This window comes from Vigna umbellata, chromosome 1 (assembly GCF_029865625.1).
Source record: "Vigna umbellata cultivar VRB3 chromosome 1, Vumbellata_1.0, whole genome shotgun sequence".
Taxonomy (NCBI): Eukaryota; Viridiplantae; Streptophyta; class Magnoliopsida; order Fabales; family Fabaceae; genus Vigna; species Vigna umbellata.
In genome coordinates this window covers 94,781,052-94,851,879 of record NC_142165.1, presented here as the reverse complement: position 1 = coordinate 94,851,879, position 70,828 = coordinate 94,781,052, and the positions used below count along the sequence as shown (strand labels likewise).

Sequence of the window (70,828 nt, the reverse complement as noted above, 5' to 3'; positions counted from 1 at the left end):
CCTCTTCCTCTTCCTTGACCCCTTGAGTTAGTGCCACGACCTTGACCTCTCCAGTTGGTCTTGTCAGATGTGCTGGCTAAAATTTTGAAAGAATCGTTTTGTCCTCCCCTGTCCTGATGTTGTCTTTCTTGCTGTATAAGGAGAGAAAAGACCTTGTTGATGTTGGGAAGTGGCTCCATTAGAAGGATTTGAGTCCGAACAGTTTGATAGGTGTCATTGAGTCCTTTTAGGAAGCAAATAACGTGTTCAACCTCTCTGTATTTTAGAGAGATTTTAGATAGGTCACAAGTGCATGGGTTCTGGCAGGTACAACAGGGTATAGGCCTGAGAGATTCTAATTCTTCCCAAAGAATTTTTAAGTCAGTGAAATATTGACTGATATTTCTTTCTCCTTGCTTAATAGAATGGATATCTTGTAATAAATCTGAAATCTTGAAATAGTCTCCCTTAGAAAACCGGTCTTTGAGTTCTTCCCAAAGATCTTGGGCAGTGTCAACATAAAGGACGCTTTCTGCAATCTGGGTTGAAAGGGTCTTGATGATCCAAGATAGAACCATTGTATCACATCTTTCCCATGCTTCAAATAATTTGTCAGTTCTGGCAGGCTTTTGGATACTGCCATCAATGAATTTAATTTTGTTTTTGGAGAGTATAGCTCGTTTCAGATTTCTGCTCCATGATGAGTAATTGGATTCAGTAAGGACCTGGGAAATAAGAGTAATGCCTGGATTTTCACCAGGATGAAGATAATAGGGGCTGGAAGGATTAGTGGTGGGATCTGGGTTGTTTTCCATCGTGTAAAGAACAGGTCAAGATGCCAAGAACAACTCAAGAAACAGGTTGCACTTCTGATACCATATTGTAAATGAGGCCCAAATCTTTAGTCACGAAGAAAGGCCCAAAAAGCCTTTTCAAACCAAAACCCAAATGCTGAAGAAGCCACGGAGATAAAATATCTCTCCAGTAGCATCCAGCCTTGGTGAATCTTGATGGTGAATAGAGAAAGGAGCATAACAGTCGTAGCAGAGAAGAAGCTATGGAAGGCACACAAGAAGACCTCTGTTGCAGATACAGTAAGAGAAAAAGTAGATCGGAATAGAGAAAAAGGTAAGAAAAGCTTCAACTTTAATATCTATGGAAAATGGTAAAATTACAGTACTCTGTTCTGTGTGTTCTATATATATCTATGAGGGGAAAACCTAACCTTTTAAAGGTTAGGAAAGGGGAACGGAAAAGACATTAAAAGTCTAACAACCCTAACAGAAAACTAACTTCAATAAACAACTCATACATTCTCAATAAAACAAAAATACATATAATAGAACATGACAGTGTTGGACAGTAGTATAGCAGCGCCAAACACCACCAACAAAGTTACCAGATTGTATTTTTCTACTTCAAGATACTCCAATTGATTTATATAAATATTTCCCCACTTTTATACCAAAAATACTTCGTTTCTAACTCATTTTTACCATTTAAACAAACCCTTTGGATTTTTCAACATAGGAAAATCACAACAACGCACATAATTTATAATTTACATAATCAATTCACAAAATTCATAGTCCCAATTTCAACAATTTATAGACCTTAAAAGCTAATAAACAATATTTATAGAATTTACAAACTTTAGAGCACAAAATAAAATTATGTAGATTGAAGAGATTATTATACCCTCCACAATTCATTCGTATAGGTGACTCAAACTATATGAAAAAACTTCATATCAATGATCTGAACTACACCATACTCAAACAGATGCAGAGAATTCAGATTGAAGAGAATTAAATAAAATACAACTCGTAAAAACCATAAATAAAACAATTTGTACTCTAAAAAGATAGAGAATGAACTTACTCGAATGCTAATTCTCGGTTAGATTAACAGGATTCTCTACATGGGCTAAGAGGTAATGTCTTATTGAAAAACAAATAAAAAGGAAGTAAATAGACTTAAAAAAAATTATAGAAAATGAATAATTTTTTTTTTAAATGAACTCTTATGATTAAAATCTATGTATACATTATACCTATATCATTTTATTAAACCTTCTACAATTTTATAATTACTCATTTTCTAAATTTTTACATATTTTACATATAATGGTACAAAATAAAATTGTACATATTTTAATCATAGAAATTTTGATTCTACAAAATTTATTCCTACAATTTTATGTTTTCAACACATTTTCTTGGTCTGGTCTTCATAATCATAGAGTAAATGTTATCAAAAATATTTTTGAAATTACAAAAATAATTAATGGACAATGCAGGAAAAATATTAAAATTGAATAATGTATGTGTGTGTGTGTGTATATATATGAATAGAAAATAGAAAAGAAATTTGAGAATCGCAATGGCTATATCTACTACACTTTGCAACTTAACAAAAAAATCAGTAGATATCAAGTCTAAGAAGGCCGTTATTTAACTTAAATTGTGATGGAAACCTTTTATTTAAGGGTTGAGTGACTTTAGGATTAATCCTTCACTTTCATCATTTTTTAGGTAGTATATGAAGGTAACATAATAAAAAAATCTTAGAATAATAGTTAATTTTAAATAAACATACCAAAGACATTAAGTTTGTGAAAAAAAATACTATGATTGATAATATTTTGAAGGACCCAAATTATATTAAAATATAAATATAAGTTAAATTTTATTTAATTATATAAAATTATTGATATTATAAACATTTATATAATTTGATATTTAAAAGAACTTTAAAATCGGTTTGCAAGTGAATATTCAGCAAAGTTTCACATATAGTAATATGAAGAAAAAAAAAAAGCAACCATTGGTAGAAAGTTGTAACCATAATTCATCTGGTATAAAGGACTTGTATATGGTCTATGACAAAAGAGTTTGTAATTTTGTCACAAAAATGTTTACCATTGCTAGAAAATTATGTTTGTGATGTACTTTTATTTAAATTTCTGTATTTATGTTTTAAGAGATTTTTTTTAATTACATAGAAAAATGCCAAGAAAATAAATGGAAAAGAAGAAGTCTAAAACAATATTTAACGACACTTAATACATTTTTTACTTTAAAAAAAAGAGACAAATTACATCTAATTTTCAGATACGCTTGAAATATGGTTGAAATCGTGTTAATATATGCTAAAGTAGTGTATTGATTTTAATATGAAAATTAGAAATAGAGTTCTCATTGGAATTAAAAATCATACGAATCACAACTTTTAATCGGAATATATGAATTTAATTGCTCTTAAAAATGGTGAAATCGGAAATAAATTTAGCTACTTTTAAATATAAAATTTAATTGCTGAAAAATAAAAACTCTGGATAAATATAAAAAAGTACAAAATTAAGATGAAAAACATAATTATACTGCAAAACATTTTTAATACTCTAAATACTTTAATATTGGATATAATATTTTTGAATTTTTTTTATTTCTAAAAGAGAAAAAAAACTAAATTTATTTATTTAGAAGATATTAAAATATTTTTCTCTTTCAAAATAAAATAAAATAAAAATTTAATATTGAAAGTATTAGTTATTTTTTTTGTAATATATAAATTTTAATAATATTTTTTAAATAATTTTATACCGTTTTTCTTTAAAGAAAAAGATTGTTTTCTTGGTTAGAAAAGTTAAGAATAACATTAATATATTATGGTTTTCAATTTTTAAAATGAATTCGTAAATTACCCTTCTAAAAAATCAATAGAATAGGTCGTTATTTTATAGCACAATATTAAAATTATGAATATTAAAATCAAACTGATTGATAATGCATAACTTTTAATTTTAAATTTTTACTTAAAAATGGTTACACTGCACAACATTTCAACCCAGTACGTGACAACTTCCAATTTTCATTGAAAAGAACCTAGTATATCTAACAAGAACTAGTAGAAAGACACGTCCTAAAATAGAACACTAACCCTAAAAAAAACCTAAAACCTTTGCACCTTCTCACCCTTTACAGTAGGATTTTCCTTAGAAATCGCTTCACGCCCTGCAGCCTTGAAGTCATAGGTACACTCGTGCTTCTCCGGGTAACGGTGCACCCCGCAGAAGATGGTCCCACACTTGCACAGGAACCCGGTTAAACCCACTTTTCTGTTACAATGCCCGCACCGATTCTTGGGTTTGGAAGGCCCAGCCGCGCACGGCGGCGACTGCTCGACCGAAGAGGATGGCTTTACCTCGTCAAGAAACGCTGGCGGCGCGGAGGGACAGAAGAGAGAGTTTATCGCAGAAGGATACTCCTGGAGACAAAGTTCCTTGTAGCATTTGGAACAGAAGTTTCCTTTGTCGGGAGTGCCGAAGAAACCGCAGTTGTTGGCGCAGAGATTGGGCTCCGAAGTGGGGTAGCTGATGCCGTTGTTAGATTGAGAATCCATGTTCTTGGATCGCTGAATTCTGTGATTTTACTCTGAGGGGATTATGTATTGTGAAAACGTGGAGAATGGTCACACATATATATATAACGACCGCGAGTATGATATTGGTTTGAAAAGATTTGCTATCTTATTAAAAGATCACGTCAATATCCTCATATTTTATTTTGATTAATCAATCAATAAACACCTCGTATTTATTTATATGAAAAATCTATGATACCATATATTTAACTTAATTATAAAGATATAGGTTTACTTTTAAATATATTTCTTTTAGTTGTATTTCTTTTCGGGAGGGAATCAGTTATATATCCCACACGTAATTCTGAAAAAAAAATCTAATTATTATTTTATCATTGTTTCCTTAATTTGATATTTTTATAAGTATTATCTTAGGATATTTTTCAAATATTTTTATATTTTTATTTCGTTATGAAACTTATTAACAAAATGTTATAAAAGTGAAATATATCTAGTGATTAAGCTAAAATAAGATAACTATTATATTATTTTATAATTGATTGTTTGGTGTCGAATATGATTTTTTTATCTATCTTTTATTCTTGTATTTGAAGAGTATTTCAGATACAGAAGGGAGTAGATTTGAAAAATAATATAGTAAGCAAGATCAATTTTCTCCTTTTTTTCATACTATATCTTATCTCTATTATAACTATTATTTTGCTTTCATCATTATCACTGTTACTGTTAAAACTACTACAATTTTTTTTATTATTATTATCATCATCATCATTATTATTATCATTATTAATGAGAAGATCTTCTCATTAGCATCACGCATATATTGTTATTCAATTTTATAATGAACACTAAATTGTATCTATGTTCAATATTTATCTAATTTTTATCTTATATTATTTTAATATGGTTTATCCTAGATCATTAAACGAGTCTTAAATTTATATATTCAAATATTAATAATATAAATTATATTTACAATTATCTCTTAAATTCTGTTGTGATATCATTAAATATAATTAAATCTTAAATAATTAAACTAATAAATGTTTAAGATATAAATAATTATTGATATTATTAATTAAAATTAAACAATTTAACTAACTTTATTTAGAGAGAGAACTGTAGTATTAGCAAGATTAGAGATAAACCTTCTTTAATTCATATTCGTGTTCAAAAGGTTGTGTGTGAGAGAGAGAGGGACGAGTTACTAGTAGCGATGACAAAAAAATCTGCGTTTGCGGATATCCGTAGATAAAATTCACGACGGATTGTTGGTATCCATAGATATTTACTATCTGTGGGTTGCGGGTAGCGAGTTTTTTAATACCCGTTTATAAACCGGTCGGGTACGGGTATTATACTATCCGTACTCACTGATATTCGCTACCCGCAAAAAATAAAAATAAAAATTTAATTTATATTTTATTAAGTTAAATTTAATTAAAATTAACATTAATTTATATTTTATAAGGTTAAATATAATTAAAATTAAAATTTAATTTATATTTAATTTAATATATTATATTTTATATATTTTTTGTAATTTTATTTATGTTTTATTATAATATTTTATATAAATATATTTTTTTAAATATTTGTAGGTATCCGCGGGTGTCCATGGATATTTGCGGGTATCCGCGGGTATCCACGGATATTGGCAGATTATAAAATATCCGCAGGTATTTTTTAAGCGGGTATCTGTGTGGGTAGTAGGTTGGGTAGCGGGTTTATTTCTTTTGGTCGAGTCGGATTACGGGTAGGCACTATCCGTGCCCGACCCGACCCGTTGTCATCCTAGTTACTAGGTCCAATTAAGGTTAGTTTGAAAATTACTAATAATTTTCTAAAAGTAAATGCACCAAAATAAAGTTAAAAGAAGAAACAACTTAGAATCTTTAAAAAATTCCATTTATCCAGTGTTGGCATTCTTTTCTTTGCATATCTCACAAGGTATTTTAATTTTTATTATTATTATATTTTTGTTCTAATTTTTTTTACATTATTAATTAATAAAAAAAATACCTTTAAAGTATTTTTTTTTTCAAAAATGCATTAAAATCAATAACATTATTATGTGTGTGAATGACATAAAAATTTCTATTCTTTTTTTATTCACAAAAGAAATTGTATTCTCACTTATGCATTCTAATTTGTGAGGTAGTTAAAATAATAGAGTAATTAACCATTAAACAAAATTTCATCTAGAAAAAAACGAATTAATATACTTCGCCGAGATATTTAGAAATGTATTTTCAACCGAATAAATTTAACAAATTGTTTATCCATGCATTTTATTCACCTTTCTCATTCCTCTCAACTCTTTCTCTTTCATCCCTCTCACTCCAACATTTTCTTTGTTAGCCCCAACTGGAAAAAATCAGAAACACTGACGATTAAACAATCTTACAAAAAATAAAAATGATTTTATAATGAGTTTTCATTTTATAATTTTTGTCTTATCTAATTTTATCCAATTTCATCAAGCATAAAAGAATTGGTAATTAACTTGGAAAAAATCAGAAATACTCGTGGTTAAACAATTTCTTACAAAAAATATTTTATAATTTTCATTTTATAATTTTTGTCTTATCTAATTTTATCTAATTTTCACAATCATAATGACATCAAATGAATTGTTAATTGGCCTGAAAAAAATCAGAAACACTCGTTGTTAAACAATTTCTTACAAAAAATGATTTTATAATGAGTTTTAATTTATAATTTTTGTTGTATATAATTTTATTTAACTTTCACAAGCATAATGACATCCGAAAGAATTGGTAATTGACCTGGATGGTTTTTTTTTTGCACAAGCAGATGATGAAATTAGAGAGGTTAGTAAAAATGGTGAAATTGAAGAGATGTTGAATTAACCTTTGCCTGAAGGTGAATATTTCAATGACTCAACTCTTTACAAAGGCAAGGTTGAAAGAAACGAGAGAGGTGATAAGGCTTTGGGAGGTTTCTTTTTCTTTTTTTTGTTTTGAGAATCAAAATTATTAAAATACCCTTAACCTTAAAACATTTGTGTCTACTAAAACAACCCAGTACACATTGCTAAAATGTACTAACTGAAAAACAGACTTATATATATATATATATATATATATACACTATTCATTATAACTGATAATAATTAATACATCTTATACTTATTTTAATTATCTTTTGGTCTTTAGTCAAGGTTAAAAGAAACTTATAAATAGATACTCATGAAATAAATACTTTTTAGTGTTTATTCAAAGATTAAAAAAACTTATAAACATATACTCGTGGAATATTTATCAAATTCTTTTATTTCTATCATATTTATGTTTTATAGTTTCTTAAAAATTTTACGGATTTGAGTGGCGATGATTCTTCAACATATAAATTTTAAATAATCAATAATAAATTATTGGAGTTATCTAGAGCTGTCAAAACGGGTCACCTAGCCATGCCCACCACAGGTTGGTCACTTAGTGAGCCAACTCAACCCAGTTCATTTATTTGTGAATCAGAAAAGTTTGAACCCGGCCCGACCCACCATGGGTTGGTGGATAAACGGATTGGTTCACTGACTCACTTAATTATAATTTTTTTTAAATAAAAAAATTATAAACTTTCTATAATTCAAATCTAAACAAATTTCACTCCTAACATGAGTGTTTAATTAATTTTGAAAATAAGGAACTTAAATAATTTTTTCAAGCAAAAAATAATAATAAATATTTTTTTATAAAATTAAAATTAAATTTTAATAAAATAAAATTAGGTAGGTGGGTTGGTGGGCCAACCTGGCCCACCACGGGTTCAACCCGCATGAGCTGGACTTAAATGAGCCGAGTTGAGATAGCTGCTCCTTACACCACCACGGACTACTTCCTCCACCTCTCCCATTCCTCATTTGCCCTTCAGTAATATTTAATTACTGGGATTAATTTTCACCAACATTCCAATACACCCCACACACCCCACATCCGTCAACAAATGTCTAGATCCGTTCAACTTTCCCCACCATTAATATTCATCCTATTTACTCATTCCACTACAACGTAAACCAAGGTTTTCTCTTTATCTAACATCCATGGCCCCCACACAAGGAACACACACCTAGTAATTCACAAATTCAATTACTACAAACACATTGTGTATGTACAATACAATTGACCTCGTTAGTGTTTAAATCCTCAACAATTCAATTAATGCATTCTTATATATGCTTTCATCCCTTACGCACATTTCAACCCCTTCAACGAGAATGAGAGAAAGAGAGAGTGGAGGTGGGCCTACAGAGAAATAACGAAAGGGAGAGAAAGAAAAAAAGGGAGAGAGTGGGGGTGCAGTGAAAGAGAGAAAGTGAGAGAAAGAAAGAAAGAGAAAGTGTGTGGGGTGGGATGGGGTGGGAGGGGGCAGAGAAAGAGAGGAAGAGAGAAAAAGAGAAAGAGAGAAAGAAAGGGAGGGGGGATGTGAGAGTATTGGTGCTGAGTAAAGTGAAAATGAGAAGTAAGAAAGAGATTAGGGTTTTAACATCAAGTTAAAAAGGTAAATAGTAAATATAAAAAAGAGTAATTTTGGAATAAAAGAAAAATTGGGGAGGTGGAAGGAGCATTAGGGGTGGTGGAGGGAGCAACTTTCCCGAGTTGAAATTTGACCCGACCTGAACCCGTGGTGGACCGGGTTATTCGCAGTTGTGACCCATTTTGACAGAGTTATCAACTCATTTCTTAATCAAATTTTATAAAAATAATATTATTAATTGCTATTATGTAGAAATAATATTTTATTATTTGTAATAATACCTGTTTAAAAAAGACTATTTATTAACAAAAACAAACAGCACAACATTCCTACACTACAAAAAATTAGATTTTTACCGGGGGTTATTTTTTCCGTTTCCGGCGGTTTTAACCCCCGGAAAATATGTTACCCGCGGTTAGAAAAACCGTTGGAAAAACCTGCGTCGCTAAGTAATTACCGGCGGTTTTTCTAAAAATCGCCGCAATTAGCAGGGGTTTTGAAAAACCGTCGGTAGTAGTGGGGGTTTTGAAAAACCGCTGGTAGTAGTGGGGGTTTTACTAAAACCGCCGGAAATAACCGAGGTTAAGCAAAACCGCCGGTACTTTTGAGGGTTTTCCAAAACCGTCGGAAATGTAAATAATTTAAATTTTTTTATTATTCAAATGAGTTGATTATCATTAATAAACCAAAATTAAATAATATAAAACTAAAATTAAATAATATAAAACCAAAATTAAATGTAAACATTAAATATAAACCAAAATATTATTATATAAATTGTAAACATTAGAAATACAATTAATGGCTTACTTTTAAAGCTAAGCTCCTGCACAAATACTTGAACTCAGTACATGTTACAAGATGAATGAAGCAACAGATGATATTGATGTTGGACTTGGTAGTTAACATGCACTTTGCCACTCGTAGGCTTAAAGCCATCATCGGGGTCCTCACTAGTCACTCGCACAGCCACACAATGACCTTTTGGCTTTGTGGATTGTGCTTTATCAAAATCAAAAGGGGTAGCTAAAGCTGAAGTTTTTCTCCAAGCATCATATCCCCCACCGTGCTCCACCCCATAGAAACGCCTTATCTCTATTAAAGGAGACACATGAAATACATGTAAGAGTTCATGGAATTTGTTAGCTTCAATGCACGCTTCTGAGAAACTGATGCTAATTTCAAATCCACCTATAAACAACAACATAATACAAATTCTATAAATGCAAATTTTTTTATACTAAGGTAAGACTTGAATGTCTTTAACTGGACTCACTTGAGCACCTTCCAAAAGATGAACTCTGCATGCAACATAATACAAACATTCTTGCAATAAGGTGATTGCAGCTACATATTGCCTTTTCATACTTCTCCATGTTTTCAATAGCTTCATTTACCAACACATATCACACACCAACGATGAGAGAATTAAATCTCTAAAACAACAACAATGGCATAATGCCAATTCAATCATAACTAAATGAGATACACATACACTATAAACTCACTTGAGATTGCAGTATACCATCCAGTTTCATCTCAAGCTTCTCTCTCTCAATTTCTATCGTCGTTAGTACCATTGAATATTGCAGTTTGGCTTGAGTATTCAAAGCACATATGAAATTTCCCTAAACACAAAACAATTCAAAAAACAATTGTTAATCTCATTAGAAATGAAATATAAAACCACTAACAACGATCTTACATGTCATATGATTTCATATCAGTAGCGGATTTTGGTTAGGCCCAAATCTGAAGGAATAATAGCTTATCCTTTTTCGAAAGTATAATCATTACCCAAACTTGAAGGAAAATGGTGTGATTCACAGCACAAGCTCTTGCATTTGTAAACCGCCATTGGATGAAACGATTATCAAACAAACGTAGTTGATGAATAACAACAATATCTTGCTCAACCCTAACCAAGATCCAACGCACACAGTTTTATCACCTCGCGTGCGGAATCTAGCACAACCGATCTCAAGAAGCAACAATCTATTTCTTCCAAGGCTGCTTCACCGATGTGAAAGTGTGAATCGTCTCTATTATTATGCGCGAGCGAGTGCTCCTACAAAAAGAGGAAGAAGAAACGTGAAACCAAACCCTAGCTCGTTCTCCCTACATGTTCAGATTCACTCTTTGCTTTGCTTGCAGCTTTCATTGCTTCCCCACTCTGTAGCAAGACCGTCACTGTTATTTTTAAAAATATTACTAAACTAAACAAGAATAAGAATTTTTGGAGAATGAAGACAAGACCGATCGTGGATGGAGATGAAGAAAGGCCCTGACTTTTCACGAGCGAAGAAGGAGAGAGGAGTAGAGTTGGCCGCACCAGTTCCGTCGCCGGACACCATGCTCACCGGCAGTGATTCCAGGAGGAGATGTGTGATGGCTGGCTTCTCTGTTGGTTAGAGGGTCATAAAAGAAAGAAGATGAAGGGTTAGAGGTTTACAGTGCTGTGTAAAGAGGGAAAATGAAAAAATATTAGCACGGTGTAAAGAGGAAAAATGAAAATATGTTTTCACTTAAAAAGTTTTTGAATAAAAAAATAGTTTATTTGTGGTTTTAACGAAACCGCGAAAATTTCCAAAAGTTTTAAAATAAAACCGCCGAGTGTTTCAGAGGTTTCAAAATCCCCTAGTAATAAACTCCTCCTATAAATTATTATTTTTGTAGTGCTACAAGTACCCCTTGAGTTAAAAATTCTCATAGAATCCGCTGTTTAATTGGTTATAAAATTATTCCACACCCTTTATTTTGCGTCTTGTTGAAAGATGAGTGTGTTTTCAAGTTTTAATAGATTAAATAGTTTTTGAAAATTTATAAATGAAAGAAAAATAATTTAATCTTTTGAAAACATCAAAGGTTGGTCTTTGCAACTATAAGCTATTGTACCTTTTGTTTTTTTTTCTATTAAAACCTCAAATTCCAAATATTTAACATCTTATTTCCTCCCACTCTAGGTTGCCAGGGATATTGGAATATGAATGGAGAAAAATAAGGGTTATGAGTGAGACTGGAAATCACTACCGTATAATGTCTAGAATCATCTTATTTAAACTCACGAATGTTTAGTTTTCACCTCCTCAGATAGAAAAACGAGGCACAAGAAACAAAAGAAAGCAAGAATGCAGCATGAAAGAAAGGAAAAAAAGAAAGAAAGAGGAAAGACTAATTGTACGATTATAAATTAACATATTAAAACTATTAATTTAGTTATTATGTAAATAATAAATATTAGTATAAAATAGTAAAATTATATAGTTATAGTTCTCTAAAATTTGTAAACATTTTTTTAAAACTAAAAAAAACATTAGGAAGAACGGGTGAATACTATATATAATATATAAATGTATATTTGTGTCTTTTTTATTAACAAATTTTGACATCGCGTTACTCAATAATACATGTGTAATCATACATATATATACATACATATATGATCACCATAACCACAAAATATACAAAATAAGTTACTAAATATCGTATACAATTCCAACATTGATATCCTCTCTCTGTGTATATATATATATATATATATATATATATATATATATATATATATATATATATATATATATATATATAATACAATCCTTGCAACTCAATACTCATAACTCATGCATAATATAAATATCTAGATTTTTTTTTTTGTTTTTTAGAAAGTCAATGTATTACATGTCATATCTATCTCCTACCTTTCGAGTTATTTCTATAGGTTTGAGAATTAAAACTCACATTCATAATCAGACTATATGATAAAATAAATTTCTAAATCCGCAATATAAAAACCTCCATCGATTATCACTACGGAAAGTCATACTCTACATGTGTCTAAAACTAACCGAGCAAGGATAGCCCTTACATTAAATCTCATCTCAATACACTATCTATCATTACTTCCCATCAAAGTATTACTTTCACCTTATAAGTTACAACAATTCATAATATCACATAAGAATTTGCATAGTTTACTCTACTACAATTTTTATAACAAAAGTTCATCATTTAAGTTCCGACAACATTTTTCTTAAACCTACGAAACAAATATCTCAAGCCAAAGATCTCTAACTAACAGTTTTAATGCTTAAAAAAGAGCTATGTGTTACAAAGTGTGTATAAAAATTTCAACTCAATCCAACTATTAACAAAGTAGAAAACATAGTTTTACAAAGATAATACAAAACAACAAAAACAAAGTTATATTCAGATTTCTCTAAAAAATACAAAAATCATTTCTCAGAGTACATACCTCTAATTATCAATACCAACAAAATATAGAAAACCTTGTACTAAAATTTCATTCGTCATAGTAACAAGAAAAAAAAACAAAGAAGATAAAAGAAAGAACAAAAAAAAGTGAGTCAAGGAACCAGAGTTACACAACAAAACTTTTCTTGAAAAGCTCTCGTACCATAGCATGATTATTAACTTTCATGATATAGATATAAAGGTAACATGTGAACAAGATATCTAAAACAAAGAAAAGAATCCAACGAAGAAGAAAGATGGGAAAAAACACTCAAAAGGTAAAAAGAAAAAAAAATGATATTATTATGTATGTGAAAAAACACTCTAACTTTTACAATAAAAAAAGGTTTAATAGCTAATTTAGTCCTCAGTTTCGTTGACAAATCTCAATTTAGTCCCTCAGTTTTAAAATTTTGAGTCAAATTAGTCCATTCCGTTAAATATAACCAAACAGTAATGAGGTGATGATTTGGCATATGTTAGTGGTTGTGTCAAAATATACTTCTGTGCGTGCTTTGCATGTTTGTTAATTAGATAAGATAGGATTTTATTAAGAAATTGAGTATTTTTAATTGGGGAAAAATTGATTTAGGGCTGATTTATGCGAGATTAGGGCTGATTTACACGATTTATGCGAGATCATCACCCCAATTTTAAAAGTGAGGACTTATTTCAAACACTTTCATAACGAGAAATTAAATTGAGATTTGTCGATTAAATGGAGGACTAAATTGGCTATTAAAAAAAACTATATAAAGAGGGAGAAAGAAAAACACGAAAACAGAAATTATAAGCATTATGACAAACATCTAATGTTTGCTAAGCGATATAACATAGTTAAGAGAAGAACAAATGAATAAACTTTTTATCAACATCAACTTTGAACAAAACCAATCCTAAACATTTTAAATATCTTGTTATTTGATTTTGATGTAACCTTAAACAATAACACATTCCAAAAAGAGAGGGATGCAGGGTGTGTTGCTCAAGTTAGAAACCATTAAATTTCAAACATTAAATCCCCATGTAATCCACACAGGCATAAAAAAATTGTATAAAAAAATTCAGATATCATAGAATAGCATTATAGTATAATAAAATTATTTGTGAATAAAAGAATTTCAATCTTAGAACTTGAAACAGATTAATTAAAAGCAATGAAATTGGAGATTAAAAAAATGAAGTTTACTCGAAACTGTAAAGTGTTCATAAGTAAAGTTGTGGAGGGTGCAAGATCTGAGAGAGTTCTTATACGTTTGCACGCCTGTGTACTCTGATATTAAATATGTGTAATAATTAAGAAATTGATAAAACAGCCCTTGTTAATGAAGATAATCAGAAAAACGATTATAAAGACATCATTTATTAAAGAATAATTGTGTCACACTTGGAAATGGTTGAGAAACATGGATGAGAAATGAGATGTTATAGAAGTTATTTTATTTTTCAAAAATATTAAGTAGTTGTTACAATATAATTATGATAGAACGTAGTAGGCACATTAGAGAGTAAAAATACATTTGTAACACAGATTACTTCTATTACACACTTCAAAATAAATCACAATAAATAGAATGAATTATTTTACTATGTACCCTTTTAACTTTCTTTCCTTAATTTTGATTACTTTAAAGTTCGATCTTTTCCTTTAGGTTTATATGTATATTTAAGATTGAAGTTACAATATAAATTTATGAAATGTGAAAATAAATTGTATTTTTGTCTATTTATTAGGAAATCAATTAAAATAATCATTATTTACATAAAAAAACACTTCTAAATCAATTAAAAAAAATCATTATTTACAAATTGAATCAATTAAAAAATCAATTAAAAATCATTATTTACATAAAAATTGAATATTGTGTTTCTAAATCTTTTATCATAATTAATCAGGAATTGAAAATTAAATTTGGTACTAAACCACTATAAAGAAAAAACACTTCCTTTTTAACATTGAATTTAAGCGCGGTTAAAGTCGAATTACATGTTTAAATTCCTATATTTAAAAAAAAGTTAAATTACACTATACCTGTCATTAATTATCACTTAATAATAAAAAGAAGTTAAATTATAAATTTTCACTTAATAATGAATATTCTATTTAACCCAACCCACTCCAAAAGTCAAACAACTCTCAACACCTACACAATTTCTTTTAGGAAGTCGTCCGATATGTGTTCCTCGTATTCGTCTTCACTCTACCGTCCGGAGGTGTACCTGTCAAAGGTTCTCTGATGCTTAAGTCAGTTGGTTGTTTGTACGGAAACTCAATGTAACATTAATAAATGTGCAGTAAATGCGAACACTTATCTCTTACCTTTGACCTATATTTCTAGTTTTCGACATGGACTTAAGATTAGCAAAATCTTAATCATGACTCAATCTCAGCTCAATATCTCTAATCGCTAATTACCTTAATCTTTGTGTGGGAACCTGCAAAATCTTAATCATGACTCAATCTCAACTCAATATCTATAATCACTAATTACCTTAATCTTTGTGTGGGAACCTGATTATTGACTGAGACCGGCCGTTCCGCCTACGACTGGTCAGTCTTATCTTCTGATTTTGTTACACTCAGTTGCTCTAGCGCATTCCTGTTCTAAAGGGTCGTTCGAACCATATTGATATCGTGACGTTTGTGTGGCCGTTCGAACACACGGTATGTATGTAAACAATATTTTAAAACAATCATTGTATAATGATGGTTTATGTATCTCAAAAATTTCCCAAAATTATCTTCTTCGTGGGCATGCCGCATTACATCAATTTCTTATATCATTTTTATTTTTCTTATTAAGATTTTAATATTTTCCTAATTTTAAGTACAAAGCTCAAGACCCGTTTGCAATCTAAATTGTTAGAAACAAAATATTTGTAAATGTTTGATTATTATTATTATCCTAAAAAATAATTCAGTGAAGAACATGACAAAAATATGTGACCTATAATAGGATTCCAACAGCAAATTTTAAAAAAAATGACATACATTTTGATATTGATATATTGGATTATTGGTCTTATTCCGGCTAAGTCCCTCTAAACAAGCATAGGTCTACATTAAGAAAATTTAACTGCAGAGCATTTAATCTTTCTAGTTTCAACATCATGTAATAATGATTTTGTGAAAAATTTATTAATTTTGTATCAAAAACTAAGAAGTAAGAAGCAATGAGTAATTAATAAAGTTGCGTCGTTGTGTATAAAATTGATATAGGCCTTTGCGTTAAGGAAACGGTAATGTTAAGACGTAAGATGGAGTATTTGTATTTGTCCATTGTTATTGGTGAACAAAACAAGCTTCATACCAAAGAGGGAATTTCATTCCTTCAAGCCTTCAACCAAGTGATACTGCTCAGATCCAACAGGGTTCCAACCCTAATCTTAGACCATACTTTGCTTAATCATTAATTTGTTTCACAAAGGTTGTTCCAACTTTAATACATTATCTGTACTTTATTAAAAATCATATAATATACAATATCATCATATAGTTTATGTTCATTGATTGAAGGTATTGATGATACAATCTGTCACAAAAGTGTTTGGTCACTGTTGTGTTGTGCCGTCAATTATTAACACTTACCTAACTCAAACTATTCTCTCTTGTCTAAGACACCTTTTGTATGGCGATAAAGATTTAATTAATTTTAATTATATTACGACGATACTACTTTTCTTAATCAATGGTGATACAAATTTGAATATAGAATATACAACTTTATGTTGACCTTCGTTTTAATTTATTTTCTTCTACAGAATATAATAATGTTTATATTCTTTTCAACTTATTAATAAGTGTTTTGTTTTAAAGTTAAATCACTGTTTAAATGGTAAAGTTTCAATGATTGCAATTGTCACAATTAACAATAATTATTTTAAAATTAAAGTTTACTTTGTTTTATTTTCAATAAATTATTGATTTTTTTTACTCGAATAATTTTAAAAAAATCATCTGGAACAATTATTTATTTTTCTTTTTTATCTGTAAAACGTATCTAAATTGCTTTATAGATTAAAAAAAATTCCAATAATTTATTAGGTATAAAAAAGTTAAATTACTTTATAAAGAACTCATATATCTAATTATTTATTAGGAAAAAAAGCATTTACTGATTCAACTAGTTGTTACTTTTTAACATTAACATGATAAAATTTACATTGTGCTAACCAGTAACAATTTTGTTGCTTTTATTTTAAGTGGTTCTTTGTTGCCAAGTACCAATCATTCTCATACCCTTTGAGTGTAAAATAAAAAAATATTGGTTATTCATTTGGTAAGAAGGTATAGTTTTTTATCATAAAGTATTCATTAGTAGCTTCTTAATATGGATTACAGTGGTCTAACAACACTCAATTTAAGTTTGAGAAGGTAAATGAAGCATTTAAGATAACCCATTTACAAATTGGTTAACTTGTATCCCGATTCTAGTAAAGAGCTTCAACTTTTGTCTAAAAGAAAAAGCAAATCCAAATTTAGTTTTAAATTGCTTATTATATATCATTTACTATTAAAACAGACCCTCTGTTTGGAAATAAATTTAGGAATTATCAAATAAATTAATTCAACCATAGCAATTGAATAATTTATGAATCGTAATTATATTTTTTTTTAATACTTAAAATGTATCACGCCACTAGTACAATGTTTATATACAAATTTTTATTTCCCTTTGATAGCTTTTAATATGTGCCAACAGTTTTTTAACCATTGAAAATAGAGTAATGCTATTAAGGAACTTTTTGCAGTTGTCACCTTCATCTTAAAGAAACTCTCACTGTTAATTGGTTAGATAAATTGAAAGATTGTTTTTTGTTTGGTTAGTAAGACAGATATTTGATATATTTTACTAATATCATTAAATTACAATTAGAAGAAACTTTTTTTCACTAAAATTAGAGAAACATATTATAACTGTTAATATTACACTTAGAAAATGTTTGACCCAATTTTGAAGTTATTTTCTTTTTAAAAATTCAAGAAAAGACGAAGCCAAATCACGTTTTTTTATCAAAAACTCTTAAAAATATAAGGTACTGATTTTTAATAGAACAAAATTTCAAAGTATATGTTTTATTCGTAATAGGTGGGTAGACCATGGACTGATTTTGGAATTTCTGTTATTGTTGATGTAAGTTGCGAAGAAAAGAAACGAATATACACAAATTGAATAATTTGATTTGCTAACAATGAGGACTTGTCATGGAAAAATCAAGAATTTAATAGTTTCTTTGACATACGAATGTTAGATTCGTGTATGTAGTAAAATTCATATCGTTCTCTATTCCAAAATCTCTTGAATGTGATTGATCAGTTGAGAACTCAAATAATTCTTTTGGTTATATATAAAATGATTGAAGAATGAATAGTTGAGAGGAAAAGCTTATAAACTGTGTTTGATTCCTACCGCCCAAGAAGCTGCGAGGTAGTTGCTGGTGCCACCCACGCCTCCAGTCGGTGCCACTCTCACCACGTGTCAGATTCTCATTGGTTAACATCCAAACAATATCCAGATGTCGGTTCTTAGTGTCACTGTATCTTTCTCTTTCCTCACTCAAACAAAAAATCGCACTATGCTGACGAAGCCACGCTTTCAGAAAAAAAAAAGAAAGCAAAAAAAGTAACAAACAACATAACTTGGAGGAGCTAGCACGGAGATACTTAAGCGTGACTTATTAGCAGCTTTATTTTAATTTACTAATAGAAAAAAGTAAAATTAATCGTAAATTAATTGTAATCATAAAATGCCAATGGATGAGGTCCACGTAGCAGTAACGGCGAAGACAGGACCAACCAAACCAAACGCCACGCCTCCACTTTTGAAAGCAATCCATGCCGTTGCGAGTTGCAAGTTGCAACACCCGTCACTCGAAATCCTCGTGGCCTTCAAGAGTGAAACGGCGCCGTTTCGAGCAAGTGATTTTGTTACTGTGTGTCATCAGCTTTTAGATCACCTGGGAAGAAAACCAAAACCGAGAAAGGCTGTTGCTGCCAATTTCACGTTTTAATTCTCTAAATTAAAGCCCCATTTCCTGAATCGACGAGTTTCTCGTGACCCTCCTCTCGTCATCATCGTCTTCCTCGTGCCCTAATCGATTCTCTCGTCGTGGGTGCTGATCCTATTGGGCTGTGAAATACTGTCATCGACTGTGATCAATCATTCATAAACCAAAAACAAGAAATCCTTTTTTGAGTGCCAGATAAATTAGTTTTTCTTTTTCATTTTCCGATGACGTATTACGATAATGATGGTGGTCGGAGAGAGGAGGTGGTGTTGGATGTTACCTACACAATCCGACCCGATGATGGTAATGGGGACTATGTGAAATTGAGGGCCGATCCCGACGACGTTTCTCCACTGGGTGCGGCAGTGGAGCCTTCTGTGCCGACGATAAGAGCCACCGTGTTGTATTGGGTTAAATTGGTATTGTTGTTTTTATGCCTGGGGTTTTTGGCTGTCGTTGCTCTGGTCTGGATTGGACCCTATTGCATGGACAAGGTTTGTTCTTTTTTCCCCCACTCGCTGCTATTGGATTTGAGGATTGGTGTTCCCTTGTAAAGTTTTGATTTTGATAATGGAATAGCTGAATTCCACCCTTTTTGCTGCATAGTGTAGAATAATTGTGTTTTGCATTTTTTATGTTGTCTCTAACATGAAACATAGATTAAAATTATGTGATTCTAATGGATGATTTAATTTGTTCTTGGCAGGGGGTTATTCCGATATTAAATTGGGAGACAGAGACTTTCAGTACTCCAATATTAACTGTTTTGGTGTTTGCCTCCGTGGCAATATTCCCAACCCTACTCTTGCCGTCTACACCTTCCATGTGGGTGGCTGGAATGACTTTTGGTTATGGCTTTGGGTTCTTGCTAATTATATCTGCAGCAGCTATTGGTGTATCACTCCCTTTTATCATTGGCAAAACCTTCCACCATAAAATTGAGGTACTTGCTTTGTCTTGAATAAGAGTTGGTTTGTTTGCAGGTTTTTCCTCACCTTTACTAATGTGGATTCAATGTTTTGTATATCTATGCAGGGATGGTTGGAGAAGTATCCAAAGAAGGCTTCTATTCTAAGGTCTGCTGGTGGAGGGAACTGGTGTCATCAGTTCCGGGCTGTTGCCTTAATCAGAATTTCCCCATTCCCATACTTAATCTTCAACTATTGTGCTGTGGCAACAAATGTTAAGTATGGGCCTTATATAGTTGGATCCTTGGTAGGAATGGTGCCGGAAATATTTGTTGCAATCTACACGTAGGGTTTCTTTCTGTTTCCCTCATCACATTTTTAAGCTATACTAAGAAATTGTATGTGTTTTGCTTCGTTATATGCGTGCTTTGGTTGATTACTTCCTGAATATCTAATGTTTGCATTTGAAATTTGCCATGTGTACCTAAAGTACTGAAGCGTAAGGTGAACACTTTTTTCTCACTTTTGAATAACTCTGGCTCTTGCTTGATTATGTTTAGAACAATATGGTTGTTTCTGCAAAACACATAGTCCATCTGGTATAAATTGCTTGGCTCTGATGTATAGTTTGAATTTTCAATAACTGACACGATCAAGAGTCCTGCAAACCTTTCATCTTGCATTACCTTGTTTTCTGTTTCCCCTTGTTGCGATATGTTTCTTTCATGAGTATTCATTCATTATGGAATAGTTCTAAGACTGATTTGGTGAACGGATGAATCTTCAATATTGATGAGACTGAGATATGCCTTTAGAGTTTCCCTTTTTTGTGAGGGGTAATCGCTCTTGCCTGTGTTTTTTAAATTTCTGGTTGTATTTTGTAGTTTAACTTCTCTACGTATGCTTCCAACCAAACTTGGGGATTCTTTTATGGCCATCAGATTTTGTACCAGTCATTTTTTTAATAAAAAAGCAAACTCATATTGTGTCCTCACGTTTTGACATTCCTTGAATTTGGCCATGTGATTAGACAATTATTAATTTATCTATGATGTAGATTTTTATTTTTATGGGAGAAGTGTAGTATTTAATTAATTCGTTTCCCTTGTTAGATCTTAATTAGGAATGCAATTAATCACACAAGTTTTATATCACAAACCGTTCTATGACTTATATAGAAGTAAGATATTGATCTGTTTACATGCATGACCTATGTATGTGGCTTCTTAAATGCATCAATATACTGGCCTATTGTCTGCTAAATTATCATGGTTGCGTATTTATTGAACTAATTTCCACATAAATGCCTGATTGCATCGTGCATAGCTAGGGGATCTCCGAAAACCAACCTGTTCCACAAACCAAAACTTAAAGTTATGAATTATACTTGGCTGTTCATTGCTGTTTTGTCACCTATACTATCATAGTTTGTGTCGCTCTTGATCGAAAACGGGCAACCTTAACTTCAATGCCATCAATTCAGCATGCAGAGTTGTTATTGAATGTCAATGGGATTTTTTTTGTTTTGTCATCAAGTTGATTTGGTATGGTAAGGAAAACAAATGTTAGTGCAACAAAGATTGTTTGATGGTCACTGGCCAAAATACCTAAGCTCTGTCAGGACAGGATTAGACAAAGTTGAGAAAAGGTCTAGGAATTAGGGTTTGATATTTACCTATGGTTTTTCATCTACAAGTTATATGTAACTGTAAGCCTCTGGTTGAGGCTTTTAGATTGCTCTGACCTTGTACTAGGGCCTTCTCCCTTCCTAACTGTTACTTACGCTAAATAAACTTGTGTTCTTATGGATAAAAGGCTTTCACCATTATGTTGTTTTCTGCTTTGAGAATGTATCTTTACTTGGTCAGTAGAAACACTGTTGGTTCAAATTTACCCATTTCAAAATAAGTTGGTTGGTTATGAAAATTGAAACTTCATTTCAAGGTATCTTGGATGCTCTGAAACTCATTGTTTACTTGGCTATTATTCTGCAGTGGAATTTTGATTCGTACATTGGCTGATGCTTCACATGAAAAACATTCTCTGTCTGCCCCACAAATTATTCTCAATGTTGCCGGCTTCTGCATAACTGTAGCGACAACCATCTTTATCACAGCTTTTGCCAGGAGACGGCTTGATGAGTTACAGAAGGAGGAGGAGACATTGTTACAATAGTTGTCCACAACTTTTGGTCTGGTTTGTATGTTTCCTTATATGAAACAGTTCCTACCATAAATCTGGGAAGGGAGAGGCTTTATAAGGAGACATTATCCATTGGAAGAGTTGACCGTCAAATGTATTATATAACTAGTGGGGAAGGGTTGACCAACAGGCTGACATGACCAACACCTCTTTTAGCGCACCATTTCCGTGTTCCTTATACGGATTACAGAAATTTTCTTTGTTAGTTCTTCTACCTCATTTATCATTTTGTATACCACTCCAATTCCCGATTTATAAATCATTTATTTCAATTCCCCAATATTCGGTTGTGTAAATCCAATGCCTCAATGTTCGTGGACTTCCCATGTTTTTTGCATTCATTTATCTTTCCCAGTTTCACGTTTCATTTAATAGGGTGGATGAAAATATTTATTAATCTATTTTGATCCTTTTAATTTTTAATTAAAAGTCTGATCAAATCTAATTTATTTGATAGGAATTCAAACCTTTTATTAGATATTATTATACGAATAGACATCACTTCACCAAATAAGGAAAATTAAATTTGTATTTTTTTTAAAAAGTTTTCAAAACTGCATTTTGTAGAATAAATTTAAAAATATAAGTTTTGAAAACATTTTAAAATGGTAAATTTAAGAAAGATTGAATTGTGAAAACAATATTGGATTAGTTTTAATTTGTTTGGTATTGATAATAGGGTCTGATTCAATTTTATAATTTTGTAACTGATGAATTGAATGAATTTACACAACTATAATTCTTAAACATAGTCGGAAATGCAAAATTTCCACAACTATAATAAATAATTAAAAAAATTGAAGGATTGATCATGCTTTGAGGTAAAGTGATGAAATTATCAAGAAAACTTAACTAAATTTCGTACGATTGTAGGGCATGGCCTAAAATGTGGGTAAATTTCGTACTTTATGATTAAAAAGTGTTTGTGAAAGATTGAAGAGAAAAGTAAGTGGTGGTGGTGTTTTTCAAACATTAACAGGGATTAAAGAACTGCAAAGTCACCTGAATTATCCAGTAAAGCATCCTCTTCAAAATTGGATAGTTGTTGTGAGGTCAAGAACCCATTTCCCTCAAAACTTACATTACCAAATTTCAGCAAACTCTTGTTTGTTTCAATGATCCAAAATCGTGAATTTAGTGCGTAAGAAAATGTAAAGAAAAAACGTGAAAAACAAAAAGAACAACTAAAAAAATATTAATTACATTTTAAGAAATGAAACGAAAAGTAATATATAATATTTTTCTTCTTAGTACTTTCATATCACTTAAGAGTTAAAGTTAAACACAATTTAAATATTCTTTTTATCTTTTCAAAATATTTTATAAAAATAAAATCTTAATGAAGGTTTACACCAAACATAATCGATAGTGTATATAAATATAATATAATGTTTAAAAATATAACTATTATCCTTTTAAATATTATTATAAAACGATAAGACTAATATTATTAATAATTTAAATTTTAATATTATATAAAATAATTTATTTTTATTTAAAATATAACTTTTTTATATTTTATAAAATTATAACAATTTTAATTTTCAAAAATATGTTTTTATATTAAATTAATTTTAAATATATTAACATATAGTTAAAGTTATTCTATTAAATTATATTAAGTATAAACTTTCCCCTTATTCTCTTTTAATTTAAAATATTTAATTTTTACTTTTTTTTTGTCATCTCTTAATACAAACCAAGTTTTAGAAAGAAAACAAATACATAAAATTAAATTTTAGAAACATGTAAAATGAAAAAAAAATCATAATCAAAATAAATAAATAAATAAATAAATATATATATATATATATATATATATATATATATATATATATTATACAAGGACTAAACATATAATTTAATAATATTAGATAAAACTTTAACTCATGATTGTGAAAACCAGAATCTTTCAAATACATTACCTTTTAGTTTTGTATTTAAAATTCATAGTAAAACAACAATAATGTAGCTCATTTATAATCACTTTAATTCAATGTTTTGTTTAGAGAACTTTATTGATGATATTACTTGTTTAAGTAACTTGATGTCTCGTCTGGATAGCTTTATTGATGAAGTTACTTGTTTAAGTAACTTGAGTCTTAACCCGTAAAGCTTTTTTTTTATGATGTTTGTTTGTTGAAGCAACCTGATGTCTCTAGTGGAAGACCTTTTGATAATGTTACTTGTTGAAGTAACTCAATGCCTCACCTAGAAAGCTTTATTGATGATGTTACTTGTTTAAGTAACTCGATGTATCACCTAAATGACTTTATAAATGATGTTGCATTTTTAACTTAGTGTCTTGCCTTGAGGGTTTTATTGATGATGTTACTAGTTTAAGTAACTCAATGCCTTGCTCAAAGGGCTTTACTAATGATGTTACTTTTTTAAGTAACTTGATGCCTTACCCAGAGGGTATATTTGATGATGTTTGCTTGTTGAAGCAACTCAGTGCCTTGCTTGGATGAATTTTTGATAATGTTACTTGTTAAAATAACTTGATGTCTCGCTTGGAAGGCTTTATTGATAATGTTAGTTGTTAAAGCAACTCAATGCCTTGCTTGAAGGCTTTATGATAATGTTACTTGTTGAAGCAACTCGGTGTCTCGCCTAGAGTGCTTTATTGATAAGATTTCTTGTTAAAGCAACTCAGTGCCTTGCTTAAAGGGCTATATTGATGATGGTATTTGTTTAAGTAACTCAGTGTCTTGCTTGGAGGATTTTATTTATAAGGTTGCTTGTTGAAGCAACTCGATGCCTCGCCTAGAGAACTTTATTGATATGATTGCTTGTTCAAACAATTTGATGCCTCGCTTGGAGGGCTTTACTGATAAGGTTGCTTATTAAATAAACACGGTGCCTCTCCTCAAGCTTTATTAATACGATTGCTTGTTTAAGCAACTTAGGTCCTCGCCTGAAAAGCTATATTTATAAGGTTAAAAGATAAGAATATAAGAAAATTAGGATTTTTATTAGGAAATAAGGTGTGTCTCATTAAAACCTTGTCCGATAAAACCCAACTTAAGGATAAAATCTTGACAAAGGAAAATGAGTACACACATCCTCAAAATTCATCTTTAAGAAGAAAAAAAGGTGGACACATCTTTGAAATGTTTAACCTGTACAAGGTATGAGATTAAGATCGACCTGAAAATGTTGGCCAACATGATTACATTGCTCCCCTAAGTCTGGCTCTACCTATAGCGAGGCAAGTTACTTTATTAGTGTCTGCTTAGGTGGGGTGTTGGTGTTGGTGCTAGCTGGATTAGCTAAGGGTGCATACGGTGCCATCCTTAGGTTAAGGGTGTAACAAGTCCTTGCCTTTCTTAGGTCTATCTTGATGGTGATGATTGTTGAATAGTCCTCGATTGGGAATTTCATTACCATGTGCAAGGCGAACACAACGACACCGAGCTTGTCCAAAGTTTTTCACTTGAACAAGATGTTATAGGAGGTGCATGCATCCATAATGAGATATATCCTTTGGTATGAACCCATTCTCCTACCAAACCGATAAGAGGGTTGGATAGGGTTAAATTAGGTTGGTGGGGACGTCCAACTTCTTGAAGGCGTGTCAGAACAGGATGTTGGTTGAACTCCCTTAATCTATGAGGATCTTATGGACTCGCCATTTGGCAATGGTTGTCATGATGACTACTGGGTTGTCATGATCTGCGTCATCTAATCATAAGTCCTCATTGGAAAGGTTATAGGAGGTAAGTGTTGTGACGAGAACTAGCTTACCGAGTTTATGCTCCCCTGGTATCTTTTTTGTGCTGCTTGGGAGCTTTCTCCTTTGGTGAAACCTCTAGTGGTCATATGAATGCTACCCCTTGCTTGGGTGGGGTTTGGTTGGATGGTTTGACTCTAAATGACTAGTTGCACAAAAGCGAGTTGTTGATTTTAGACGGGCTTGGGCCCTAAGATTTTGAGGACCATGTTGGGTTGGTTTGGTTATCCTTGACCACGTCCTACAAAACAACCTCATCCTTTACCTCGACCTCGACCTCGAAAGTCTTTGCGTCCTCTACCTCGACCATCATTTTCCTACTGAATGAAATGAGCCAAGGGATCAGATTGAATCATCTCTTTGATGAGATCCTTTAGCTGGTGGCATTCCTTTGTGGTGTATTCTATGCTCTGGTGGTAGGAACACTTTTTGGTAGGATTGACCTTGGGGGGAGACAGTCGGGGCTCGAGGAGCTGAAGGAGCTCCAAGTTGCATGCTTATCTAAGTATGATGTTCTTGTTAGCGTTCAAAGGAGTGTATTGGTGGTATAAGACTATAGTTCAATCATTATTCTTTATGTTCTCCCCTCCTGTTGGGATGTTGAGCTTCTTTGTCCTTTTTAACTTGTTTGCTTCAATAGTCATGTACTTGGCCACCTATTCTGTAATATCATCTATGTTGTTTAGTCTCTTCGTAAAGAGAGAGTTTGAGAAGGGTATGTGTTGTAGACCATATATCAATGAATGCCAAATCGTTGTCATTGTCGCGATGAATCTCTTTATGAAGTGTCTAAGGGTTTCGTTTGCTCCTTGCTTTATGTATTTTAGGGTTGTTAATGTGGTAGGCACTACTTTACAATCAGTAAATTGGGCTATGAACATGGTGCTTAATGCTTCAAAGGAATCCACGTAATATGGGGTAACATGTACTACCAGTCTAGGGTCGGACCATCCAGGGTGGTTGGAAACAACTTGCAAAAAACTCTTTCATCTTGAGTATGAACAGTGACTTGGATCAGATAAGCCTTTAGATGTGTGGCCAGGTCGGTTGTCCCGTCATATTTTTTAACATTGATGAGGATTCCTTTGGGAATGTGGGCACAAGTCACCTTTGTCGTGAAAGGATGAAAGTTCTTGATGTGGTCGGTCTTGTCCCAAAAATTTTGGGCATGTACCCATGGAATCTTGGGGCTCTGTTGATTCCCTATCTTGGCGTGAGTTGTGATGTCTATGCCTATCTGATCCTGTTCTGAGTGGTGCAAACATATGTGAGTTTATCCTGTTTTACATCGGATTAACTTGTTCTCGTCTCTTTGAGTTTTGCGTCGACGGGATTGGTCAGGACTTTCATGTAAACCTCACTATGTTGGTGGTATGCACTATGTTCAAGAATTACGTGCACCTTCTTCTTGGAAGTTAGGTCGAGGTTGGGGAGGTGATTTCTCATTCTTCAGGTTAATTAGTTTTTGCTGGAGTTTTTGAAGATCCCTTTAATGGTGAGCACATAAGGTTGCAAGCTCGACATCAAAGTGTCTGCATTATTCTTCGATTTGTTGAGTTAGTGTTTGCATTTGATATGTAAGGGTTGTCAATGGGTTATATTCCATATCGTTGGAAAGTTGGGCTTGACTTCTGGTGGTGACCATGAGAAGGTGAGGCTAGGGGAAAGTTTTACCGAGACCCTACGATGGGTGTCAAATGTTCTTACTGGGGTCCTAGGCATGGTCCCATGAATATGTGGCGTGATTTAAGTGGGTTTGAAGTCTCTGACGTGTACTCTTAAATAAGGGTTGAAACATGAGAGAAGATTCAACTACAAAAGATTCTTCAACACTCAAGTCAGTAAGAGAGTTTTATGATTTATGATAATAAAATAGTGAGTATAAGGCTGTGTTCGCATGAACAGATTTTACTGTTCATGCGGATTACAGAGCGAAGAATTAAAGGAACCCTCGTGTTCGTATGAGAGGATTGGCGAGGAAGAGCGCGGACGGATTTGCGGGATTCATCCAATTTTCATCACCCGCGAAAGTGAGAAGATTTGCACCGATTTAGATTGAAATGTCGAGTGTGCCCTGCACCTTTATATTAAATTCCTCATACGTAAATGGATTCCATTGAACATGCACCAAATAACCGATTACATGAAAGGGTAACCGATTACTGTAAGATGGGTATATATTAAACAAATCGAAAACACTCCACCACAGTTTGCTTTACACTGTGCATACACGAGAATGCTTAGGTTGGCGTGGAGGCGTGGGCACTGAAATATTCCTGAGCTACGGAGAGCTGTTGCTACGGTGCTTCATACACGCATTGAACAGGAAAGATTCATGCAGCCACACAGTGAAAGTGCATAGTGCCATTGACCTGGGAATTGATATGTGGTTGGTTGTGGGTGGTTCATGTTATTTATTGAGGGGTAAGAAGCTTACTACATTACTTGATACTGTTGTTTAGTTGTGTGCGAAGAGATAGTGGTACGCTGTGTTAGCTCAGACGAGGAAGAGAAGAAGGATTTGCTCAGACGAAGAAGAGAAAGTGGTTAGGTTAGTAACATACCAAAATGGATTATGACATGCGTATATTGTTGGTTTTGATTTGCAGGGTTGTAAGGAGGAGGAAGAAGGACGTTGTGCGTGTTGGTGGAATGCACCAGGTGGTTGTTGAATCAGTGGTGAAAGTGGATGGGCGTGTCTGAGAAGATGATGAACAATAGTCGTAACCGGTTACGGGTTTGGCTTTGCGGTTACGGTGCTCTGAAGGAATGTGTACATTTCTGTAATCGGTTACGTGAAGTGGTAACCGATTACAGACCTTGCTGCATATGCGTTTTTTGGAAGCTGGTGTATGTTGAAAGTTGAAGACCTGTCTAGAGAGGCGTCGTTGTGGATGGGTTATTAGTCCGAAAGCTATGGGGATGTTGTGAGGTGGATGTTGTGAGGTGGTCTTAGATCCGGGGTTGAGGGCCATTTCATAGAGGGTTAGGCAGTTTCCAGACAGCAAATACGTAGATAATGAGGACCTCATCCCTTTGTGGATGCACTCAAAGATGATAAGTAGTGTATGTTGGTCATTAATGGGCACCGGACCTGCTGCAATGCATGGAAGAGTGTTGAATGAACGTATTTGGTTGTTGCGCGAAGAAGAAGACAGACGTAAGTGCATGGTGGGTGGAAGACTATGAAATCTAACGGTGTGTTTTTGATGCAGGTGTTGACTGTGGTTGGACGTTGTGATCGTGGTGGAGGCGTAAAGTTTGTGGATATTGGGTAAGCTTAATATATGAAATGTTAGTTGACTTCAGTTATGTGCGATCATTCTTTAATGGGGCCGTTAACTAAACCCTTAACTAATATAGGAATTATATTTGTAGGTTTGAATGGAAGTTAGTGAAATTGGTTGTCTGATTTGACGAAAACAGCTTGTGGCACTCCTTTCTCTGGAAATCTCTAGCTCAAACCATATTGAAGTGTGCACCTTTCTCTGGAAATCTGTACCTCAAACCATATTGAAGTGTGCATTGACGTGTTGATAGTCTTCAAGAGGTTAGTGTTTTACATGATTTTGGTTGTAATATATATATGTGAATGATTGAATCAGTGGTGCTTATGTGTCAATTTACTTGTATGAATGAAATATATTATGCACATTTATATTTGAATGTTATTTAGTATATGAATGTGTTAATTTTTGAAACATGGATATCATTTGTTATATGTATATGTATTTATTAAAAAAATTGTATGACAAGTTGATGTTGTGTGATGGTATTTTTTGTTGTTTATTTATAATGATTACTTGAATGTATTAATGTATATATCAAATATGTTTATCGAATATTGTAATGCATGATTTTGATTGTAGTATGTGTAATTGTGTAAGTAAATATAGATGGAAGAATATATAGATTTATCATATTTGGACCGCGAAGATGTAGATGATGATGTGGTTGGTGTAGACTTCAAGATTATTGGAATGATACGTCAACACTTACAAATAACCACATCAGTAGCGGCAATCACAATGTTATGCATTGTTGGACACGCATTGAGTATATTGAATATGTACTCCAGTGATTCCAGTAGTGTACTACATTGAGTATATTGAATATGTACGCATTGAGTGTACTACACAATCCCTAAACATTTTAAAATATATTTATTTTACTACATTATAACTTTTATAATTTTTAAACAATATTTTTAACAATTATTAATAATTTTTTTTCTCTTTATAAACTTTTTTACAATTAAATATAACATTACAAAATAACATTTTATAATACTTTTATAAGAAGGGCAATTTGGTAATCTATATTTTCTACCAATTAAACTAATTTTTAAAATCAATCAAATCCTACACTAATTCTCACAAACTTTCCTTCTAAATCCACTCTCAATTAACCTCAAATCCACTCAAAAAAACAACAAAAAAATTACCCTCAAATCCACTCAAATCATCTCCCCCAAATCATCTCCCTTAAATCCCTTAAAAAGAACACAGCCTAAGTGTGATTATTAGAGTGATTACATATTTCCTAGAGAATACTAGTTGTATTTATAAGATTAACATGAGTTGTAGATCTATGTTGTGATATTAAATAATATCATTGAAATAATACTTACCTCGAATAAATAACAATAACAAAATAATACCTTAGATAAATAATAACAATAATATCAAACTTATGAGATTAACTATGATTGCGTAAATATGTTAATATTCTTTCAATAACTAATCTCATTGAATCTTGTTCTTTAATATATATATATATATATATATATATATATGACCTACATACACTTCTTAACAACCATAATCATTATTATGACCAAACCAATAAACACCAAAATTAAACATACATTTAATTATAAAGAATACTAGTAAAATTAAGAGTATACATTTTTAACAAAAATGAAAAAAATATAAACCGTATCATTTTCTATTTAGTTAAAGAAATTAAACATATATAATTGGTAAAAACAAAAATAATATTTTTTTCATAAATGGATCTTAAACCAATCATGTATTCATTCTTTGTTTTGTGAATATTAGTTTCATTGTATATATAAAGATTTTACTATGAGTAGAAATTGAATATATATTAAGAAATTTACAAAAATTTAAACACTTTCCTTAACTAATTGAACTAGACATGCTTGATTATTGAGGTATGTAAATATAGACATGCTTAGTTATTAAAGTATGTAAACAAAGAAATAAGAATAACTTAATAGTTAGAAGAGAAGGAAAGAGAGATTATGGTTCAACTTTTTTTTTTTTAAGATATAAGGTTAGTTTCATAGATTTGAAAAAAAAAATATGTTGTGAATTCAACTTTTTTATTAACAAATATTAAAAAAAATATATTCCATAAAATATTATATTTTAAAATTACTTTTTTATACTACTTTTTAATTTTTTAAAGAACATATTAATGCATTTTAATATTTAAATAATACATTACTATATTATAATTATTTAAAATAATATACCTTATATCTATAAAATTATTAATATTTAAAAATACGATGTCGCAATAAGTTTACTCAAAACATAACTGTTCATTGGATTCTCATATGGTCCTTAGTTGGATATGGGAGTCAATATTAGTACAAGGTGTGGGACCCAACTCTTCACTATTGCGACAAGACAATAGAAACATCCACCTGCAACAATGCAATAGTTTAACTTTATTTTATTAAATATAAAAAGTTCAATAAACAACGCAGAGTTATTTGTTTAAGATAATTAAAAACTACAATTAATGTAAATTTAATTTTTTATTTTAAATATATTCAAATAAACTAAAAATGCTCAACATTTATTCAAATAGTATGCTCTTTAAATAATTTGTTCAGTTAAATTTATTCTAGAGATTAAAATTATTAAATATTTACACTTAGTTAAAAACAATTCTAAAGCATTTTCAAATATATTAAAATATTTATATTCAAGCATCCATTTAGTTTATTAGATCTTATATACAAACATAGTTATTGGTTTAGTATCTTTAATTTATACCTTAATAAAAATAATGTTTATCAAATTCAATTTATAATTTATCTTTAATTATCTTATATTTATCTTTTTTGTTTAAATTTGAACGATTACGATATTTAAACTAAATAAAAAAGTATAAATGTCAACTTATTAAAATAATTAAAGAAAGATACCTCTGTATTTTAAAAGTAAATGAAATTTAAGTATTTAACATGTAAGTAGATACACGTATAATCAGTAAAGAAATATTCTAATTATATAGAAAAGCACAATGTTAATAGAAATTGACATAAAAAAAACAGAAACGGGCGGGCGCCGAAATTACAGAATCTGTCGTGAACAGGATCATCTCATCCCAAATCTTGAAAATTAAACTAATCCTACTTATCAAAACATAATGTCACCCTAGAAGTTACACACCATCGACAAAAAAATAAAATTCCTCATCTTCTATAGTTTTATTCGTCTCATATGGATAAAATATTACGATAACTCCACCAACTTCTTACTCTTCAAATTTCTGGCACAAGTCATAAATCTGTAATTTAAGAACCATCCTCAATACATTCAAATTTTGTATGCTATTCACACCTACCACACTTTCGACAAATTTCGGTACCCGTATAAGAGAATATATGTAACTACAATTTCTCATAAATAAAAATATTATTTTATAAACATAAATTAATTAAAACAAAAATTTATAAACAGTTTTTTTTTCAATTTTAAAGATTTTATATAAGTAGAATTGATATTAAATTCTTGTAAATGAGTATTTTATAACGAAAATTGAAAAATTAATTAAATAAATGGAAAAGCTGCACGGGGTTCTGTGCTTTGTCTCCCGCTGCCACCTTCCAAGTAAAGAATGGTAGTAGTACATTCCTCTTCACCTAGCACTAAAATATTTCCTTTTAAAAACATAATTAATTAAAATTAAAATTAAAAATGGTATGGTAGGACTACTTTCCTCTCCTTCACCATGCACTAAATATATTTCCCTTTAAAAACATAAATAATTAAAAATAAAATAAATTATAATTTTTTAATTACAGTTTAAGCCAAAACCCCTCATAAACAGAAGCCAGCCAGTTCTCTCTCACTGTTACTGAGCTATCTCTCTGTGAGCTCAAAAGAAACGGATTCTTCGTTGTTGGGATTAGATTCGGAGCTCCGAACCCGCATTGCACTCAGTTCACCTACTAAACGACACCGTAGAGAAACAGATAGTGTCAGTGTGTGTGAAAGAGGTAATGTCGATGACGATGGTGATGGAGGAAGACGAAGACGCAGAAATAGAGCACGTTTTCGTTGCTCATGAAATCGATCTCGATTACGAGTTCGACGCTGCTCGGTTCTTCGATTTCACTCGACCGGAGACTCCAGCGGAAGCTCTCCAAGCTGAGCTTTGGTTTCAAACTGCTGCTAGTTACCCTCCTTTGCGTTAGTATCCTTCTCTTTCTAACACGCATGTCAAATATTTACATGAAGCGTTTCGTTTCCACATTTTTCGTTTGCCACATTCTGCCAAATTGTTTTCTATATTCGTTTTTTCTTTTTATTTTCGTTCTTTTCGGTCTACACCCTCTTTTCTGCTGTTCTTGCTGAAATTACGCAATCTGTGTTGTTGTTTCTTGGCTTCAGCGTTTGTTAGAAGGCTGGTTGTGAGAGAGGATTTGTTCTTGGACGACGTTAGCGATTCGCCAAAATCCGAAGGCCTGGACTGCACGAGTAATGTTGATGATGAAAAATCCAGTGTTCCGTTACAGACGGGAATTTTGGACACGGCTTTTGAAGATAATGGTATGCCTCAACCATTTTACTTTCTTTAATGCCGTTTACCTTGTTCTACTGACTTTTCTCTATCTTTATGCAACTCTCATTCTCACTGAAAGTTGTCCAAAACGACGTCGCAATCAACTTGCTTTTGTATATTTGTATATTCTACTTGTCTTCCCAGTGTTTCCTTTTGCCTGATGAATTTTTCAATTTCTATTATTATTTACACCTTAGGTGATCCGATTAAGAAGTCATTAGTTGTTACACTGATATTTTGTTTACTACAGCTTCAACATTGGGGAATAATCATTTATCTTCATGAAACTCTCTTGTCAAACTAGCAAAAATAATTTATGATTTCTCTTAAATAAATTGGACCGAACACACTATGTAGTTTATGTATTGTTTTTGTTAATGTGAATAAAAAAGAATGGAAATTGGGAAGCTTAGTTTTCTGGCCCTGGGATGTTCTGTATTTAGATCCGCCTTTGTTGGGTAGGGTGTCTCTGTTGGTAATCATGTGGACCTATGTGCATTAAAATGTTCCGTGTTCTATCTGCTAGTTGAAGTGGAACCATTGAAAGTCATTGTTGTTGAATGTGAACACATTTTCCACCGCCTGCTACTCAGCAGAAAGTAAAATTTTACCAGGCTTGTTTTGTACAAGCCTTAGCGTAATTTTTAAATTATCACACTCTTGTTGAGGTCCTTCTCAAATAACTGCAACAGTGACCTGTATGCAGTAGATATCTCTATTCCGCTCGAAGTGGTAAGTTGAAAACTCTATTATGTAATGGGCTTATACAGAGATACACTTGTTACATTCAAGCTTTCTGCGCTCATTACTTTCTCTTGACTTGTTGGTGATGCCATCTTCTGTAACTGTTAGGACCAAAAGCACTTAGTGGAAATATGTCTCATTTATTGGTTGGAATTCTACAAAATGACAGTACAAGACCACTACAAGAACTTTCAGGTAGCAATCTGATACAATACCATCATCCAGATGCTAATGAGGGCTGTAAATCTGCTCAGGGGCTTAGCATCTTATAATCCTTATTAATATGTGAACAAAAGTATCATCAATTGATTAGTTTCACGAATGCAGCTTTGGAGTTACCAGTTTCTTTCTAGAAATTAAATATACAATCTCAGGTGCTAATGATATTGTTTGACATATAATCCTGATTTATTTTGCAAGTGTCTCTTGTGCTATGGTTATTCTTGGTATGACTGTGATTTAATTTTTTCTAAGGATTAACTCTCCCCAAAGCTTAGGGTGGAGACAATGTGTGATCTCACCTTACCTTATTTAGTTATGAAAAATGATGGAGAAGGGATCAAGTTCCATACCACATAGTCATTTAGGCTTAACTATGTCAATAACCACTCTCCCAAAAGTTTAAGTTGTTAGATGGAAGTACTTGAGGGGTGTTATATCTTTAACACAAAATTATTTTTTCCGAGCTTCTGATGTTTACGATATTGCTTTTGCAATTCTCGCTCATTTTCTCTATATATCTTCCTTTTCCCTCTTTCATCCGTTCCAACTTATTCCTATTCTGCTTGAAAATTGCATTTGTGTCTTTTTCTAGGACTTACATTTGGCAGTAAGACAATCACCAACAATTTGAATTCTAAGGCTAAGTCTACCGTGTCAAAGAGTTCAACACTAATGAAACCTACCACCAGTCAATTGGCCAAGCAAAATCTCCCTGCTAAAAATGTTGGTTCAAGGTGAATATTAGAATAAATTTCCATTTTTCATATTTAAAGCGACATGGTTTTTTCTTTGGGCGTGAGGAATAGAATGGCCATTTGTTTTGAATGTACCATTCCATTGAGCGGTGAAATCACCAAATTGAGCGGGCATTTTATTCTCAATGAAGTCATATTGTTTAATAAGTATAGCTGTGGGAGTATTATTACTGTATATCTTTGATTTTTTCTTTTCTGAAAAAAACAACAGATAACCCTATATGTGCAACTCTTCCATTCTCAGATTTCAAAAGCTACTATTACAGAATGAACAAAATTTATCTATCTCTTCTGGGGTAGAAAGTCAAGCTTCCAAGAGGCAGAAACTAGAGGGCGGTCTCTTGTGTAAGGTCTGCAAGTTGCTCTATTCTTTCTTTTATAATTTTGCAATATTTAAAGAAACTGCCTTAAGATCTGTCTATGTGATCATAAATAGATGTATACCAGAAATTGATCATAAAGATGACTGTATAATACTGTGAAATGTTACGCAGTTTTTAGAAAGTGGCAAATGGTTCATCTTGAGAAACTTTTCCTAACCTTGTTACATTTGGATTGGATGTATCAAATTTCTCTAAGGAACTTAAGTGCTTGGTTGATATTTTTCATGGGTAGCGGTCAAATGCATTAAAAGAAATACATTTTTAGGGTGTGTTTGTGAGTTGGGTTTTGGAGAAGGGAAGGGAGAACAAACTTCTCATTTCTAATAAATATTCTCTATTTTGAATTTTTTTAAAATGAAAGAAACGAAATTATAGATTAACATAAACTTAATGTCATAATCTTTTTGTTTATTTTTGTATATTACTTAACTTAATTTAAAAATAAAAAATGTACTCCCTCTTTCCTTTACCTCCAAAATGCACTTTCAAACATGCTCTTAGTCTTCAAGGTTTGGGTGGCTGTCGGAAGTACTTAAAATGTGGAGCACGAACTCGAATGCTGGTTAAGTAATGTTGGCATCACATTTATTTTAGACAGGGTGCTTAAAATGCTTTCTGTTTTGTCTCTGTGACAGGTTCCAGATGTGAAGCCTCAAACCAATTTTTTCCACAAGACTCGAATGAGGGTATGAATCCTGATGCAGAATTGTTGAATCTTCCCTTGGTAAATGTAGATTATTCAAAAATTGTCAAGTATCCTCTTCATATGATTTACACGGTACTCGTGTTTTTGTCCTTAATACGTTATTCCTTATTTGATTTTTCAAAACGAAAAAAGAAGTAATAAAAGTTATTTTTTTTTTGTTAATTCAATGCCTGTTGTTGAGTGGAAATTTGTTAATGGCTAAAGGTATCCTCTTTTAAGTACCTACCTAAACTGCAAATGGCAAGAGTATGAATTTTTTATATCTTTGAGGAATATGATCTTGTTTCTTAAGGGGGCAGGAAAAGGTTCATGTGATATACTCTACCCATTTGTATGTTCGTGTAGGATGTCATGGTTGAACAAAACTCTGCATGTTCGAAGCTGAGGCTTACTATTCCAAGGGAGCCTGACCTTAGAACAGCACAGAGAGCACATAGGATGAGGTTTGTGATTGTGAATGTGTGATGTTCAGTGAAATTTGGATGATGAATGTTCTTCTTTAAGACAGTAGACATTAAGAAATAAATGCGTTCTGCAGACCTAAAAATGTTGCCGAGGCAGAGCGAGTAACAGTTGCAGCTCCCAGATTCAAAGCTCGCCCATTAAATAGAAAAGTTAGTTCTTGTTTAAGTATAATTTCTTTTGTTTGATTAATTTGGTGCATTGTTCTCATCATCTTCTCTAAATTATGTTCACAATCTAGATTCTTGAGGCTCCTTCATTGCCACCTCCCAAAAGGAGCACTCCACGGTTGCCTGAATTTCACGTAAGCTCGAGTTCTGATATTTAATTTCTCTATTCATCCATATTTATCACCATACTATTATTATAAAAGGAAAAGTACTGAACAAATAGTCAGGAAAATGATTTTGTTTCTACTTATTTATCTTTAAGTTCAGGTTTTCTGTATTTACTTCTCAGGAATTTCACTTGAAAACTTCGGAGAGGGCAATCCAACACACATCTGCTACGTCATCTTCACTTCACTGCTATGATTCTGATAAGGTTAATTTAATCTTTTTCATACAATTTTAAATATTAACAATTATTATGTATTTTTTTATTGTTGATATGCGTTTTGTTTGTTTCATTTTCCTGTTGCACGATAGATATGATTAGCCTGTCTGAAACCAAAGTTATCTGGTTGCAGGGTTGGGATAAACATACTACTGTTTCTTTAGAAAATAGAATCAAGGATTTAAGAAGGTAATAAATTTGATGATAGTGATAATGCTCTTTCAAACTTTGACTGTTCATTAAACAGTTGTACTAACTACAAAATACTCTCTGTCCATAGACCTACCGCAGGAGGTGCACCAACGTATGATGGATTGGGGTTAACACACATTTTTAAAGCTCGGCCACTTAATAAGAAGGTAATGAGACGTCAATAATAAATTTGGATAAGGTATATGATAGTAACTTGCTAGCAAAGAATAAATGTGAACCACATTTTCTGGTGGCATGGTGAGATATTATTTTAAATTTTTTCATTATGATTTAAAAACTTTTCCATTTGAAATAGTTTATACAATCTATATGCTTCAATGATGAAAATATAACAAAACTTGCACAGACGGTAGTATTTTTACTGCATGAAACAAAGTATTTATCTCCTTCATAGTAGTATAGGGCAACATTAAATCATAGATATCTCATCACCATCAAGCTGTTATATAAAACACAACTCATATTAAAGCCGGGTCTAACTTAAATATCATTTATAAAACGAAGTTTTTCCTGAATTACCTTGACTATGATATACATTTTGGCTTATAGATGCATGTAGCTACTAATACTGACTTCTTTCTCAAACTCTGCGTCTGGGCCTCAGTATTCGTTAAGCTATATAAACATAATTAAGCACGTAATTTGATAATAAATGGAGCACTATTCTTTTACCATCCATTTTAGTTAAGATGAAGCTGCAAGTGAAAAACACCTTCTATAATTTTGCTGGATTCAATAGTATCTTTCCGTTTCAATCCTCGTTCTTCTATATTTTTACTTCAAATTTTCTTTCAAACTCTAATTTAAGCAAGTCTTTAGAAGAAAGGCGATTCTTTTTTTAAAGAGAGTTCAGAATTTACATGACATTGTTTCAGATAGTATCAGGATAACTTTCCAGGGGAAAATTTTGTACACAATCCTAAAGGAAATATAAGTAAAACTGGTGAATGAAACTATTATAAGATAAGTAGATAACTCTATTTAGTTCATCTTATTTTCTTTTCTTTATTATGTATGAGAGCAATCTTAGTTCTGAAAGATGCCCACATAAGTCCGAAGTTCAGATTCTTTTGTTCCCCCTGTTGTCTGTAATTTTGTCTTTTAATTTCATCTTTCATTCTTCCAATGTCTGACTACAGATAACTCGAAGTAAAGGGGATGGTGTTTTCCGTAAATGCAGACAGGAAACAACAGTCCCAATGGTATGGCATAGTGCTTATTGATTTTTTCTTCCCATGATATTTTTTTTTCAGAGTAGAAAATTTTAATAATTGCACCTTGCTTCAATTCATACAGAAATTTGATTTACAGTCTGAAAAGGAGGTTCAGCAAGATCCGCCTATTGAACTCTTCAGCAAGGTGATTTTTCTTTTCGTTTTTAATTTATATTCCGGGCTTCTTTTTTTGATTGGTGTGCTTTCTTGAGTTAATTCTCGAGCCTTCCAGAATGTAACTTTGCCACTTGAAATTTCATATGGTTTTGTTGTTAACCATAAGATATTTTTTAACGATTTCAATCTTTCAACTTTCTTGAAATGTTAGCTGTCTCTGACGTCTGAGTGTCAGCCAAATAATGGATCTCATTTCAAACTGCCTCAGCATTCCGGGATGTGTAGAAAGGTTTATCCTCTACATTCCTTTCTTTTTATAGTTTATCCTACAATTTTGAATGGCACGTAAATGTTCTTGGATTACTTTTCGTGTTGGCATTATATTGAGTCATTTGTTTCTTGGTGCAAGGACTCAAGAAAATATATTAAATTCTTTTGGTCCAGACCAAGAGGTAATAATATATTAAGAATGTGTATGAAGAACACGACTTCTGTTAACATTTGCTTTTCTATAAATTTCTAATTTTTAAATATTTGAATGTGATATTTCTATCTTTAGTGATTCACTACTAGTGACAAATTTAATCATCTAGCTGAGCTTAGACACGTCTTGCAGGAGAAGACTTTTATGTTTGGGGCAAATCAAACCTCTCGAGGGAATGGCGGTTGCATCAATCTGATGGGTGAAAGGAGGTATGCGCTGTTGACACCACTCTTCATGTTTAATACGATTGTTAAATCAGAACTCAACTTCAATTGATTGCTTTTATATATATATATATGTGTGTGTTCAACATCGAACTGAAATATTCCAGGAGCTTGGGAATTCGGTGACTATAAACTAGGGAAAAAGTGCAATCTGCTTAGTTATGGGCATCGAACTAGAATTTTTGCTGACATGAGATTGACTGTACATAGTTGAATCTGACCGCGGATGATCGGTGTATATTTTTTTTCTGTACACAGAATCTTACATTTTTTTTTCTAGGTGCACAGCTTGTATCTTCTATAACTTCCGTTGATCATAATTCAAAAAGTATATCATTAAAGGAGAGAGTGTTGCAGTCTCTTAAGCTTGTTTATTTTCGCTTTTCATAACATTCATTCTGGAATGGTATATGTATCTGTTCCGAGTTCGGCCATGCCCAATAGGCTGTTTTGTTAAGCTTCATAGCATCAAAATCTTGGGACTGCCACCTATCTCAGTTTGGAAATGGATCCTCTGCATCAAAATCTTGGAACTGCCACCTTTCACATTTCTTGGTCATTTCTCATTTTGAATTGACTTTTGAAACCTACCTTTTGTATTTCGAAAAGTTCAGGACGAGAGGTGGCCAAAGACATATATGTAAGAGGTGGGATGAAACTTCCAATAAAGCGTTACTATCTAATCTCAACCTAAAAGGAGCTAATATTTGTTGGTCCTCTATTCGGTAAAGGACCTAAGAGGCCCACCATTTCACATCAATTAATTAGTATATCCGTTGTTAGACTTTGAATATAATTAAATGTGACTAACACAGTTGGCCAATAACTTGGCTTGAAACAAGGAACAGATGCCATGTTCACCATTTGGATTTTCAGACTAAACTACCTTTTAATTTTGCCATTCAGGTCATTGGAATTATACAAGGATTAAAAGTCTTTTCCTCCTAGAAATGGCTGTTACATTCTTATGTCTGTTGTAAATGCTGAAAATTTATTGTCCATTATTAGGAAAGTTGTAATTTCTCTTTTTATTATGTTCTCTACACTCCAATTCCAGTGAGGAGTAGCGGAAATGCTATTTTACTTAATTTTACTTAAATTATTTTAATTTTAATTTTTAAGAAATATTAAAATGTTTTTTTTATCCAGTTATGTTTTGAATATATTAAAAAATAGCATTATTTTTAATTATAATATTCCGTGAAATGAACCCGGAAAAATATATTCGTATTCAAATACGAACAAAGAAATTGTTTATTCTCAATTTCAATAAAAAAGGTTGCTATGGTTGTTAGATATTCTTGCCGTGTTCTCTCGGGATCTTTTAGGAACTGACTGGGTGACTTAAAGACTGTCGACCAATTTATCTGCATCGAAGAGTTCATATGGTTTGATCACTTTCTGTGGAAGGAAAGTTTTAGAGCACTCAATGTTTTTATTATTCCTCTATTTTCTCTTTGCACTCTCGTAATTTTTAACCTCGCCCCCTTCTCTCTCGCACTCAAAATTCCAATGCATGATTTCATTTCCAAATGGCAGGCGCCACAATATCAATGAAAAGTTTACTTGATGCCGTCGGCTGAATCCGCTTTGACCGGACTAGCTTTTTTATTGTATCACCTTATAAATAAGATTGATCAATTTATTTCGGCCACTGGCCAAAGTCTTAAGGAATTATTACAGATAAATATGTACAGCCACAATCCATCAATTCTGACTTCTGAAGGCAGTATTCATACCTAAATTAACATAAAAAAATTGACATAAAATTGTTTTAAAAACAGTGGAAGGATTGAATACAGGTTATTATGAATACAGGTTATTAAAGACATAATAGATGTTTAGTTATTAGAATGAAAACAGTGGAAGGATTGAAGGTTGAAATTGAAGTAATTTCTTTTATTAGATACTCTCTTTCAAATAATATATGTACCGTCCGGTCCTCCCGACACATAGGCCGAGCGAGCGGTTAGTCCAATGCCGCCCACCCAGGTCACAATCAAGACCGAGCGTCCAAACTAACGTCATCCGAGCTTTCATAGACTGTACGATCCTCCAAGGCCGTCCACCCAGGTCACAATCAAGACCGCACGTCCGAGTTAAGACTGACCTATTGGCCAACCGTACATAGAACGAACTGCCCTCCAAGGTCGTCCATCTAGGTCGATCGACATGATCGAGTGTCCATCGTGACCGATCGGCAGAACCGAATGGCTTCCCACCCAGGTTGACATTCTTGGTCGGTCACCCTGCTGACCGGCCGTCACGACCGTCCCTCACTGTGTCGACTACGCGGTTAAATACTAATGACTCATTAAAACCCTTAATGAAGATTAAGGTATGGTTGGGCCGTTTTCAGGCCCATAAAAGGTAAAAGTTCATTACAATCAGTATAAATAAAGGTTTCAGGTATGAGTTCAGGACTAATTGCTTACGATGCAAAATACATATGCATTACATACCACTTGGTCATGTTACTGACTTAAGCGTCGGAGTGCCTTTGACAGGTACACGACCGCCCGGCTTGGAGAGCGAGGAGGGAGAGGACGAATACTACAACCAGGACTTGAAGACGAGAGCCCGTTCGGCCCTTCCAGCCGCGTCCAGCCCTCAGCCAAGAGCTTGTGAGAAGACGTCCGTCCGTCCGATCCGTTGCATGCGATATCATCCGTCCGCCAGTCTTCATCGTTTGTGAGTGTTTTAACAGGGTCCCACCAGATCCGGTTGAAACAATATATATTATCTATTTAAGAAAACACTAATTTATTTGTTCTCAAAAAATGGAAACAGAAGCTTCAAATGTTACAAGTTGACTTTTTTTTTAGTGTTATTATTTATCTAATCGATCTTTATTGGCAACCTTGATTTGTAGTTCATACATAAAAGAACATGTATTGAAAGTGCGGACAAACAGTAACCACTCAAGGAGCCATGTTTCTATTACAATAGAAGCTGAAAAATTTAGTGGAGCAGCTTCCCCCACAACTCTCAATATTAATATACGCCCTCAAATGTCTAGGGTCAGACTGAACCCAAAATCCTAATTGAAGATTTGAAGAAAATGTCTCATCTTCAACGTGTAAAAGTTGACTGAAGATAGTTCAATTATTTCTTTAAATCATTGAATGTACACCTAAGATTTTGTTATTCTCCTAATGCCCATGTATTGAAAATTAGGTAGGTATCAAAGGTGATCAATGTTTAATTATTTGCTATATTGCGTTATATTTAAAAAAAAAAATGATTGTCGCTCTCTAGGCTTATTTATAACGAGAATATCTTATACTTTATATTATTTATCAATAAAATATCATTTCCATGTGGAATATATGATTTTCTGTTGTTTAAGAAACATTGTACTTTGTTTTCTAGAGAAAACGAGAACACGGCCCAAACGATTACGGAAATATATAATATCTATGGGAACCAAAATCTTTTAAATTCAATCTCTTTAAAAACAAATGTTTTGTCCCTACAAATTTAAAATGAAAATGAATTGCACGTCCCACAAATAGGCGAATTGAAACTATGATCACGTGCTGTATTAATTTAATACTTTAGGTAAGAAGTCACATGCCGTCTTGGCGTAAACAAAATCCATTGGTGGCATTATTACACACCTAACATCGACCTAGTACATTAGTCAATTGAAGTCATATATTAATCCCAACACAACTTATGAAGGACAATTTATTAAGCTAAATCTGTAGTGTGATTAGAAACATCCTAGCAATACTTAAATAGCCATTTGACCGTCTTTAAACATGGACATCTCCCTAGCCCTTTGACAAGTTTGGAAATTTAACAAACCAATATCTTAAATATATATATTCAGAAAGACCCAATGCAACTTTCAATCAGATTGACTAAGATGGAGTAACAGCAGCTAGTTTCATACATTAGGCCAAATGGATGCAATGAATGTCATTTTTCAATATTTTAGATGGTTGTTGTTGAAGTGTAACCACATTGAAGCTTAAAGCACAGTTTAGGACATAAGTGATTGGTGGTGGTGAGTATGAAACATGACAGTCTTTTCAGATATGCCACTGTTCACTTAGTTTAGCGGCCACATTACGCATTGACCTAGCAAGCCAAGCAAAACAGAAATTAGCACAATCAGGTGCAATTTAGGCAGGGAAGTGTGGTTGATGTATTTCAATTTGAATGTATGCTGTGCCTGAGATATCACACGAGAGCATAGGGAACCAAACTTAGCTTTTGAACCTATACTTAATCGGAATTACTTACCATAAGAAAGCCAAGAAACATGCTTCCCAACATCAACTCAATTTATACAACTCAATGTGTTCAATTGTACATTTGAACCTGCACAACAATTTCCATACATTTTGAACCAAGCAATACATACAAATCATCTTTATTTCATTCAACTGCTGAAAATGAACTCTAATTACTAATGATTCTTTCTTTAAGCAGAGAAATAATCCTACTCAGATGTTAAAAGATTTGTGCTGAAAGAGCATAGTAATTTACACTAAACTTGGCCATATCCATCAAGTTGCTGTAAATACTAATAGTCAGACAAGTGGCCATGAAATATAAACTTCCAAAAGGTGCTGATCATTTGAAACTAGCCAGATTATGATTAACATTGACAAGCCTTTACATTAACTAAGCTATCACTGGGACTGGTTTCTGAGTACTCAGTTTACTCCATAAGTACTTTAAGAGTAATTAATAAAGTTGGCACTGGATATATGTGAAAGAAAGAGGAGCAATGGGTGACTGTATACAGAACTGAAATTGGAAGCTTAATTTCATGAATCGCAGAGCAATACAAAAAGAAACTGCAATTCCTTATCAAACAAACACACACAAAAGAACAATATCTGAATCGTTAATATTACTGCATTGACGAATCATCATTATGAAGTTCGGGGTAGGAGGCCAGCTCTGGATGGCCATAAACCGAAAGAGGCAACCATACAAGCGGTTGGTTCTAAGCTCACAATCGAATCTGACAAAGCACCAAATGAGGAAAAGACAAAAGATAAAAAAAAAGAGAGAGAGACTATGTGATTGGCAAAATGCAGCGAGGGAGAATTTTCCTCTCTCACGAAATACACATAAGTTTTCGTTCTTTGAACGTTTTATGTATGTTGGCAAAGGGCACAGAGCGTTTGATATATAAGCTTACACAACAGGTGAGAGAAAATCAGAAACCCAACCCAATCCAAGAACAACAAAAGTAAGCCTTCCCTCTTTCTGTTTCTCCGTCATTCCTATACAGTCCAATTACTGTAATGAACTCCCTCCAATATCCACGGAAATAGAATAAAATCAAAGTAAATCGGTGCAACATAAAATAAAGAAAGAAATACCCGAAGATGCAGGGTCGGTTTATAATGGCTTTATGAAAAGGCACAGGAGAAAAAGAAACGGCTTCGTGCGAATCAATCAATGAGTCGTAACTTTGGACCTCTTCTTTGCTTCGCTGTAAAGCACCACCCCCATGATCGTGATTCCGAACCCCGCCATTCCCATAACCGTCACCGGATTCCTGAAAATCAAAACCGAAACCACCGCCGCCACGGTGGCTTTGGCATTCCCCAACACCTGAAGCGTCAACGCGCTGGTGTGCTTCGTCACCAAAAAGTTGGTCAAGTTGACCAAATAAGCGACGGTGGCATTCCCAAGCAGCAAGAACAAAATAAAGGGGTCTCCCCTGGCTTTCTCCACAGTGTGAGCGAACACATTCCCTTCGATGTAGAGTGTAAACGGTAACAGTATGAAAGCCGCCAAGGGAGCCATGTAGAGAAGCAAGTTCATGGAGTGAAGCTTCTCCGCTTCAGAGGTCAAGAGAATCCCCTGAACCACTGACTTCAAAGCTCGACCAGCAGTTGAACCGACACACACCAAAAACCCGAACAGATGAAACAAAGGCTCGCTATTGCTAGCAACCACGATCCCAAAGACAACGGGCAAAAGCGCCAGGTAAACCTCCGCCGTTTCCTTCTTGCAGGTGATTACGAAGGCGAAGATGGCGGTGAAAAACGGCGTCGTCGCGCCGATGGCTTGGTTGAAGGAGACGGGAAGGTAGCGGAGCGAGGTGTTGCCGCAGACGACGGAGAAACAGAATATGGCGCTGAGGGCGAGGATCTTGAGGAACTGCTTCTTGGAGTGGATGTGTTGGAGGGGAACGATTTCGAGAAAGTTGATGGAGGCGTAGGAGTAGGCGGCACAGGATAGCATGTGGAGCATTGTGAGGAAGATGGGGTAGCGGTAGCCGTAGAAGCTGAGGAGGTACTTGTTCAGGAGGAGGACGCCGATGTTGGATAGGTACCACGACGCAATGATGAGGGCGGTAACCACCGTCGGCGAGAGTCCTCCGCCGTTGGATCCGAAACTGTTACGGTGCTCCCCCGGCGGCGTGGGCGGAATGTCGAGCACCTGCTCCGTACTGTCGAGCCTAGGATTGCTCATTCGACGCGTGGTCCATGTCTGCGCCTCCACCATCGCCGACAGCACGGTCCGCCTTGGGGGATGCTAAGGTTTTGTTTGGTCTGGTTTGGTTTTTGGCGGCCAGATCTGAAGGGAAGCAGAGTAAGGCGATGGTGTTGTTGGGAGGGAAGGTAATATTTGATCGCAGGATGGGGTGGGCGATTTTGGAGCGTTGGATGAAGATTGGAGGGAAGAATAATAAATAATTAAAGAGGGTTTGGTTGAGTGTTGAGGTGGGCCATGGTTGTTTTTGTTTCCCCAAAGATGGATGGCTTACACACCTTACATCCTCCGTTTAGTCTCTCCTCTGCACATGTTGAGGTTCCCTGTCGGTGTTCTATTCTCTAACATCTTGATAACGATAACATCTTCTCTCCTTTTTTTTCTTACTTCTTTCTTCCATTTTTTATTTACATACTATATTCTAATCTAAGATATGCTTCCTTCATTAACAATTATTTCACCTTTTATTCTTCCAATTTTTAGTCCAATTATATTATTTGCATGTTCTTTAGATCTCTCGTTCAAAATTCAGTTATCCCTAAATATTACGACAAACTAAAAATCCTCGTAACTCTAATAATCATCAATTGATTTTCTCTTGATGAAACTAACGATCTAAAGCTTTAGTTTGTTTTAATGGATTTAGAATGTGAATGTAAGATTGTAAGATACGAGATGCGATCTTTGTCCCGTTGATAAAACGGTCTGCTTATGATATTTGAAGATAAGCGTAAGTTAGTGGTTTTTTGTTGTGTGGGCTTAAAACAAAATATAACGCGTCTATTGGTGTTTGGATTTTTTGAATAAGTTTTAAGCAACACCTTTGACTGCTGCTCTAAATTTCAGGACTCTTTTTACAACGCCATTTACTTTGATTCCGTGACTTTGCACAAAATCCGGGTTTTACCACTATAACAAACCACTCCAACTACAACTTAACGTTTCTAATTACACCTTTCCTTTATGGATCAAGACCTTCAAAAATACATTTACTCATTAAACAATATACTTGCAGCTATTGCTCACGCAAGTTTAATACTTTTATATTAATTATTAAACATTGATGTCACCTGGTAAAAGAAAAATATTCTTATTAGTTTATCATTTTCACAAATTAATAAATTAGTGCTCTCATAAAAATTAACAAATCATTTTTATTTAAATAAATTAAACTTTTGTTCTCATGTCATTGTCTTTAATACGCAACATTGTATTTATTACAGCATTTTTCGCGATACACTTGGCGTATTAACTCTTCAATTGCTTCCGATCATGTCTGAAGAGAATTGATTAATTAATTAATAGGGCAGACAGAGTATGGCAAGGTCAATATTTTAGTTCTGATTTTTTTGGACGCCGTGAATTTTTTCTGAGAGTGAAATGCTAATGCTGCATTCTGACGATCAAAGAATAACCGAATCTGAAAGTTTTCGCATATTTTGTAACTTTCAATGGATTAGTTGCAAGCTTCAAATATTTTACTGCTCATCGTTTAACACAGGGTCTGGTTAAGATTAAAAAAGTAATAATTACTATACTATATATGAAGATTATTTTAGGCTTTTTTTCCTTTTGTCTTTCCCCGAGTTTAGGTTATAATTAGTTATTCTTTTTGGGATTATATTTAGGTCTAAATAAGTACTTCATAATCCTTAATTATGTTCATTGTTGTTATGATAATTAATTATTTGATTGATAAAGGCAAATATGAATATTTTCGTATCACACTCAATTGCTCCCGGAAAGAATTCTATATTTTCTACAACATACCAATTTGGTATTGGAATTGGTGAGATACCTATTAACATCGTAATAAAAGATAATGATAACAGATTTTTTTAAATACTTCGATATAGTATATTTTTTCATTAGGTCTAGAATATGTTACCATAATAACAAATAAATAATAAATTAAAATATGTTACCCTAATAACAAATAAATAATAAATTAAAATATGTTACCCTAATAACAAATAAATAATAAATTAAAATATGTTACCCTAATAACAAATAAATAATAAATTACTAAAAAATTATATTGTAGGGAAAATTGTTAAAAAATTCTATTAAAATAATTTTTTATTTATTTTAAAATTCACATTATTTATGTAGCTAATTGCAAAAAAAATAGAAATAGAGAGATATACGAAGAAAATAATTTTTTGCTGTTGATAATTGGAATATTAAAATATGGCCTAATCAGATTATAATCTATGATACCCGGATGAAGTTGGATCATGTATGTTACCTAGGTTTAGTGGAACTTTTTTTTTAAATCTAAAGAATATAATAATATTGTTGTTGGAAGTGGTTTTGTACAAGATGAAACGAAGAAAAAATAGGTAAATGTTGATAGTGTTATAAAAAGTCATCCCGAGGACTAAAAAGTAACGGTGTATAAGGAAATAAGAAAAATAAATTTGGAATTGAAATGATCAGATATATTTTCTTTATGATGCTTGAAGTTTTATGTAAGATTTAACCTCCATGAAATTCTCATTTTTTCTGGAGTTATGTATATAGAAGTTATGTTAGAAATAACATTTGTCTTTCAAAAATGGAAGAGTTTAAAAAGCTTTTAGCATTGTGGGAAGACATGATCTCAAAAACCGCCCGAGAAAGTGTGACCACACGACTGGAGTAGGACGATGGAAGAAGATGAGGAAGGACCACCAACAACTTCCGTCTTTTACACATCCCAATGGAGGTGTAAGAAGAAAACACAGGGTACAAGAAGAAATTCCCCGGTTCAAGAATTTCCAGATTTGGGCCAGAAAATGCCTCGTTAATGAGCCCAAAAATAACAACCTGGAAGTGATTCAGCGTCTTCTTGGTGAAGCCAACGTGTAAGCTTCGATGGCTACGAATGTTCGCGCTGTATGTGGTGCGCTGAAAAGGTTCAGTCGGCCTCACGCCTCCAATTGGGTTTGGAAGAAGAAAGTTTTCTGCTGCAAGATGTCCACCGAGTCACCTTCCTTGACTCACACCATCACACTGCCTAATAAACCCAATGAACCTGTTCATATTGTTGCTGCTCCCGGCGTCTCCCATTCTGATTTCTGGTCATCGTTTATATTTCCTCTTCTTCTACTGCTTAATTTTGAAAGTGAAAGAAACGTAGATATAATCAAATACGATCCTGTTCATTTACTTTAAAATTTTAATAGAATCTAGAAGGTTTCATTCGGTTAGGTGCTATTTTTTATTGGTTCCCGTGAGAAATAATTGTAAAAGAAGATTGACTTGCATGCAAGTCGTTGTGTTTGAAAGGGGTAACTTGTTTCATTTTGTGTGTCTCGAGTCTGATAACATTAGGTAGCTGGGGTCCTTTAGGATTGTTGTTCACGTTGCCCTCCTTGCAGGAATGCTGTTGAATCATCTTTACTCAAGCAGTGGTTGCATAACTTGCAAACTGACAATGGGATTCTAGCTGATGGCACCATGACTCTGAGACAAGTTCTAGTTCAGGTAATCAAAGATATTTAGCTAAAACTTTTGATGAATGATAATCTTGTTCGTGAAAGAGGTTTTCTCTGCATTACTCTATGGTGTTGGATCTGCATCACATTGGTTTAAAATTTGTGAATATTTCACATTTAAGACGAAGGATTGGAATCTAATAGCGAAACCAAACACAACGTGCATATCTCAGTCGAGAATGCATGACAAGAAACTTAATTGATGTTTTACTCTTTCTTTTGAGGCTTTAACTAGGATTGTAATCCATAGAAGGCAGTCATTCAGAAAATATATTTTTTAAAGCTTTCGTAGACTATCAAGAAGCATATGTGATCTGATATGAGGCTGAGTATGGGTGAAGGGCAATGATCTTGCCTCTGACGGCTGAATTTTGAAGGTCTCCTTCACTTTGGTGATAGATGGAGTAATGAAGGAGGAGGGAGGCATAACGAAACCTCCATGACACATCGACACTCAAAATGAAGGTAACTGGGCAAGTATATGCTCTGATGACCATAATTGGGTTTCCTAGCCTTGCTTTTGTGGAGGAGTTGCAGTGTCCAATTAGAAGTCTTCCTCCTTGACCTACTAAGTCTGGAACATGGCTGTAGTTTCCCCTTAGACAGTGTATCTATACGAGATAATAAATCTAGTGGCCATCTCTTTAAGATTAATTGGGAAGATGGGTTTGGTCCTATTGGATTTTGGTGCTGCTGAGTCTTGGATTGGTAATTTTGCCCTGAACAATATCGTATATTTTATCATCTTAGAATTTGTTACGAGGGAATTTAAATAAAAGGATATTTACATTGTATTCTTCGTTTATTCATGTTTCCTTATAATTAGAAAAAAATCGGTGCAATTATTTTATATAAACAGGGAGTTGACATGTTTGGAAAGCGCATTGGGTTTCTCAAGTTTAAAGCGGACATTTTTGACAAGGAAACGGGGAAAAAGGTATGAGATGGTTTGCATAAAAGCTTTTCAATACACACACACACACACACATTGAATAATAGCACGCACATTGTCTTGACATTGTTTATAAAAATTATTTAAATAAATGCACTACAATATCTGAGGGCAAGCCTTGAAGCAGTCATGAGGTCTTTGATTTGTGAGCTGGAGGATATGGATTCATTCATATCTTGGAAATAGCCTCTCTGCTTCTGTGGGTATAACTCTGTACATATAACATCTCAGCCCCAATTAGGTGCCCTTTTTGTTGTGCTACACCTTGCAATCTCACATAAGTTTGGGCTTTGTGAGATTATCATATGCTTGGAACAGCATTGTACGTTCACACACATCATGTGTTTGAAAATACATGAGGGATTTGACCTGCCTGTAGTAATCTCATGGCCATGTATCAAACACATCCGCTTTAGGGATTTAAGATGATTAAGACCTTGGACTTGCCGACTGTGTTACAAATATTTAACCACTTCTATTATCTATATTTAGTGCTCCAATGCTGATCTCGTTCCTTTATAGTAAAGTAAACCATTATTAGATTCCAGGCATTGTCTTTGCAAGAGGACCAGCTGTGGCGGTGCTGATACTCCTGGAATCAGAGGGTGAAACATATGCTGTTCTTACGGAACAGGTAGATGCTGGTTCCTCGCAGCTTTTTTTGGTTTTTGGTTAACTAGATATATAACTGAATCTTTATGTTATGACTATTCTTATTTATAAGCCAAGGGTGCCTGTTGGAAGAATTATTTTGGAATTACCTGCCGGAATGCTGGATGATAACAAAGGTGATTTTGTTGGAACTGCTGTTCGTGAGGTCTATTTTTCTCTCCATCTTATCCAGTCCTTCTTTTTATACATAGCAGTGCTGAAAGTGCACGTTTTCTGGCCTTTTTACTTGTTTACCCGACATTTTTATTCACCTTTTCTAGTAATGTATATGTCTTAAACTTTACACGATTCTTGTATTTATGACTTTGATAGGTTGAAGAAGAGATTGGTATCAAGTTAAATGTAGAAGACATGGTTGACCTCACTGCTTTCCTTGACTCTACAACTGGATGCAGAGTTTTTCCCTCCGGGGTGTGTTTCTGAGACTTCTGTCTTTTGATCTTATTGCTTTTTCAAATTTCATGATCCTGCTGTGCAAGTTTTGTTAATGGCAATGAATAGTTTAGTATCATATCGTTGTTATGTTAAGATGTTGCATTTAGCAAACAATTAAGCAGTTTAATTTCTGGTCATTTGAGGTTAATATAGTCTAACTGTATATTAATAAACCTTGCAGACAAGCCTTATACTGCTACATACTGAAAATAGTTTATTAGTCCATAAATTTCTTCAAATGATTTGCTCCGAGTAAACTTATCAAATAAATTGACTTCTAAATGTGTCAAAATTATTCTTAAGAAACCATTGAAACTATCACTGTATTTGTTTATACATTTAGCTGATAGAGTTTATCCTTACTGCTTTTATCGCTTGGAAATCTAATTTTCATCTTTTTTTTCGTGACAAGGGAGGATGTGACGAAGAAATCAGTATTTTTCTTTACAGAGGGCGCGTTGACAAAGAGATAATCACACAACTAGAGGGAAAAGAGACTGGCCTTCGTGAACACGGGGAGCTAATTAAGGTACGCGTAGTACCTTACAAGAAACTCTGGCACACAACAGCGGATTGCAAAGTTCTGGTGGCTGTTGCACTGTTGGAAATGGCTATGAAAGAAGGGCTATTGCCTACTTTGTCTACTTAATTAACTAATAGAAATAGAAATATATAAAAAATAGTTATTTTTACGAGTCTAACAATATCCGTGTTGCATATTCTACCTAACAAGAAGAATTGATTTTTATTGTTGTGCTAGCACTATTTGGACCTTGCCAAGAAATTCTTAGTTGTACCATAACATTTTTCGAACATAACATTTTATCATGGAAAGTATATTTAAAAGACTGTTTTCCTATTGTTTATCTTTTAATCAAATTAGTGAAGCGTTTCTAAGGTTCTTACTAAAAGGGAAAAAGACCGAAGAAGATTATTGCTGAAAACTTCTGTATTCACATTTTGTATTTCATCATCAAAAGGTACAATATATATACATATGAAGGATGACCTAATAGGATAAATGAGGAAAAAATAATTACAAAATTGTCCTATATACAGCTCACTACACGGTAGTACAATTTTCTGTTATGCTACCCACAACACTTTTTGTTATTTTCATTTTGCATTTCTGTTTTGGCCTAATTGTGTAACGATTTGAGCTTTTCTTAATTTAGCCCCCACAAGCTGGAGGTAGGAAAATGTTAACCAACTCCAGATGAAAAAGCCTTGGGGGTAAAGCTTTAGTAAAGATGTCAACCACTTGATGGGAGGAGAAAACTGGTAGTAGTTGCATTAAATCTGCTTGAGATTTTTCACGAACAAGATGACAGTCAATATCTAAATGTTTGGTGTGTTTATGAAATGCTCGATTGACAACAATGTGAAGGGCGCTTTGGTTGTCATAAAATAGCACCACAAGCTTGGAACAAGTGATTTTAAGATCATGGAGTATATAAGACCGTCATTGGAATTCACAGTTCACAGGTGGTGGATGCAAGAGCACGATACTTAGCCTTATAAGAAGAACGGGTCACAATGTTTTGTTTCTTGGTTTTTCATGAGATTAAAGAATTTCCAAGAATGAAACAATAACCAGTAGCGATGAGAAACAATGCAAGTTGCCCAATCAACATCACTAAAGCAAGTATTTGGAGAAAAGAATCTTTGTGAAAAAAAAAAGGCCCTTACCCGAGCAAGTTTTGAGATAACGTACAACTAGCATGGCAGCATTTTGATGTGCTTTAGTTGGACAAACCATAAATCGACTGAGTATTGTGGCATAAACAATGTTCAAACGAGTACTTGTGAGATAAACAAATGTCTAATCAATCGTCGGTAGGATAAAGGGTCTGCCAACAAGGGGCTTGTGTTATGATGGAGACGAAAATGCATTACTGGCAGCTAATTGCTGAAGTCGTGAATGATTAATAGAGGCAAAAGTAATGTTTCAAAGTAATCCAGCCCTTCAATTTAGGAAAAACCCTTGGTGGCAATGAGACGCGCTTTATAGCGTTCAACATTTCCAACTGGTTTTCGTTTGATGACTCACTTGCAACCAACAGGTATAACATTACTTGTAACAAATAAGTGTAACATTTATAGGCTTGTCCAACAAGGATTGAGAAGGCTCATGCTCACAAGAAAACTCAGATGGCTTTCTTGCACCTCTAAATTGTTTTACAATTCTAAAACTATTATTATCTGTAATTCAAAAAATTATACATTTCATTTTTTGTGTTTTAACGAATTTCAAAATTTTTTAAAGAATTTTTTAATTTTGAAATTCATTAAAAAGAAATGTAACCTTTAAGAGTATTTTCAAAAAATTAGAAATGCAGAATGAAATGTTTATAGGTACGTGAAGAAAAAACAAAAGACTCAACAAATAACAAATAATTATGAGATTCATAGAAACGATAATACAAACTATTATTACTTCCTACACCTCCTTGTTTTCCTTCCTACACCTCCATTAACTATATTTTATTCTTTATTAAAAATATTAAAAACCCTAAAATTCTAATTTTGTGTAAGTTGTTCCTTTCTACACCTCTCTTTTTTTTTTCTTCATGCACCCCCATAAACAATATTTTATCCTTTAAGAAAATATTAAAAACCCTAAAATTCTAATTTCACATTCCTTTCCTTCCTTACATCGCGAAATGTTCTACACCTTCCTCCCTCATACTTCATTTTCTTCTTTTACACAAAGTCGTCGTGTAGGATTGAAGACGAAATTCTCACTTGTGATGAGAGGTGAAAGATTGAAGAAGAACGAAAATTTGGAGAAGAATAACAATTGAAAAGAAGTTTTTGGGTTATTTAAAAAAGAAGAAAAGAACTTTCAAAATGAGTGTTTTGAAAAGTATTTATGAATCCAAAAATATCATTTTGAAACATCCATTTCAGAATATATCTTTTTTAATACTTTAGAATCACTATTCCCAAAGGTATTTATGTGTATATATGTTGATGATTTTCTCATTAGAGAAAGTAATAATAGAGAATTGAACAATTCAAAAATTTTAATGATTGAATTCGAAATGACTAACCTTGATAGATTGAGTGAGGTATTTCCTTGGGATGGAATTTGTGGAAAATGAGAAAGGCCTGATACTGCACTAAAAGAAGCATGCTAAATACTAAACAAGTACTTGTGTAACAGGAGACCATATATATACTTCTCAGTGAGAGTTTTCTCAATAGATTTATGCAAAGAGGGTGTTACGATACATAAAGGGAACTTTAGATTTTGGGATATTGTTTCCTAAATCTGATCAAGTGAATAACAAGTTGTTAGTGTTATTCATATGTAGATTGGTGTGGTGATAGTATTAATAGAAAAAGCACCACACCACAGGTTGGGTGTTTATATTCATGGAAGCACCAATTTCTTGATAGAGTCAAATATATATAACAGGATCAAGTGTTGCTTATCAAGCTTCGTAATTGAATTCTACCATGAGTCAAATGGATATTGAGATAGAAAAACATATTCAGTTGAGGAGCAAACATATAGAAACTAGATTTCATCAATCATTTGAAGAATGAGAAATTTAAGATGTTGAAAGATGAACTAGGCATTGTTAGTGCTAATACTTGAATCAAGGAAAGATGTGTTTTTGAGAGTGAATAATTACTTATTAGAGAGTGTGTTCTTCCTTCCTCTAACAACAAACTGTACTTCACAACCACTTTTTAATTGAGAATCATCGATAAAATATGCTGTGTATATTTTATAAATTCTTATATCAAATAAATAAACAAGGAATTATGTTAAAACAACGTGCAACCATACACAATAATCCTAAACCCAACAATTTTTTACTACATTTTTTTATTATGCAATTTTATTATTGTCCAACAATTATTAAATGTCTAAAATAACTCGATAATTTATGTCAAATTAACATCCATCTTAACCAAAAAAAATAAGTTCATAATTCTGGAGAAGAAACACAGTATAAATCAAAGACAGATGAATTACTTTCCAAAAGAGGTATGCGATCTTCAAAATATAATATTGCTGATGGGGACAAGACAACTAAATAGCAATGCTTTGCTTTCAGTGAATTACTCTGTCAGACCTTGCTGGATACAAAATCCTTATCCGTGGCATCCCATATAGTGGTGCCATCACACGTACAGAGCTTTTTATAGTTCTCGCCCACTCCTGCACTTCTGGCAATTACTGCAGCAGTTATACCATGTTTTGTTTTATCTTCAGTTGCATATACCACCATAGATCTTCCAATAAGATCTGCCACCCTCAGTTTTTCTTTGACCCCAGTGTAGAAGGCATCACCATTTTCATTGGCTTCTAGTGTTCCCAGGTCGCCAAGTGGCTGAAAAATCCAATCAAGCATGTCTCGTTATGTTTGGTTTGGAATCTAAATTTTGAAAATATTTTTTTTATAAATTAACTTTACTGTTTTGAACCCAACATGAAAAATACGGTTTGAATTGACTTTTTTTTAATCAGATTGTGCTTGAAACACTAAGAACGATAAAATTATAGTAACTTCATAATACCCACTCTATCACCCATATTTAGGATATATTAAATCTATTAACTAAGAACTGCAAAATTGCCAATTTCAACTGTTAAAACTAAAATCCGCTGACATCCAACAAAATGTGAACGAGCTTGTTTGTACATGACCAACATAAAGAAAGACTTTAAATCATAGTTCATATTTTCCAACTTCCAACCACAGAATTTAATTTATAAATTGTATCAAAATATTAAATTATTTGACGCAACATTCTTTTAAGATTTCTAAAAATCACCATTCCTCTATCAGTAACAACAGAACTCAACCAAAAAAAGGTAAGAGTACAAAAAAACTAGACCGACTGCAAGGGACTCAAATCACCGGCTTCATTTCCTGCTCAAAAACTCTATCCCTCCAATTAAATAGTGATACTCAATTAAAACATCCACCCCATTTAATTTAGTATAACTTTGTTTGTATGAACAATTTTATATTTATTTTAACCTTATAAAATTAACTTATAAAATAAAATTTGTGTAGTTATATATTATAATATTTTTAGCTAATGTAGGATCTTCGTCATGTTATAATATTGTGTCATTAACATTCTTATCTAAAACATTATTTCCTGAAATGAGGAGCCGACACATACTGAAATACTAAAAACCACCATAGACGGTGAGGTAAAACCTGTGGAGTATCGTTGTTGGCCCCCTAGTCTCTCCCTCAACGACAGCCTATGCAAGCTCGTAGACATGATGATGTAGATAATGGGCCTAGTGCTAGTTAGTCACTGTTGCAAGCAAAGACAACAACAATCCACTTTTTGATATACCATTTTCTAACCTTGAGATTTCCTCCCTGAAATTTATCAACATGTTTTCTATTTCTCTTCGATCTCATACTGCAGATTGTACTGGAAGAAGCATCACTCTCCACTCGACTCGCCCCAAATGCAACTGCACTCTGGTTGCATCTCTTATCGAAATTATTTTGTAAACTTAATTAAGAAAGAAAGGAATTGATACTACTGCATGTGTGAGAAAAAGAAGAAACTGAATAACCCCCCCAAAGGCAGTTATTCTTCCGTGAAACTTAATTAAAAATAAGATGGATTTTCAATTGACGTGTCATAATTAGATACAAGGGGCAGAGTGTGGAATTATAATAAAAAAGACAGGTCATGCATCAATACAAGACTACTCAAGTACTGACAAAGGGGCAGAGAATGCATTATTCAATTTGGTAAAATAGGCTTTTGTTCCACTCAAAAAGGCTATCGAGGGCCTCGGTCTAGTCAGCCCGGGATAATAGGAACTGGCTTTGAAATTTCCAGAGGGTGTTGCATATAGCTTCTTTTTATCAACTCTGTATATCCCAATTAATCTGTGTCCGCCCAAGGAGGTTCAAGGGCTGACCTCCTTAAAACTTAGTCATTGGATTAGTCCAAATCAACGGGTCAGATTATTTTGAGTACCCAGTCTCAAGCCAAAGGAACGAAGAGACCTGCATTAATTAGTATCAGCCCTAGGAAGTTCAGGGGCTGATCTTCTTAAAACTTAGTCATTGGATTAATCCGAATAAACGGGTAGGATTATTTTGAGTGTACAGTTTTAAAAGTATCTAGTGTAGCCTAAGGATTTTTTTTTTTGAGATATTCTATGTGCATCTTCCTTCCTAAATACTTGGTAATCAATGGCTGGGACTAAAGCATAAATACTTGCTTGTATAGGAACTAAAATACATAGTTTCCATGTATACGGACGGACCAAGACACAAATTGTGGGCAAGTGTGAAAACCAAATGAATATTTAAGCCTAGAAGAAATATGTCTAAACCATGTAAAGAAAAGAGAAATTTAACGGTATGTGGAAAATCATACCTCTTTGGTGTTTTCCTCATTTATCGGATTGAATATTTTACCAGTGCTTGCTGCACCTCTAGTCAGATCTCCGAACTCATTAATAGACCAACCGTGCTTTCCTGGTGACAGCCCACTAAAGTTGGCTTCAATCCTAGCTAGTTCCATGTTTACTTGAGCCAGGCGAACAACACCAAAAATATCTGGACCTTTGAATTCGGAAACAGCAGCAGATATCAAGAAATCTGAAAGGCAAAAAAAAGATTTAACTGAATCAGATGTTATACGAAAGCTGAAACCATGAAAACAGAAGTAAAAACTTATTGCTGACAGTCATATTACTCGAATGAGTCCCTTAAGCACAAGTGCCGCAATGTGTAATAAATGATATAACAGCATAATTAAAAACAAGGAAATCAGGAGACGCCATACAACTAAAAATATTTATTTAAACTGTATCTGCTGCAGCTAAGCTAAGCAAAAACAAGGTTATTCCAAATTGGGGTTGACAAAGAGAATGTTACAGACAAAGAGCCCAATTCATCCCGAAAACAACATTCTGCTGAAACAGAAATGGACCACAATGCACATCCTGCTACCTCATGTTTTTGCATTTAAGAATATAGTTAGAATTCTTCTAGAATATGATGAGTTGTATAGTGGTTATGCTCTTGTACTATTTTCTGTTTTCTTTTATTCCTTCTTATCCACGTGTTATAGCAGTATATATGGTGTACCTTTCTTTCATCAATATACAGGGAATTTCCTTTCCAATATCTTCTCTTTCTCTTTTTGTTTTTCCCTTTTATGTTATCAAGAGCTTTTCTCTAAAATGTCAGGCTTAGCTTCCAATACATCCAACCCTAGGTTTGATGGAAATTCCTCAAATCCACCACCTGACCCCTCCCAAAATCCTTCCCGTCCATATTACATCCACCCTAGAGAAAGTCCCTCGTCAGTCATTGTTTCACCAGCTCTCGTTGGCAAAAATTACCATTCATGGTCTCAATCACTTCGCATGGCCCTTGTCTCCAAAAACTAAATGGGGTTCCTCAACGGCTCCATTCCAGCACCCAGTATCATAGACCCGTTATTCCCTCAATGGGAACGATGCAACACACTCATCATGTCATGGCTATTGAATCTGGCCTTCCATAGCTCAAAGTGTGATCTAACCTTGATAGAGCTATTGATATTTGGAGCGATCTTTGTGAACGCTTTTCCCAAAGCGATTTACTCCGCATTGCAGAACTTCAAGAAAAAATTTACGCCTTCAAAATGGGCACTCAAAATGTCATTGATTACTTCACTGGCCTAAAGGCCCTGTGGAAAGAACTGGACATTTTTTGCCCAATGATTGCTTGTGGATGTTCTGCAAAAATGTTCCATCCGCAGGATTTCATCATCAGGTTCCTTAAAGGTCTTGATGATCCTTTTTCGGTGGTTCGGTCTCAAGTACTCCTCATGGATCCCCTACCCTCTTTGAATCGATGGTCATTCAACATGAACGCCAACAACCCAACACCAATTTTTCCACTAATGAGCCTAACTTGGTTGCCAATGCTGCTATGAACAGATCTCGAAGCACCACTAACAAAGCCAACTCCTCCAAAAAGTGTAGTTATTGTCATGGCACACAATGGACATGTGCTATAGCAAGCATGGTTATCCACCAGGTCATCCTCGCTATCTCGGTAGACCAAACTTTAATCCTCGAGTTGGTTCTTCAGCGAACAGCACTGTGGTGATGCTTTTCAGGTTGAGGAGAAAGAAAACAATGAGGGTTTCAGTCAAGACCCAGGGCTTAATCTCACTAGAGCCCAATTTCAGCATAATATTGTTTTTGGGATGAATTGGGCTCTTTGTCTGTTAGAATGTACAAACAAGTCACTACAAGTAAGGGAGAAACAATGAGAGTATGATAGATGAATAGACAAAATTTAGTGAAAATGTGAAATCAAATACCATCGTACCTCACCTTGTTCAAGAAAATACTACAGTTGTTTACAACTTTATTTGTATAACAAATTATGCTGCCTGCTGTGAAAAAATCAAGCAGTGTTCTTCATTCTTTACCCACATATTGATGGTATACGTATTATAAAAGCACCGATAGCTCATATTTCACACATGACTTTTCTGGAGTCTCAGAAAAACAGAGGGTGGGGGTCGAGAGGATCCAGTTTAAACTATTTTCTTAAGTCAAGAGGCAATAAGACTTTGATTGAAGAGTTGCTTTTACTCTATTATTGCTTAAAATTGACAGTAAGAGCAAACAGAAACCCTATATAAGATATTCTACTGCTTCATTAAAATAAAAGACAAAACAGACACAATAAAAATGGAATAATGTAGGAATAAATAGCAGAGAGAAGCAGTATCCCATGTAATATGATCATTTCCGATATTCAGAGAGGCTTGAAAATGTTTCCCGATATGGGTACGAGATTGTGAAACCTTAGATAAATTTATTTTAAAAAGAATGGTTCATATAACTGCTCCACCCCTCCAACTCTGTTTTTTGTTGCCATGAACCAAATTGGACTGACGCTCAATAGCACATTGAAGCTGAAATTCACATTTCTGGTACTTCTGTTTACTCCGCAACATCATTTATGAAGGAAAGAAAGTATAAAACAATGATCGATGCAACAAATAATCAAAAAAGGATGCAACACTAAGCCCAAGAAGGGAAGAATCGAATCAGGGTCTCATTTGAGGATGGGGAAGGGTAACTCAGCCACTGGCAAACCTTGGTTGAAACATTCACAACTTGGAGAAGTGCTGGCATCACCATTATCCAAGTCATGAAAATGCCTGCCAGTTGATCCGAAAATCTTTCCCTCTCCCTCCAAGAGGTTGCCTTTGGGAAGCAGCCTAGGTTCCAGTATCATCAGAACCACAGCCATAGTGAACGTGATGTTTGGGAAAAAATTGATCTTCGAGGAGCTCATTCTCGCATCGTCAAAATCCGAAGAGAAGATTTTGGAGTATCATGCAGACAATATGGCTTCCTCCATCATGGTTACAAGCCATTGGAGTTGAGCCAACTTAAGGTCCCCAGCGAGAATGATCTATATTTTGAGCTGGCCAACTCCTTATTTCCAATTTGGAGAAAGTGCTGGGTTCAGATCCATATGGGGAAAATGTGAGAAATCGAGAAAGAAAGGATCAAGAGGGAGGGATATCTTGGAAAAGAGAAAGACAAAGCAAAAAATTCTGAACTTTCAATTTTAAAATAAATATATCTTAACATTCAATAATTGTTTCCCATAGTGAGAGACATCCTCAAGCCTCTGTTTGGAGTGGAAACAAACAGGGGCCAAGTCTCCCAACCTAGCATCAACCCAATACATATATGAAGTCATATACTTATAGAAATAAGGTGATTGAGTCCTTTTAATTGGAGAAAATATAACAAATGTATCTATCATCAAGACTCATAAGTAAATTATCCAAAAATGTTGAAAATAAAAGCTAAAGCTTCTAAATTTGACTTTGTGTTCGTTTGTTGTAACAGACTTGGAACCAAAAATGTGGAGACTAAGGAATATACTATTAGGTATACAAGTTGTATGCCTTAGTATGTTACGAGTTTTTCAAAGAAAAGGAGCTTATTTCTCTGTCTGCGACAGTGAAAGAAGTAAACGAACTACCGTGACAAGGATGTAGTTTAAAGGAGCATACAAACTCAAGTTTTAAGAGGTGAAAATAAACATCCAACTTCATAATTATCACACTCATTCCTCCAAATAAACAAAATAAAGAGTAAACCACTAACATTATTTTTGCAGATTTTACAGTCTCATGTAAGGTGATTAACTTAGAAAAGGTAGTACTCTGCATCAAAATGATTTTGGTAAAATTGACTTGAAATAAACTCTACACTAAAATGATGGGGATGTGTTTCCAAATTAATCTCACTCACATTTTTTACTTTGAAAAAGTCCCAGCGAGTGAAATTGGTTTTGGGCGCTAACAAAGCACGAAAGTCGTTAAGGGAAAGCTTAGCATTACAAAATTTACAATTCAAACCGTGACAAAGCACGAAATTGACTAGCAAACCTTCCGGTATTCCTTGTCCAATTAACCGGGCTTTTCTACCAGTCTGCTCCAAGGCTTCAGTCATGGTCTTAACCGGCGTTGAACCAAGAATCCTTACAACCTGATTGCTCAAGTCTACCTCTACGTTCTTAACTCCTGAAAAAAAAATGCGAGAAGCAAATAACGTGAACCAAGAAATCTATGGGGTGCTTAAAACCAATAGAATTGTGAATCGATATAATTTAATGTCAGCAAATCAGCTCAAAATAAACCCGTTCTGTTCTAAAGTTCCTCTACTTATGTTAGGGTTTACCTAGTCTCATGGCATTCAAGTGTGTACAGCCTGTGGGAATATCTTCCTATATAGAAGTCCCCCTTAGCATCATTATTGGAAAGTTTTTAATTGTTTCCATGATCTTGTCTAAAATCTTGGGGACAGAAGACTACGACCGTATTTGTTTCCCCTCAATCACTATCCAAATTGTGGGGAGAAGTACATTATATTTCACGAGAACTTATCTTATTAAGAGAAACTGGACATGGGCTAGGCAACGGTAACTACTGTAGCTAATGCACAATATACCTCAAATCCTGTCCTATAAACTTTGATCGGTTGGAGGTTACAAACTCCAATTCCATTCATTCATGGTTCCAAACACGTTGAATGCAGAAAATAAATTACACAAGCTGGTCCAAGCACTTAACGAAACACTTACCATTAATCTCGTGCAACTTATTTTTGACAGCATTAACACAACCTTCGCATTTCATATCCACCATGTACTCCGTCTGACCTCACAAGAAAACAAATTAGGAACTAACTAAGAATTTGACTTAACCGAGCCAAATAGCGAAGAGAGAGAACATCTAACTGACCAGTAACTCGGGCAAGACGGCATCAGGCTGCGTGAGAAAAGAAGGGAACCATTACATAGCGGGGAATTAAGTAATTGAGAGAAAAGTAGGAGAGATAAGAATGAGGAACCTGAGAAGAGAGTTTGTGATCCATGTGGAGAACAGAGGGAGGGGTAGCAAGTGTTTTGAGAAGGCCGAATCTATTGGAGGAATTGGAAGATTCGGAAGAGCGAGAGAATGAGGAAGATGACGATGATGAAGAAGATGAAAGAGAAGAGAAGGCGAAGGCTGCAGGAATAGCTGCTACAGCAGTTGCTGTTGTTGCTACTGACCTCAGAAATGCCATTTTACTCCAACTATTCCTTCTTTATTTATTTATTACACAGAACAAAACGCACTCAGGCTGGTAGGTAGGTAGCTACCTCTATGTTTGTTTCATGCCATTTCATTCCAGATGGATCCACACTTCTCCACCTTTCAAGTAGTTTTCACCTCCACCACTTTCGTTTGGATTTTATGTTTGGGTCCATCAAAATTGGCTCAGGCCTTTTCTTCCTACACCCTTATTATTACTAACTGCAGCCCCATATTAAAATAAAAAGACTGAAACACCCTCACTCCTTACACCACATCAACATTCTCACTACCTTCACCGCTCGCACCATCACCCTGCATCTCCATTCCCTAGTGTAGAGAAGAAAAGGAAGACAGGGAGCTCGTTCAAAAAAACTTATTCGGAAAAACTCACTCCAAAAAAGTCATTTTTACTAAGTAAAACGTTTATTTTAAAAGTATAGGGATGCAGGAAGAAAAACTATTTGCTAAAGGCAGACCACATCATTTGAGCCCTAAACACACTGTTCAATACATGGTTTTTTCTAATATTTATTTTCATCGAATTTTATGCATATAAATTCAACAAATATTAATGATCACTGTGCTACCTCGAAACAGTTTTTCTACTATGAATGCATAAACAGTTTTCCTGAAAAACATGTGCCTCGGTAGGCATTCAAAGTCATCATTTTTATAATTTTTAAATATTCAGTCTTGTATACCATTTTTATAAACCTTCTTGGGGTATGTTTTTAGAAGTCGCCATTATTGAAGTATTAACACACCGATTCTAGATTTATTGATTCAACCTTGATTTTAACAAAATAATATATAAAGTTTTAACGTTCAAAACAAACGTAAGAATAAAATAGTTCATAATATTTATATTTAAGGTTCAATAGTATATAATAAATTATTTGAAAGCAATAAATTTCTTGAACAATGACAAATACTTTACTTTTTTACTTTTGAGGAAAAAAATAACATTTGATTTATAATTCTTAAAAGTTCAAACCATTAAGAACCAAGTTTTCATCTATCTTTTTTTTAAAATTATTGTATTTATCGATTTTCAAATTAATTGAACTCGATTTTGTAGTTTAAATTAACCCATTGGTCCAATCCATTCTTATTTCATAAGTAGGGGCATTATGTTTCTTTCTCCACTCCTTCAAATTTCTCCCTTCACCCTATTAAAAAGGATTTTGTTACTCTAATTTTATGGCTTATCATTTAATTTACATATACATAAATATTTATATATTAGGCGACAATCATAACATAACAGAATAGACGTGACTCTTTCCGTCCTCTGTATTAAATATGCCGGTAAGGTCAAAATTAGTAATATTTTTAATATATCTGTCATTTTAATTTGAATATAAAAATACATAAAACAAAATAATAATTTCAATCTATTTATATAAATAATATAAAATTTATAAACACTTATATAATCTTTTTAAACTATTGGGCACCTTATTTATCATGGGCCCTCAACCATGGCACCCAGACGAGTTAGCTGAAAGAAAACTGGGGAAGAGCTTGTGAAGTAAAATAATAATAATAATAATTCATAATAATAATCCAGTGTACATAGACTGTGCAACCAAAAGCACGACAAACAAGTGTACAAACAAAAAATTGAGCAGAAGAATGAATGTCCATTCTGTAAATAAACTATTTTACTCAATTGAATCATAGGTTTCTAACGAGGAAAAAGAACACGAAAATACAATGAAATGAGTGAACAGTACAAAGATAAGTTGAACATAGGAGATAGGAGGCTCCAAGGCTAAAATGCCACCTTAATTAAACAGCATAGATACCCAAAATAAGAGGAGGAAAGAAATCCCCGTGAATGTTGCTTTGCCTGCTCCTGATTCACCTGATCCAGGAGTCGCTGCAAGGACAAAATTCAATGTTTATGAACCAAGAAAACAAATTCTACTTTACAAACTCCAAATTTCAGCTACTTGGAAATTTATTACAGATGTGTGGTTCACACGAAAGTTCATTTTTCACAATTTATCATTTTGTGGTTACTATTGTGTTCGACCGAAGGTTCGTTCGTGCCATGATAGCCCTCGTGAAAGATAGTGGGTGAGAAAGATGAGAAAAAGAAATTGCATGTTTACGCTTTATGATTCTTCTGACTTAAATCCAAGCTCATCAATGAATACTGTACCACATCTATTATAATATGCATTTCAAAACTCTATTTCTGGTAGGTAGACAAGAATACGCGTCATTTTGGCCATTTCCCAAATGACATTTGACTATCTCATTTAATTAAATTTTAATCATATTTATCAATTCAATTAACTTTACCAGATTATTTTACTAAATTCTAAACTGCACTCAGTGATTGGCAGGATTTACTCAAAAGGAGAAAATTCAGAGCAGGGAGCAGCGTGTATTGTTTTTCTTCTTTTTCTCAATAGGCCAAATATCTTTAAATGGTATTTTTTTCTGAAATACTTTAACCGTAAAAAATTCTTCAATAATTATTAAAATAATTTACAAATTTATCTTTCAAATAATAAAACATTCGTCGGTCAGATTATCTGAAACGTATGTTCATGAAGGTGATGAAAGTGTATAACATCTCTATTAGTATTATCTATCGTTTTCTGTTGAATATTATTATCTGGCACTCCATAAACAAAGCACATAAGAAGAAATTAAATTTGGCGATGTTGAAAGACGTTTTTACCTGGAGGTGCCCTTGAAGCGGGAGCAGGAGCTGAAAATTAAGAAGTAGAATAAACAGAACAAAATTAGTACTACAAGCAACCACAATTAATGCATGCACTCATCTGAAAACACACTCAATAACACCTATCAAAATCTGAAAGGCTATGAACAGAAACTCTGGACACTGATGTAATTTCTCGGACAAATTCTTGAAATAGATAAATCAGAAAATAATTATAAAACATGTGAGTCCTATTTAGAAACTAAATTATATATCAAATACAACTTAAAAAAAAAAGTGAAGTTGTAGAAGAACACTTTTTCAAGATAATTTTTTTATAATGTTTTTACCATTTAGATCATTTTTAAAAAAATAAACAAATCATTTTCGTGATAAGTTGTCCCAAGGACTCAATTTGTTGAAAGGAAAATGACACTTGAACAACCATTTTTGACAACATTTAGACACGCGCACACGTGTCTAAATTTGAGTGATCCATTTTCATTTAATTTTTCCAACTGGACCACTCAAATTTAGACACGTGTGCACGTGTCTAAATGTTGTCAAAAATGGTTGTTCAAGTATCATTTTCCTTTGTTGAAAATCCACCAAATTTAGTAGGAAGATTAGAAGCGAGCAATACATAAACGCACACAAGAAAATGAAAATTAAAGTGGAGAGAAGCGAGAAGAAAGTAAATAAGTTGAAAAAGATGTAAATATGAATTGAATTTTTTGAACGGAGTCCCAAAATAGGCATAGAAACAAAAGATATATGTACCATTGCAGTTGGTGAGATCACTGGTGACGCCGCAGCGGCGACTGAGACCGAGAGCACTGTCGATAGAGATATTGAAATTTTCAAGCAGGCCAGGGGTGTAGAAAAGGTTGCAGAGGCAAGCGAGTTCGTTTTCTACGGTTCGCTTGAGTGGGTCGCAGCAAGAACTGGGTGGGGTGCCGGTGGAATTCAAGTAGTCCATGCACGGAATCAGCTCTTGGGCGCAAGTGCCGGTAGTTCCAGATTGCGCCTCTGCCAAACTCATCGTCAAGGCCAAAACCACCACCAACGACAGCAAACATTTGCATCCACCCATTTTTTCTTGTGTTTCTTCCCACTCCAACGATCGATCCTGTATGTGGGAAATTTTGATTTCCGTGTCTGTGGAGTATGATCTCCTTTTCCTCTCTTCTCTTTCTCTCTCTACGGTTCCTTTTGGGATTGTTACGTTAGGTGAGAGGTGAGGTTCTTTTCCTGCTTTATAGATCCTGTTGTTGCCTCGCTGGCACGATTATGTACGCTATGATGAAATTCATGATTTATTTTTCTGCTGCAATATTTTGATGAAATTGGTTTTTAATAAATTTTATATCAGAGTTGAAATGTATACGGTGATGTGAGAAATTATTGGTGTTGTGAATTGGCCATACTTTATGTGGATGACAAGTCCACCAACTTTCGTTCTACGCGTCACTTCATCCTATAATTATACGTACATCGTTATTTTCTTGAAACAATTTCAAACAGTATCATTTTATGAAGTTTGAATAAATTTATACATAGTATACTTTTTTTTAATTTCTATTTTGTAATTTGTCTTTACAATTCAGTTTTTAATAATACGTCATTTATTCATCAGTAGATAATAATTTTAGCTAGTGCTTTATAAATAAAGATGAAAATAAGTAATTTCGGTAATAAATATAAAAATGTTATTCATCAAAAGGTTAAAATGAATATAATATGATTTTAAAAAGATTAAATCAACAATTTTAATAACACATATATATTATAAAAAAAATCTCTAGAAAGGAATTACAGTAAACTGCAGAATTCGCATAAGCTACCTTATTAGTATTTATCTTAGGATGGTTTAGATAAGTTGGTTAAGTAGGATAAACAAGATGTTAATTTTCTTTTTTACATATATTCGTTTTTTTACGGATAAAAAAATTGTATTAACATTTATGAAATTATGTAAAATTAAAATTATTAGTTATCAAAGAAGGCATTGAATAATATGGTGACACTGAGCAGCGACCGATTAGCAGGATTGCGTCCGGAGTGAGATTTGACTGGGCTTCCTTCTTCGTTTTCATACATTAATTACTCTAAAAGGTCCCAAAAAATTGCCAATTTTTACAAGGATCTTTTGAGGGATTAGGTCCTCTGAAACTTGGAACAAAACTGCATGGATCTCGGCCATTGTTTTAATTTAACATGTGATAACTATAGTATATCAACGGTGAGATTTGTAACTGCACGGATGTAGTTATGCTTTCGAATTACAGCGGATCGATTTCCAGTTTCGGAGTCATAATTTAATTCACATTAAAACCTATTGATACTAAAACATTGTGAATGGACCATGGATTTGAGAAAGGAGATTAGGTTTTGTTGAGTTGATACTTCCAGCACATTTGTGAGTGAACTCCTTTCCAGTCATTTGCGACTTTCCAAAACCCTCCTCTGAAAAAAATAAAAAATCATAATCTTTTATTAACATTATTGCAAATACATACTTTTATAGCACAAGCAATTTCAATTTTCAAAAATATGGTACCATTTCTGTAAATAAATTGTTATATATTAGAAGTATTTGTTGATGATAATCAAGTTGAAAATTTTGACAATTATTGTATGGATAGAAAATAAATTTGTTAAGATAAGGATACTCGAGAAGAAGAGTTGAATATAGACATTATTAAGATATCAGAATAAGAAGCTTGATCAGGATAAAATAACATAAAAAAAAAAGTTTAAATGGAAGCAGAGAAATATTGAGAGAAGAATAATTGAAGCAAATATTAAATAACAATAGGTGATATACATTTATTTAACACACAATAAATATCATAAAGAAGTAAATATTTGTATTTTTTTAAAAAATAATAATAATAATTTCAAATGAGTCTAAAATTTGTATGTATATAAAAATATATTTTTTAATATTAAAATTAATTCAATGAAAAGTGAATCGATAAGAATATTTGATATTTACACAAGTAGTTTAAGACAATTATTCAATTTATGTAATTTTTTTATTTTATTATATCAAGTAACTATTATAATAGAAAGAAATACAAATAAATAAAACAAACATAAATAAAATGTGAAAAATTGCATGTATAATTTTAAACATTATAATAACATAGCGAACTGAAAAAAAAAACACAGTATTAATTTCAATAATTTAGATCGTAACTTTTATTAATTTATTTTTCTCGTTTTTATTCTATCTTTTAATAATTTATTTTCTACGATTTACATCTCTAACTCTCTCTCCATCCTTATATTTTTTTTCGCATCCTTTTATTTGCTATATTTTTTATATATTTTTCAGTTGTAATAATCCACGAGTAATGTAACGAAATTACATAACGAAAATGGAGGAAGTTTGAAGCTGATAATGTAGTGATGTCGTAAACAAGAAAATGTGACATCACAGAGCGGAGATTGGTCCAAATGCGATTAAACACGAAACTTGTTATAGTCTTAGGCTCGTAATTTGGTACTTTTCCTTTTTCTACGTCCATTCAACAACTATATTTTGAACCCTTATCACATTCACCAACAGACAGTAACTAAATAAATAAAATAAGAAAACATTCGAGAAGCCATGAGACGCGGAAAACAAATTAAAAATCATAGAAATCCATATCAAATTAATTCTTCTATATCGAGACAATTCAGTCACAGTTGGAAAGGTCTCATCAACAGGCTCCTATTTACTGAAATATTAAACAAGAAACATTTTCATTTATGTATATTCTTATTTTCCAAGATGAACATCGATGAAATTTCGCACCACAGGTCAACCAAAACAACGAGAAACTAGAAAAGTAAAAACAAAAATAGCAGACACAATATAAAAGTAATTAAATACTGTTTCGAGGATAAAACTATGACGAGATGGTGTGAACCAAGACAAAGAAGAAAAAAAAATCTAGGGAAGCGTTTGGCATCGCACGTATTCTTAACGCGCAAGCCTCTATCGAGGTCAATGGTCAACGGTCTACGCAGATGCTATGGCGGTGGCACCCACTCGCCAGCGTCCAGCCGTCCAATTTCCAGCTACCGTTTCCACTTGAAAATATTGCTACCAATTATTTTTATTTTTTATTTTAAAATTTCAACGAAAGTTAATGCTCTTTATAAATTGTCTTACTTTTTTTTTAATTATTTAATATGCGTATACGAAATGATAATAGAAATAGACACAAAATCCATAATCAATAAGATGGATAAAAAGTATAACAGAGAATACGAGGGCAAAAGCAAAAACATCAAAATTACACTATTGACTAAAAATTATATTCTTGTCATTATCATTTGGTCTCTAAGATAGCATTGATAAATAACCAGACTCGCTAAGGATACATTTTTAATCCATCTTGTATTAAGATATAACTCGTATTGGAAGAAACGTTCTAAAAAAAGAAAGAAACTCATTCCATACTCATTACCAAAAATTTATCTGGAAAATAAATCATTTATTTAAGTCTAAATTATAGAGAGAGCACAAAAGAAAAACATTATGGTTGGTTTTATTATTATATGCCAGTCAATACCTCATATCCTTAAATAGTTTAAGTCTTTATATTACTCGTTGTTAATATATTGTTCGAGTATACATAATGTTAATAAGTATATGATTATTGGCC

At 33.2% G+C, this 70,828-nt stretch overlaps 7 protein-coding genes and 1 long non-coding RNA gene across 14 annotated transcripts; 3 read left to right on the top strand and 5 right to left on the bottom strand.

Moving 5' to 3' along the window:
• Nucleotides 1-3,933: 3,933 nt before the first annotated feature.
• Nucleotides 3,934-4,383, bottom strand: LOC124830420 (zinc finger A20 and AN1 domain-containing stress-associated protein 7-like). Its single transcript, XM_047304120.2, has one exon. It carries the CDS (start codon nt 4,381-4,383, stop codon nt 3,934-3,936), a length of 450 nt encoding a protein of 149 aa, XP_047160076.1.
• A 5,780-nt stretch (nt 4,384-10,163) lies between these two features.
• Nucleotides 10,164-11,342, bottom strand: LOC148206883 (uncharacterized). Of its 2 annotated transcripts, XR_015786547.1 has the most exons (4): nt 11,122-11,342; nt 10,663-11,038; nt 10,374-10,493; nt 10,164-10,252 (listed from the first exon to the last, which is right to left on the bottom strand). It is a non-coding gene; the product is annotated as an uncharacterized LOC148206883 (long non-coding RNA). The 2 variants fall into 2 exon arrangements; XR_015786545.1 differs by having other exon boundaries at nt 10,663-11,332.
• Nucleotides 11,343-18,897: 7,555 nt separating this feature from the next.
• Nucleotides 18,898-22,517, top strand: LOC124821144 (uncharacterized). The gene is made up of 4 exons (XM_047292986.2): nt 18,898-19,619; nt 19,832-20,068; nt 20,161-20,378; nt 22,028-22,517. The coding sequence occupies exons 1-4, from the start codon at nt 19,350-19,352 to the stop codon at nt 22,206-22,208; spliced, it is 906 nt and encodes a 301-aa protein (XP_047148942.2). The 5' UTR covers nt 18,898-19,349; the 3' UTR covers nt 22,209-22,517.
• Nucleotides 22,518-33,069: 10,552 nt separating this feature from the next.
• Nucleotides 33,070-40,231, top strand: LOC124821150 (protein TPX2-like). 4 transcript variants are annotated; one of them, XM_047292994.2, is made up of 18 exons: nt 33,070-33,419; nt 33,621-33,779; nt 34,645-34,731; nt 35,351-35,492; nt 35,758-35,863; nt 36,532-36,582; nt 36,948-37,045; nt 37,141-37,216; nt 37,306-37,368; nt 37,524-37,607; nt 37,753-37,808; nt 37,900-37,978; nt 38,972-39,034; nt 39,129-39,191; nt 39,375-39,452; nt 39,573-39,615; nt 39,780-39,856; nt 39,979-40,231. In XM_047292994.2, the coding sequence occupies exons 1-17, from the start codon at nt 33,230-33,232 to the stop codon at nt 39,848-39,850; spliced, it is 1,509 nt and encodes a 502-aa protein (XP_047148950.2). In that variant the 5' UTR covers nt 33,070-33,229; the 3' UTR covers nt 39,851-39,856; nt 39,979-40,231. The 4 variants fall into 4 exon arrangements, with proteins under 4 accessions (XP_047148950.2, XP_087961006.1, XP_047148951.2 ...); XM_088104881.1 differs by having other exon boundaries at nt 33,072-33,419; nt 39,375-39,456; nt 39,575-39,615; XM_088104880.1 differs by lacking the exon at nt 34,645-34,731.
• A 4,655-nt stretch (nt 40,232-44,886) lies between these two features.
• LOC148206882 (putative sugar phosphate/phosphate translocator At1g12500) lies at nt 44,887-46,654 on the bottom strand. Its single transcript, XM_088104875.1, has one exon. It carries the CDS (start codon nt 46,349-46,351, stop codon nt 45,293-45,295), a length of 1,059 nt encoding a protein of 352 aa, XP_087961001.1. The 5' UTR covers nt 46,352-46,654; the 3' UTR covers nt 44,887-45,292.
• A 2,254-nt stretch (nt 46,655-48,908) lies between these two features.
• Nucleotides 48,909-52,738, top strand: LOC148206881 (nudix hydrolase 14, chloroplastic-like). Its single transcript, XM_088104879.1, has 7 exons — nt 48,909-49,401; nt 49,702-49,807; nt 50,678-50,755; nt 51,312-51,404; nt 51,495-51,587; nt 51,755-51,853; nt 52,290-52,738. The coding sequence occupies exons 1-7, from the start codon at nt 49,196-49,198 to the stop codon at nt 52,524-52,526; spliced, it is 912 nt and encodes a 303-aa protein (XP_087961005.1). The 5' UTR covers nt 48,909-49,195; the 3' UTR covers nt 52,527-52,738.
• Nucleotides 52,739-55,686: 2,948 nt separating this feature from the next.
• On the bottom strand, nt 55,687-63,593 carry LOC148206880 (copper chaperone for superoxide dismutase, chloroplastic/cytosolic-like). Of its 3 annotated transcripts, none has more exons than XM_088104878.1 (8): nt 63,264-63,593; nt 63,155-63,181; nt 62,995-63,067; nt 62,300-62,434; nt 58,256-58,479; nt 57,220-57,339; nt 57,064-57,149; nt 56,175-56,223 (listed from the first exon to the last, which is right to left on the bottom strand). In XM_088104878.1, the coding sequence occupies exons 1-7, from the start codon at nt 63,477-63,479 to the stop codon at nt 57,111-57,113; spliced, it is 834 nt and encodes a 277-aa protein (XP_087961004.1). In that variant the 5' UTR covers nt 63,480-63,593; the 3' UTR covers nt 56,175-56,223; nt 57,064-57,110. The 3 variants fall into 3 exon arrangements, with proteins under 3 accessions (XP_087961002.1, XP_087961004.1, XP_087961003.1); XM_088104877.1 differs by having other exon boundaries at nt 57,064-57,110; XM_088104876.1 differs by lacking the exons at nt 57,064-57,149; nt 57,220-57,339 and having other exon boundaries at nt 55,687-56,223; nt 63,264-63,589.
• Nucleotides 63,594-65,022: 1,429 nt separating this feature from the next.
• LOC148206879 (non-specific lipid transfer protein GPI-anchored 7-like) lies at nt 65,023-67,371 on the bottom strand. The gene is made up of 3 exons (XM_088104874.1): nt 66,948-67,371; nt 66,186-66,215; nt 65,023-65,372 (listed from the first exon to the last, which is right to left on the bottom strand). The coding sequence occupies exons 1-3, from the start codon at nt 67,258-67,260 to the stop codon at nt 65,278-65,280; spliced, it is 438 nt and encodes a 145-aa protein (XP_087961000.1). The 5' UTR covers nt 67,261-67,371; the 3' UTR covers nt 65,023-65,277.
• Between the last annotated feature and the right edge of the window lie 3,457 nt (nt 67,372-70,828).

Coding starts and splice junctions, on each gene's coding strand:
- LOC148206880 (XM_088104876.1), bottom strand. CDS start 63,479: ATGGCATTTCTGAGGTCAGTAGCAACAACAGCAACTGCTGTAGCAGCT. Junction 63,068..63,154: donor CCGTCTTGCCCGAGTTACTG/GTCAGTTAGATG, acceptor TTGTGAGGTCAG/ACGGAGTACATGGTGGATAT. Junction 56,224..58,255: donor ATGAGGAAAACACCAAAGAG/GTATGATTTTCC, acceptor TGGATTTTTCAG/CCACTTGGCGACCTGGGAAC.
- LOC148206882 (XM_088104875.1), bottom strand. CDS start 46,351: ATGGTGGAGGCGCAGACATGGACCACGCGTCGAATGAGCAATCCTAGG.
- LOC124830420 (XM_047304120.2), bottom strand. CDS start 4,383: ATGGATTCTCAATCTAACAACGGCATCAGCTACCCCACTTCGGAGCCC.
- LOC124821150 (XM_088104881.1), top strand. CDS start 33,230: ATGTCGATGACGATGGTGATGGAGGAAGACGAAGACGCAGAAATAGAG. Junction 35,493..35,757: donor GCTAAAAATGTTGGTTCAAG/GTGAATATTAGA, acceptor TTCCATTCTCAG/ATTTCAAAAGCTACTATTAC. Junction 39,192..39,374: donor CTATTGAACTCTTCAGCAAG/GTGATTTTTCTT, acceptor TTGAAATGTTAG/CTGTCTCTGACGTCTGAGTG.
- LOC124821144 (XM_047292986.2), top strand. CDS start 19,350: ATGACGTATTACGATAATGATGGTGGTCGGAGAGAGGAGGTGGTGTTG. Junction 19,620..19,831: donor GACCCTATTGCATGGACAAG/GTTTGTTCTTTT, acceptor TGTTCTTGGCAG/GGGGTTATTCCGATATTAAA. Junction 20,379..22,027: donor ATATTTGTTGCAATCTACAC/GTAGGGTTTCTT, acceptor ATTATTCTGCAG/TGGAATTTTGATTCGTACAT.
- LOC148206881 (XM_088104879.1), top strand. CDS start 49,196: ATGGCTACGAATGTTCGCGCTGTATGTGGTGCGCTGAAAAGGTTCAGT. Junction 49,402..49,701: donor GTCTCCCATTCTGATTTCTG/GTCATCGTTTAT, acceptor CCCTCCTTGCAG/GAATGCTGTTGAATCATCTT. Junction 51,854..52,289: donor GCAGAGTTTTTCCCTCCGGG/GTGTGTTTCTGA, acceptor TTTCGTGACAAG/GGAGGATGTGACGAAGAAAT.
- LOC148206879 (XM_088104874.1), bottom strand. CDS start 67,260: ATGGGTGGATGCAAATGTTTGCTGTCGTTGGTGGTGGTTTTGGCCTTG. Junction 66,216..66,947: donor TGATCTCACCAACTGCAATG/GTACATATATCT, acceptor CTTAATTTTCAG/CTCCTGCTCCCGCTTCAAGG. Junction 65,373..66,185: donor CGCTTCAAGGGCACCTCCAG/GTAAAAACGTCT, acceptor TTGTCCTTGCAG/CGACTCCTGGATCAGGTGAA.